The following is a 72,089-nucleotide window of genomic DNA, read 5'->3' on the forward strand; positions in this document are numbered from 1 at the left end:
AATAAATTGAGTTACTTTTCTCTTTCTCTCTCTTTTCCCTCCACTGGTTCCTCCCAGTGGCCAAACTCAGCTGACACTGGACACCAAAGGATCTCTACGGATGTGATCCATCAGCGTTCAACTCCAGAGGGACAAAGGAAGGTAGAGAAGAAAAGGCAGTGGGTCAGGGTGGGAGAGGGTGACAAAGGGAGAACCCCAGCACGTCTATATCATGTGTATATCCATAACATTCCCACAGTACATAATAGCTATGGAGTATTAATCCAAGTAACATGATAAAGCACAAGGCTCGGAATGAGTAAATAATGAGTCCAAGATCAACCTAAGTTGATTGATCTTCCAATGACATTCCAGACTCCAAAACTTTCTGTGTGCACCAGGCACCATTCTACCTGACAGGTTGTAGACAAGAGAACCTATTATTCCCCCAGTCAAGAAATAGTAAGACATTCAAGCATAATTTAAAATAAATGAGGAATCCCCTTGCTTTATGATTCTCAAGAGATTTGATTCCCTGTTGATATTGGGGCATGGGCCAAAATCAGGTCCTCAATGAGCTTGGTTAGGATTTGCAAAAGCATAAGTTAGTGACTGCACATTATCTGAATGATTTGCTACTGGAGATAATTAAACCATAGGGATTTGGTGCCTGTATGACAATTCTGTTATAAACTCTTCAGGCTAGAAGAACCCAAACAGTTTATAAACCTATAACAGTTTATAACCTCCTATCTGTGCTGTCCTTGGGAAATCACTCTTCTTTCACAGGTAGGATTTGGCGTTGTCAAAATATATTTTGGAAGGTAGAGATAAGTATTTTAGTCAACAAAAAATCAAGTTATGGGCTGAAACATATGCTGATGAGTTAGCAAAACTGTTGTTATCGAGTTAACGATTTTCTAAGAGTACAAATATTTATACGTGTACAACAAAGTAATAGTTACTAGACCGGAGAGAACATCCATTCCATATATAATGATTGATTGGTTCCATTTGGGAAAGCACTGTTCCAGGTGCCACTGAGGATCTAGCTAGAGATTAGATAAACTCTTGTCCCTGAAAGTCACACTTGAAGTTGAGTCTTATGTTAGACCAGACCTGGATTTTTCACCTCATACAACAGTAGCTACAACTTCTTAAGTGTTTTCTCCATGTGAGACATATTTTAAAAGCTTTGCACTAATTTAAATCCCTCATATGAGGGAGTTGCTCCTTGAACCTAATTTTACACATGAGGAAATTAGACACAGAAAGATGAGGAACTTGGTCGTGCCCCATGGCTAGGAATTGGGGGATGTGGCTTTCCTGCCAGGTGGTCTGCAGGCTCCTAGGATCTGTTCATTTTGATGACTTTCAAAATCTAACCCAGTATACTGTCTCTTAATGAAGAAAATTAGGGAGTGGCATTAAATACTTTCTGGTTCCTTCCAAGTTGGAAATGCTACTGGTTATAATTACAAGCATCCTATTGTACAATGTTCTACACCCCTTCATAGGAAAACAGCCACTCCCAGGTTTATAATCCACATGAAAGTTAATCAAAATGCATTTCATGAAGATGCCTTCCTAAATCTTTTCCCACTTCAGACTGAATTATGACCACATATCAGGAGGCATCACCCTTCTTAAAATAAACATCAACCTTGTAGACTCTTTAGATGAATGGGTAGTGCCAGGAGAAATCTACATGACCAGAACTTCAGGGTGAGGGTGAATGTCAAGAGTACAGAGCCTCAGGTACCCCAGAGCCAGTTCTGTCTCCCTACAAATACTTCTTTCTGAGTTTTCTCTGTTATAACTATGTAGGGTGTTGTGATCTATTTCTTTAAAGAAAAGTTATCATCGTATAGTGTCAGTTAAATAATCAGACATGTTCAAGGTTACACTGCATCATTAACCCACAGAAACAAAGAGATATTAATTATTGATGCTTGATTTATATGTTAATTGATATTTATTAAAAACACCATCCCAGCATGAAAGAGTATTTGACTTTTATAATAACTTCTCTGACATTACAAACTTAGAAATGTACAAAATATTTATGATTACATTGATTTAAGTGACTTGTCTTGGATTTTAATACCATGGTCAATATGACCACAGTCCACATGTGCAGAGTGGGATAATGCAATGGGCAAGATTATTGGAAAGGCATTTACAAAGTGCCTTAGAAAATGATTTCTGCCCATTCTTGGATGCGTAGCTATTAGTAAAAGGCAGTATAACATGCTGTCATACCTGTGTGTGTTATTGAAGGAAGCTACTGGTTTTTACAAGATGGTATTTATGGTACATAAAAGTACCCTCCATAAATGCAGAAAGGGGAGATACACTTGAGGGTAACTTAAGTCTTGCCTCATTTGTATGATTGCTATGATTATTATTCCACTAGGATCATTCACATGTATTGAAAACCCTAATCAGAATTTATGTTACATAATTTTTCTTATTTTATGTGAAAGTTAAAAGGAGGTAGAGTTACCATAAAATTATTATAAGGCATGGATATGTTAACTATTTTTTTTTCATTATTGTCTCCTCCTGGATACCAGGGGGACTTTTAATCCTATTGCTTTGTCTAATCTTTCACCCAATAAACATTTGATATCACTGATATATAGGTATGTGTATATTGTGTATATTTTATACATATATATATATGGTTTGCATATTATACATGTATCTTTTTTTATATCAAAAACATGATTGACTTTATGCCTCATGAACCAAGTTTTGGCCCTGATTTTTGATAATGATACCCAAAGCAGAGGAGATCCTAGGCTGAGTCTTACATGTTCACTAAGGTTTGGTGATAGGGGACCACCTGAGTAGAGAAGACACCAAGGGAAAGGACATGAATTGCAGCATGAGGGAACAAACTGCTTGAAAAGATCTTGAGTTTGGGGAGGCAAGAGGACAAAAGCTAGTTTTATAGGGATATGCGTCATTCCCTCTAGCTGCAAAAAACAAGTGATGATTTATATTCCACATCAAAACTATATTGACAAACAATGGATTTCAATGTCCCAAAACAGCAACGTTTAAGGAAATTGTAAGTGAACAAAAGTAATACATCTTGCAGAGAAGATTAAGTCTTTTCAACACAAAGAGACTTGAAGAAAAGCATTTAGAATATGACTGCTTTTATAAAAGGAGCTCTCTACTAATGTAGATGTTCAAACTGTCAACTGCGGGCTTACTAGGCTATTTCTTTAGGACACGTGAAACTTACAAGTTTGAGACTAGAACTATCAGATGACATGATGGGGGTAACAGATGCGTGACAAAGACATGCATTTCTATTTGCTTTCTTTCAGTCCCCATTTGAAGTCAAATGTTACAGAGAAACTACACAGCAGTGACTGAGTTTATCCTCCTGGGACTGACAGATCGAGCCGAGTTGCAGCCTGTCCTTTTTGTGGTCTTCCTGGTCATCTACCTTATCACAGTAGTTGGCAACGTGAGCATGATTTTGTTAATCCGAAGTGACTCAAAACTTCACACGCCCATGTACTTCTTCCTCAGCCATCTGTCCTTTGTGGATCTCTGTTACGCTACCAGTGTCGCTCCACAGATGCTGGTTCATTTCTTATCCAAGAGAAAAGCCATTTCCTTCCTTGGTTGCCTTCTACAGTTCCACTTTTTCATTGCCCTGGTGATCACGGATTATTATATGCTGACGGTGATGGCTTACGACCGCTACATGGCGATCTGCAACCCCTTGCTGTACGGTAGCAAGATGTCCAGATGTGTCTGCCTCTCTCTTGTTGCTACGCCTTATATTTACGGTTTTGCAAATGGCCTGGCACAGACCATCCTGATGCTTCGCCTCTCCTTCTGTGGACCCAATGAAATCAACCACTTCTACTGTGCGGACCCACCTCTCATAGTCCTTGCCTGCTCGGATACGTACGTCAAAGAAACTGCCATGTTTGTGGTGGCAGGTTTCAATCTCACATGCTCTCTTGCCATCATTCTCATCTCCTACATTTTCATTTTCACGACGATTCTGCGCATCCGTTCTGCAGAGGGGAGGCGCAAGGCCTTCTCCACCTGTGGGTCCCACTTGACGGCTGTCACCATCTTTTATGGGACGCTATTCTGCATGCACCTGCGACCCCCTTCCGAGGCATCTGTAGAACAGGGGAAAATTGTCGCAGTTTTTTATATCTTTGTGAGCCCTATGCTAAACCCTTTGATCTATAGCCTGCGGAACAAAGATGTTAAACAAGCAATCAGGAAAGTTGCCCAAAAGGTATTACTTTTTAAATAGACAATTTGGTCGCAGTTATGTAATATATCTTATTGTCTCACCAATAAATGAGCATTTAAGATTAACAAATCACTTTCTGTCATTGATTACTTTTTGACTTTTATTGTTCACATCTGGATCTTGAAAGTGTCAAATTATTTGCTAGTATTTAGAGTTCCATCTGAGTAAATTAAAAAAAACCAACAAACCCTAGAAATTCAAAGACAAAACCAGAAGGCATTATTATTGGTTTATACATTCAATAAATAACAGAAGTTTCCATGCATAATACTCATAGTGATACAAAGTTATAAAAAAGAGAAGTACCAAATTATGTTATATCAATGCCCATATGTTTGATTTTTATAGTGCTTATTAATTTCCAAACTAATAAGCAGAAACTTCCCAACTATAGTAGGTGAGAGGGTTTATTTTCTCTTTTGCTCTTTACAGTAATCATATAACAAAGAAGATCTTATGTATCTCTGAGTATTACTCTAAACAATATTTGGAATGACAATACTGGTCCCGTGGAATCCTTAGTCATAAGGCTTTGATGGAATGGCGTATTTTCCTTAGAAGGTTTTTTTTTAAATCAATATCCACCCTCATCATAAAACTGGTTTTGTGGTTTCACTTGTATATCTTTTTTATCACAAACTATTTCCAACATACATCAAAAAATAGGAAATATTATAAAGACCACCTGTGCAAGTGACCTAATCATTAAGGCTTCATACGTGCCAGTTTTGGTTCAAATATTTCCCAAACTCAGCTATTCTCAAACCGAGCCCTCCCCGCCTGATTCCATTCCTCTCTCCATTTCCTGCACTAACATCTCATGTGAATTCAGTGTTTCTCATCCCTATGTAGAGTTCTAATATTTGCTGGTGTTCCTGTGTCCAGAAAATTATATAATATTATTTTGGCAGATTTAAAATTTGTTATAAATGAAGTCACGCTATCCTACCGCAAGTTATTCTGTTTTCACTGAATCTTGTTGGATTCATCCATGCTGATCCATGGAGCATGAACTGTCACTGGTAAAGTCCACGTCAGCATATAAATATACCACAGTCTATCTATCCATTCTCTTATTGATGGGGGAATACATTTTTCCTGTTCCTTGGTAATATGAAAATCTAGAAAACCATTTTGCTCTGAAATTCTGAATGTGGACGAGTTCAAGAGTTCCTCCATGTAAAGTTGCAAGAGGGTAACTTCTGGGTCATAAAAGAGTATCTTTACATTTAGTAGATATTGCCAAATTGCTCTGCTTAGTGCTGTCTGAAAAACAGTGTGTGAATTTGGTCTTTACTCCATATTCTTGTCAATTCCTATATACTGTCAGACTTTCAAAATGTTGTCCAATCTGATGGGTGTAAAATGGATTCTAATTTCTTGTTTAAGCTTTTGTGTTGTCATTACAAGTGAAGCGGAGTGTTTTTAAGTGCTTTGATACTAACGGAAAAGTTTTCTTTCAGTTGTATGTCTATATTCTTTGTTCATTTTTCAGCTGGGTTATTTTATCGTTATTTTGTACATTTGCAATAGCTCCTTATGTATTCAGTAGTAGATACTAGCCTTTTGATGATATATGCAATGCAAATACTTCAACCTGTTTGTAGCTTGTATTTCACTTTTGTGCATGAGATATTTGGTAGTATAGAACTATGTAACATAGTTCAAATGTTAATCTTCTCTTTATGGCTGTGCTTTGTATGTTTTGCCTAAACAATTCTCTATTATAAAGATATTTTCATATTTTCTTTCAATTCTTTAAAGTTTTACTTTTGCATATTTAAGCCTTTATTATTCCTGGTATTACAAATGTTGCAATATAATTATTATTGTCATTTTATGAAAATAATTAATTTTTCCAACTTTTAAACACTCCATATGGCTCTTATTAAGATTTTAGTACAGGGGTGTCTGAGTGGCTCAGTCACTTAAGTGTCCAAGTCTTTTTTAAAATTTTTTATTTCTTGGGGCGCCTGGGTGGCTCAGTCGGTTAAGCGTCTGACTTCGGCTCAGGTCAAGATCTCGCGGTCCGTGAGTTCGAGCCCCGCGTCGGGCTCTGGGCTGATGGCTCAGAGCCTGGAGCCTGTTTCCGATTCTGTGTCTCCCTCTCTCTCTGCCCCTCCCCCGTTCATGCTCTGTCTCTCTCTGTCTCAAAAATAAATAAACATTAAAAAAAAAAATTTTATTTCTTTAATGTTTTTTTATTTTTGAAGGAGAGAGACAGAGTATGAGCAGGGATGGGGCAGAGAGAGGGAGACACAGAATCCAAAGCAGGCTTCAGGCTCCAAGCTGTTGGCACAGAGCCTGACATGGGACTCAAACTCACAAACCATGAGATCATGACCTGAGCCAAAGTTGGGCATTTAACAACTGAGCCACTCAGGTGCCCCTTGTCTAACTCTTGGTTTTAGCTCAGGTCATGATCTCACGGCTTCATGTGATCCTGCTCCCCATCAGGCTCTGTGCTGTCAGCCCAGAGCCTGCTTGGGATTCTCTCTCTCCCTCTCTCCTTGCCCCTTCCCCCACTCATGTCTCTTTCTCAAAATAAATAAACAAACTTAAAAAATTTTAATTTGTTTTATTTTTTATTTAAAAAATTTTAACATTTATTCATTTTTCAGAGACATAGAGTGACAAAGCACAAGTGGGGGTGAGGCAGAGAGACAGGAAGACACTGAATCTGAAGCAGGGTCTAGGCTCTGAGCTGTCAGCACAGAGCTGGACACGGGGCTTGAACTCACAAACCGTGAGATCATGACCCGAGCCGAAGTCTGACGCTTAACCTGTTGAGCCACCCAGGTACTCCTAAACTTAAAAAAAATAATTACAAAAAGATTTTAGTAAAAATTCTGTCATGTATGAATTTTTCATATTTGTATCAGTTTGTTTCATGGTTCTCTCCTGTGGGACCAACCTGTCAAAGACTTTGTCAACGCAAACTATTTTTATAAAGATAGTTTTATCACCTCTCATCTGAAAGTTTGAACATTAAGGAATTTTCTTGAGGGATCTCTGACAGAAGATACCATTAAAATGTATAGAAATACTTTATTGTCTCCAGAGTTTATGTTCACTATTTTCTCAGAAGGCACAGGATACCAACTTCATTGAGCCAATGCTGGTGGCTATGAGAAGAGCAAGAAAAAAGTTATTCATAGTTGATATTAGATCTGTGTCCACTCTTGTATTCTGGTACTTGCCATCATATATCTTCCTTACTATGTCTTAACATATGTTTCAATTTGTCATCAGTGATGCATGCCTTGGTCGTCTTTTCTTTCTTGCCCAAACTGGTCCAATTCCCAAGTCTGAATGCGCCGTATCCAGATTTAAGAGTTCACAGAGAAAATAGCAACAAAAGAGGGGTGTTATAATTTTTCCTCTTCAGTAATTATACGCGGTCCGTTTTGTGCTGGACAATATGCATGTCCATCCGTTTCATGGCACCCTACTTCTCATCATTGGCCTTTTCTCCCGCGACTACAAGTTTTGAAAGTCAATTTTGTTGAAATTCCTCTCAGAATAGATTGGTTGGGCAGAACACAGCTCTATGAAGTCCTGGCCAATCTAGTTATTGATTTATTTATTTTTAATATCTTCCATACCTTACAAATGTTTGATTGCTTCATATACACAAACTGAGAGAGATGCTTGTGGTTTTATTTCCCTTTGCAATTTTTTCCTATTTTGTTAACTTTAAAAAAAAATTATGTTTATTTATTTTTGAGAGAGACAGAGTGTGAACAGGGGAGGAGCAGAGACAGGGGGAGACACAGAATCTGAAGCAGGCTCCAGGCTCTGAGCTGTCAACACAGAGCCCAAGGCAGGGCTTGAACCCACAAGGGTGAGATCATGACCTGAGCCAAAGTCGGAAGCTTAACCAACTGAGCCACCCCAGCACCCCAGTTTTTTCCTATTTTATTATCTCATGTCCTGTAAAGAACGAGTATTATTCCTTTTATCATTTTTTAATTTTTTATCCCAACTCTGGTGATTAAAATCTAAAAGTGCTTTTGCCTGATATTCATAGACTACCAGCAGTATTTTTCTTGTTTTGGGTTGGTTGATGCCTATTGTATATATTTTTTTACCTTCTTTACTTTCAGGCCCTAAGTCCTTCAAATTCCCGAGTTTCATATTTCATTGTGAATACACATACTTAGATATATTTTATAACGATTTATTTTGCACTTAAAAAATTTTTTTCTCCATCTGTTTTTACCTTTATCCAACCATGAATTAAATTGTGTTTTCTAAGTAACTTTGATTCATGACTGTCTCATCCCCTGAGTGTCACCTCCAGAAGGCAAGGTCCATGTCTGCTTTTGCTCATTATGTTAAAGCCAGCCTATTCCCCAGACCTTGAATATAGATGGTTCTCAATAAATTTGTATTGTGCTAACACACTATTGTTATGCCCATTGCATTATGGCTATTTGAGTGCCAGCTCTACTCTATGCTACTTACTAACATGATCTTCAGGAATTCTTAACAAATGGAAACCTGATTGGGAAACTTTACATATGCTTGCCTCATCCCTCCCACCAGGAAGCAGAAACTCTTTAAGGACCCAGATCTTTTGACTTTCGCTTATCCTCTCTACATCCACAGCACAATGGTAAATACAAGGCTTTCCCTGAATGGTTTTAACCCTGTGGATGGATGGATGGATGGATGGATGAATGCATGCCACGAATCTTTGGGAATGTCTAGCATGGTGTAAGCTTGTCACATTTCTTTGCTAAACTATACATAACATGATATCAAGGACTGTCAGTTGGCTTGTTTTAATCCCAGGCTCACAATTTATTCTTTGCATCTACCATGGAAACTTATTTAAGCTCTCTTTGCCTCGGTTTCCCATCTGTAAAATGAAGCTAATAGTATTAATGACCCAAGACGTTGTGTGAGGAATAACTGAACTAACGTGTGTATAGCGCGGTAAGCCTAATACCTGGCACATAGTAAATATTCCATGCTTATCAGCTGTAATTAAATACCCCCGTTCTGATGTCTTTTCTGTGGTTTCTTAAACAAATTAGTCACTTACACCACTTCGTCTCCCTACAGTTTTCATTTTTGAGGGAGAAGGAAGTGTGCTTGATAAAACCGGAAGTTACCAGAGAGGGGAGAAGCAAGAGTTGTGTATTCATAGGATGAAGTACACATTGCACACTTCTGAAATTGTTCACCAAGTACCCATTGATAAACGATCATATCCCAGGGCCTGTGCTACCTGCCGGGATCTCAGTTCTTGCCTGTAGGGGTTTACGATGTACTCGTGGCAAAAGAGATATGGCAGGCAATTAAGCAGAGTGTGTTAGACAAAGAAGGGGGCAGATTGCTAAGAGCATGTTGAAGGGAGAGGTCAAACTCGGTTCTGCGGAGGCGGGGAAAGCATCTTTTGAGAAAACATTTGAGCCTTACCTACCGTCAGGGGCAATATAGCATTCACTCAGTATATTTTATGAACTAAATCAAATTTTTAAATCATCAAAATAAAAAGTAGACATTGTTTGAAAAGGCATGAAAATGGTATTTGGCTCTGGGAGAGAGTGAGACTAAGAGAGCACAGTCAGGGATGACCCAGAGGCTTCTGGAATGCATGAAGAGATGAAAAGATGTACCAGTTATGGTAACAAAGGCTGAGGTAGAGGTTTCTAAGTGACTCTGGGGGACAAAGTTTTAAAGGACATTTTGGATTCCATTCACTACATCCCCCACATGCTTATCTAAGTAGGGTGAGTACAGATTAGTGGGATTATGGAAAGGATCATTGCCTCTGCCTGGCCAACAATACAAGGCATCCAATTCTCTATGTGGTTCATGAACATGTCTCATCTCAATCAGACGTGCTGACTGGCCATGGCTCTGGAAAGGGAAGGAGAGCACCAGGGCTATGCCTATGTGCCTGGGGGACTTCAATTCAGAGGAAAGGAACAGAAAAGCAAGTCTAAGCCACATTTTCAAATCCAAGTCGATCTGCAATAATGTTAGTAATGATAATATCTGACTCATGTGCATAGTCCTCAGTTGAGTCATGATACACAGAGGGTCCTTTTAAGCGCCAGGCCAGAATCTTCTAAACCTAGCTATAGCCCAAATTTTTAGCAAAATGAATAATCATTATTACTGGTATTACTTCCACTGACACATTATTGAATAACTATTGTGTGCTGCTCTGACCTGGGTTAGGGACATGGCATAAAACAACATTTCACTCAGGATTGATTACCTGAAGAGAATTTAAAGAACGGACACAGAATACAGGCAAAGTTACAGAAATTGATCAAAGAAGTTGAAGAAATATCTAGAGGCTAGCTGCGGAAAGCATTCTCCAGGCGATGTCTACAAACCTCAGACCCAAGGGGATCTAGAGGCAGGAAGCAAGTTCTGGCCTCTGTCTTTCCCAATACACAGCTCAGCAGGAGTTTAGCTTGGAAGGATGCAGCCACTCGAGCGCCTTTGTTGTGAATCGGGGAGAGAAGGAGAAATAAACTGAGTTACTTTTCTCTTTCTCCCTCTTTTCCCTCCACTGGCTCCTCCCAGTGGCCAAACTCAGCTGCCACTGGACACCAAAGGAGCTCTATGGATGTGATCCATCAGGGTTCAACTCCAGAGGGACAAAGGAAGGTAGAGAAGAAAAGGCAGTGGGTCAGGGTGGGAGAGGGTGACAAAGGGAGAACCCCAGCACGTCTATATCATGTGTATATCCGTAACATTCCCACAGTACATAATAGCTATGGAGTATTAATCCTAGTAACAAGATAAAGCACAAGGTTCAGAAAGAGTAAATAATGAGTCCAAGATCAACCTAAATTGATTGATCTTCCAATGGCATTCCACACTCCAAAACTTTCTGTGTGCACCAGGCACCATTCTACCTGACAGGTTGTAGACAAGAGAACCTATTATTCCCCCAGTCAAGAAATAGTAAGACATTCAAGCATAATTTAAAATAAATGAGGAATCCCCTTGCTTTATGATTCTCAAGAGATTTGATTCCCTGTTGATACTAAGGTATGGGCCAAAATCATGTCCTCAATGAGCTTAGTCAGGATTTGCAAAAGCATAAGACGCTGACTGTAAATAGTCTGAATGATCTGCTGCTAAATTAATTAAACCACAGGGAATTGGCGCCTATGTGATAATTCTGTTATAAACTCTTCAGGTTCTTCTATCCATGCTGTCCTTGGGAAATCACTCCTCTTTCACAGGTAGGATTTGGTGTTGTTAAATACATATTTTGGAAAGTAGAAATAAATGTTTTAGTCAACAAAAAAATCAAATTACGGGTTGAAACATATTCTAATGAATTAGCACAATTGTTGATATTGATTCTAATGATTTTTAAGAGTACAAGTACTTATACAAGTACAATAGAGTAATAGTTATAATAGAAAGGAAACTAGAGAGAACATCCATTCCATATATGATTGATTAGCTCCATTTGGGAAAGCACTGTTCCAGGTGCCAATGAGGCTCTAGCTAGAGATTAGATAAACTCTTGTCCCCAAAAGTCACACTCTGATGTTGAGTCTTATGTTAGACTAGACCTGGATTTTTCACCCAAATACAACAGTAGCTACAACTTACTAAGTGTTTCCTACACGTCAGGCATACTTGAAAAGTTTTATCTGAATTAAATATCTCATACAAGGGAGTTGTTTTCAGAACCAAATTATATGCATGAGGTATCTTTAATCTTTGTTGACTCTCATAACCACCCATGGATACTGTCTGTTGCTTCATGAAGAAAACTAACAGGATGGTAGTAAATATCATTTTGTTTCCTTCCAAGTTAATAATACTACTCTATTATTTTATAATTATTAGCATCAGATCATGTAATAGTCTGTATCCCCTTCATGGAGAATTGGTCACGCTCAACTTTATAATCTATATTAAGTTTTTAAGTGAATGAAAAATGCATTTGATGAAGATACTTTCTCTAAATCTTTTTCCACTTCAAACTGAACCACTGCCACATGTAAAGGAGACATAATCCTTGTTAAAGAAGACACCAACCTTCTACCTCTTTGGGTGGCTGCCTAGTGACAGCAAGCATCTACATGACAGAGTCTCAGAGTGAGGGTAAATGTCAAGTCTACAGAGCCCCCAGGTATCCCCATGACTACTTCTGTCCATCTACAAACACTTTTCTGAGAGTTTTTTGTTTGTTTCCTCAAATCATGTAGAAAATTGTGCTCTCTTCCTTTAAAGAAAAGTTATTGTCGCAAAGTACTCAATTAAATTATCTGACATGATCAAGTTTGTATTGCCTCATTAACCCACAGTAACAAATAAATGGAGATTGTAATTATTTTGACTCTTGATTAATGTGTCAATAAATAGATATTAAGAATACCATCCCAACAAGAAACAGTACTTGTCTATTATGATAATTAATCTTAAGAACTTAGAAATACACAAGATAAATATGATTACATTCATTTAGGTGACTTGTGACATTCATTAGGTGACTTACATTTTATTACCCTGGTAAATAATTCCAAAGTCCAAAAGTGCAGCATGGGATAATGTAATGGACAAGGTGCTGGAGAAAGACATTTACAAATTGCCTTACAGAGTGATCCCTCGCCATCCCTGGCCTCATAGCTCTTAGAAAGAGGCAGTACAACATTGCCATACCTCAGTGTGTGTTTTTGAAAGGAAGTGTAGGTTTTCCACAATGATATTTATGGTACTTTTATCCTGCAGAAATGTGGGGAGATGGACTTGAGGGTATCTTATGTCTCGTCTCAGTTGTAATATTACTATGATTATTCTGGTAAGATCATTTACATGTATTGAAAAACTTAAATACAATTTATGTCACAGAATTTTTCTCAATTTTTGCGAGAGGTAAAAGGAGGTAGAGTTGCAATTGAATTACTATAATGCATGGATATGTTTGTTAATCTTTTTTTTCATTATTATCACCTCCTCCCATATCAGGGAGTCTTTTAATATATTGTTTCCGTTAGTCTCTCACCCTATGAACACTTGATATCACTGATATATAGGTATCTGTATGTCTTATACATACATATATATATATGTATATATACATATGTATGTCTTATAAATAAATATATATACATACATATATATTATGTATCATACACATATCTTTTCTTATACCAAAAACAGGATTGACTTTTATGCCTCATGAACCACGTTTTGGTCCTGATTTTTGACAATGATACCCAAAGCAAAGGAGATCCTACGCTGAGACTTACATGTTCACTAAGGTTTGGTGATAGGGGACCACCTGAGTAGAGAAGACACCAAGGGAAAGGACATGAATTGCAGCATAAGGGAACAAACTGCTTGAAAAGACCTTGAGTTTGGGGAGGCAAGAGGACAAAAGCTAGTTCTATAGGGATATGCGTCATTCCCTCTAGCTGCAAAAACCACGTGATGATTTATATACCACATCAAACCACATTGCAGAAACAACTGACTGCAATGTCCCCAAACAGCAACGTTTAAGGAAATTGTAAGTGAACAAAAGTAATACATCTTGCAGAGAAGATTAAGTCTTTTCAACACAAAGAGACTTGAAGAAAAGCATTTAGAATATGACTGCTTTTATAAAAGGAGCTCTCTACTAATGTAGATGTTTAAACTGTCAACTGCGGGCTTACTAGGCTATTTCTTTAGGACACGTGAAACTTACAAGTTTGAGACTAGAACTATCAGATGACATGATGGGGGTAACAGATGCGTGACAAAGACATGCATTTCTATTTGCTTTCTTTCAGTCCCCATTTGAAGCCGAGCACACACAATGTTACAGAGAAACTACACAGCAGTGACTGAGTTTATCCTCCTGGGACTGACAGATCGAGCCGAGTTGCAGCCTGTCCTTTTTGTGGTCTTCCTGGTCATCTACCTTATCACAGTAGTTGGCAACGTGAGCATGATTTTGTTAATCCGAAGTGACTCAAAACTTCACACGCCCATGTACTTCTTCCTCAGCCATCTGTCCTTTGTGGATCTCTGTTACGCTACCAGTGTCGCTCCACAGATGCTGGTTCATTTCTTATCCAAGAGAAAAGCCATTTCCTTCCTTGGTTGCCTTCTACAGTTCCACTTTTTCATTGCCCTGGTGATCACGGATTATTATATGCTGACGGTGATGGCTTACGACCGCTACATGGCGATCTGCAACCCCTTGCTGTACGGTAGCAAGATGTCCAGATGTGTCTGCCTCTCTCTTGTTGCTACGCCTTATATTTACGGTTTTGCAAATGGCCTGGCACAGACCATCCTGATGCTTCGCCTCTCCTTCTGTGGACCCAATGAAATCAACCACTTCTACTGTGCGGACCCACCTCTCATAGTCCTTGCCTGCTCGGATACGTACGTCAAAGAAACTGCCATGTTTGTGGTGGCAGGTTTCAATCTCACATGCTCTCTTGCCATCATTCTCATCTCCTACATTTTCATTTTCACGACGATTCTGCGCATCCGTTCTGCAGAGGGGAGGCGCAAGGCCTTCTCCACCTGTGGGTCCCACGTGACGGCTGTCACCATCTTTTATGGGACGCTATTCTGCATGTATCTGAGACCCCCTTCCGAGGCATCCGTAGAACAGGGGAAAATTGTCGCAGTTTTTTATATCTTTGCGAGCCCTATGCTAAACCCTTTGATCTATAGCCTGCGGAACAAAGATGTTAAACAAGCAATCAGGAAAGTTGTCCAAAAGAAATTACTTTTTAAATAGACGCTTTGGTCAGAGGTATGTAATATGTCTTATAATCTCACCAATTAATCAACATTTACATTTAGCAAATCACTTTCTGTCATTACATGTTCTTTGTCGTTCCTAATTTGAATATGGGACTTAGAAGACTATATTAAGATATTTGCTGGCATTTAAAGTGCCATCTCAGTGAAGAAGGACAAATACTGCATAGCAACTGAAAGACAAGACCAGAAGGCATCGCTCTTGCTTTATAAATCAATAAAGAACAAAAGATTCTACCAATAAATTCATAATTGTACAAAGTCATAAAAAAAACCTAGAATTACCAAATGATACTATGTCAACGATCACATGTTCAATTTTTATAGTGCTTAAAAATTTTCAAACTGATTTCCGAAAACTTTTCAACCATAACAGGTATTTTTTTTTTCTTTTTGCATTTCTATAGATCACATAGTAATAAAGATCTCTGGGTAATTCATATTACCCTAAGAAATAACTTTAGGGGTGCCTGGGTGGCTCAGTGGGTTAAGTGTCTGACTATTTTGGTCCAGGTCAGGATCTCCCTGTTCCTAAACTGGGGCCCTGTGTTGAGCTCTGGACTCACAGCAGGGAGCCAGCTTGGCATTCTCTGCTCCCTCTCTCTCTCCCTCTCCCTCTCCTCCATTCCCTCCCCTCTGTCTCTGTCAAAAATAAACAAACATTGAAAATAATTAAAAAATATTTATTAAACAAAAGAAATATCTTTAATTTTTTTTAACATTCATTTGTTATTGAGAGACAGAGAGAGACAGAGCATGAGCAGGGGAGGGGCCAAGAGACACAGAATCTGAAGCAGGCTCCAGGCTCTGAGCTGTCAGCACAGATCCTGACGCGGGGCTTGAACTCACAAACTTCAGATCATGACCTGAGCTGAAGTCGGATGCTCAATGGACGGAGCCACCCAGGCACCCCAAGAAAAGAAATACCTTTAGAGTGATAATACTAGGTCACTGTAATCCTCATTCATAAGGCTTTTGAGGGAATGGCATATTTTCCTTAGAAGGTTTTTATTTTTATTTTTTTAAATTAATATTCACCCTCATACCCTCATCATAAAAGCGGTTTGGTAGTTTCACTTGTATTTTTTTTTTATTATGAACTATTTCCAATGCATCGAAAATGGAAAATAATGTAAAGACCTCCTGTGCAAATGTATCTAATCATTATTACGGCTTCACACCTGCCAGTTTGGGTTCAGATTATTTCACATACTCAGCTATTCTCAAACTAAGCCCTCCCTGCCTGATTCCGTTTCTCTCGCCATTCCCTACACTCAACCCTGCTGTGAATTTAATGTTTCTTATCCCTACGTAGAGTTCTACACTTGCTGGTATTCTTGTGTCCATAGAATTATATAATATTTTTTTTAGCAGATTGAAAACTTGGCTATAAATGAAGTCGTGCTATCCTTCTGCAAGTTATTCTGTTTTCACTAAATCTTGTTGGATTCATCCATGCTGATTCATGGAGCATGAACTGTCACTGGTATAGTCCACGTCAGTATATAAATATACCACAGTCTCTCTATCCATTCTCTTATTGGTGGGGGAATACATTTTTCCTGTTCCTTGGTAATATGAAAATCTAGCAAAGCATTTCGCTCTGAAATTCTGAGTGTGGACCAGTTCAAGCGTTCCTCCATGTAAATTCCCAAGAGGGTAATTTCTGGGTCATAAAAGAGTATCTTTGCGTTTAGTAGATATTGACAAATTGCTCTACTTAGTGCTGTCCCCAAAACAGTGTGTGAGATTGGTCTTTACTCCATATTCTTGCCCATTCCTATACACTGTCAGACTTTCAAAATGTTTTCCAATCTGATGGGTGCAAAATGGATTCTAATTTCTTCTTTAATCTTCCGTGTTGTCATTACAAGTGAAATGACATGTTTTTACGTTCTTTGGTACTGATTGAAAAGCTGTCTTTTCTTCAGTTGTCTGTCTACATTTTTTGTTCATTTTTCAGCTGGGTTATTTTAGCTTTATTTTTTACCCTCGCATTAGCTCCTTATGTATTCTGTACTAGATACCAACCTTTTCATGATATATGCAATGCAAATACTTCAGTCTGTTTGTAGCTTATGTTTCCCTTTTATGCATGATGTATTTGGTGGTATTTTAACATAGTTCACATGTTAATCTTCTCTTTATGGTGGGCTTTGTATGTTTTGTGTAAACAATTCTTTCCGATTATAAAGATATTCTCTTATATTTTCTTTCAATGCTTTAGAGTTTTCTTTTTGCATATTTAAACCTTTCTTTTCCCTAGCATTATAAATGTTGCAAAACAGACTTTAATTCTGATTGTGTAATGAAAATAATAAATTTTCTATCGTTTTTTTCAATAGCCCGCCCATTTTTTTATGAGAATTCTATCGTGTATCACGTTTTCCTATTTGTATCAGTGTTTCGCTAGGTTCTCTTTTTAAGGACCAAGTTGTCCATTCCATCATCCTTGCAAACTGTTGTTAAAAAATAACCTTACCACCTCTAATCCGGAAGCTTGAAATGTTAGAGTTTGTTGACGGATCTTTGGCAGAAGACTTTAGAATATACAGAAATATCTTATTCTCTCCAGAATGTCCATTATTTTCTCAGAAGGCACATGATACCAACTTCATTGAGCCAGTGATGGTGGCTACAAGATGGAGAAAGACATAAGGTACTTATAGTCTATATTTGGTCCCGTGTCCACCCTCTTATTCTGACACTTGCCACTTCAGATCTTCCTTTCCTAGGTTTAACATAGTTTGCAGTTCGTCATGAGTTTTGCATGCCTCGATCATCTCTTGCGTCTTACCCAAACTGAGCCACTTTCCAAACTGGAAGCTGCCATATCCAGATTTAAGAGTTCACAAGGAAAATAGCAACAGAAGTGAGGTGTTGTGTTACTTTCCTCTTCAGGCATTACAGGTGGTCCATTGCCTGCAGGATAATTTGTGTATCCATCCATTTCGTGGTACCTTACTGCTCATCTTTGGCATTTTCTCCTGAGACGTACAAGGTTTGGAAATCAATGGTGTTGAAAATTACTCTCAAAGGAAACGGGAGCTGAGCAGAGCAGGGTCTTATGAGATCAAGTTCAATCCAGTTGATTTTTTATTTTAAGATTTTCAGTATCCTACAAATGCTTTACTGTTTCAAATATAAAATCTGAGAGGGATGCTTGTGGATTTATCAATTTCTCTTTGTAATTTTTGCGTATTTTATTAGCTCCTGTCAGCTAATGAATGAGGCTTATCCCTTTTAACATTTTGTACGTTCTCTCCCAACTTTGATGATTAAAACCTAAATGTGCATTTTGCCTGATATTCAGATACCTTCAGCAGTATTTTTTATTCTTTTCAGTTAGTTGATGCCTATTATGTTTGTTTCTACCCTGACTTTCAGGCCCTGAGTCCTTTCAATTACTGAATTTCATACTTTTATGAATATACATGCTGACGGATACTTTCTAACAGTTTATTTTGCACCCAGAAAGCATTTACTCTGTGTTTTCTCCCCTTTCTTACCACGAATTAAATTGTGTTCTCAACTTTTTTTTTTTAGTTTTTTGTTCTACTTTTTATTTGATTAGAATACATTGTACTTTCTACTTTTAGTAAAGTTTTAAAAATTTGGATAGATATAATGATTGAACAAAGTCATTAGTCATACTTTTCTTGGAATAATAAAAGGATTATAGAATATTTTAACATGGATACTCCTGCTTCTATCTTATATGGTGTCATGAAGAATGATATATGATTGATAATAAATTATCACTTAATAATAAACTGTTTAAATATTACCTGTTATATATGACTACAATTATAATTATTTTGAATATTTACCTAATTTATCTAATATTTATCTAATATTAATGTTCCTTTAAAATTAGCCATTTTTGTCAATGACTCACTGTTCTCTTTGTATCCCCTTTTTATCCTGGGTCTAGTTTTCTTCTACATGATTTATACCTTTAATTAGTCATCCTCAATGACCGTTTGTGTGAGAGAAATTCTGTTTTTATTCGTCTGAAATTGCCTCATTTTAACTTTAATTCTTGATGAATAACTCATTTGGGTATGGATCTAGATAGACTGGTATTTCTTTTCAGTACATAGAAAATTATTCTTTTTCAGGTCTGTCTTAGTGTGTTCCACAGAAGACTTTATTACCAGATCCTCTGTTATTTCTCTGTAGGTAAATTTTCTTCTTATGTCAAATTTGGTGTGTTTTAGTGTCAGTTTTTTTTCTTTGCTGAGTAAGCCCTATACTCTGGGTATATGCTCACATAGTATCACGAACCTTTAATGCATAGGACTTTTCACACCTCTAAGTTAATACTTGTATGATATTTGTGTGATTGATTCATGATTGTATCATAACCAGATTGTTGGCCCCAGAGGGCAAGGTCCATATCTATCTGCTTTTGCTCACTTATTTTAAAGCCAGTATTTTCCCAAATCTAGAACAGATGATTCTCAATAGATCTGTATTGAATTAATAAACTATCATTATGCTCATTGCATTATAATTATGTCATTACAAATTCTACCACTTTTCATCATGATCTTCACAAATTCTTAGCAATTGAAAACCTCACTGCGCCTCTTTTCATGTGTCTGTTAGCCATCTGGATGTCTTCTTTGGAAAAGTGTTTATTCATGCCTTTTACCCATTTCTTCACTGGATTATTTGTTTTTTGGGTGTTGAATTTGATAAGATTTTTATAGGTTTTGGACACTAACCCTTTATCAGATACATCATTTGCAAATATCTTCTCCCATTTTGTAGGCTGCCTTTTAGTTATGTTGATTGCTTCCTTCACTGTGTAGAAGCTTTTTATGTTGATGAAGTCCCAATAGTTCATGTTTGCTTTCGTTTTTCTTACCTTCTGCAATGTATCTAGAAAGAAGTTGCACTGGCCAGTGTCAAAGAGGTTACTGTCTGTATTCTTCTCTAGGATTTTGATGGTTTCTGGCTCCCATCTAGGTCTTTCATCCATTTTGAATATATTATTGTGTATGGTGTAAGACAGTGATCCAGTTGAATTCTTCTGTATGTCACCACCCAGTTTTCCCAACACCATATGTTGAAGAGACTGTCTGTTTTCATCTTTGTCAAAGATGAGTTGACTATATAGTTTTGGGTCCATTTCTGGATTTTCTATTCTGTGCCATTGATCTTTGCGTTTTTTTTTGTACCGGTACCATACTGTTTTGATGACTACAGCTTTGGGAGATAGCTTGAAATCCAGAATCGTAATGCCTCCAGTTTTATTTTTCTTTTTCAGGATTTCTTTGGCTATTTGGGATCTTTTGTGGTTCCATACAAATTTTAGGATTGTTTGATCTATCTCTGCAATGAATGCTGGTGGCATTTTGATAGGGATTGCATTAAATATGTAGATTCCTTGGATAGTAGGGACATTTTAACAATGTTTGCTCTTCGAATCCATGAGCATGGAATGTTTTTCCATTTCTTCCTGTCCTCTTCAATATCTTTCACAAGTCTTCTATAATTTTAAGAGTACAGATTTTTTAACCTTTTTAGTTAGGTTTTTTCTTAGGTATCTTATTGTTTTTGGTGCAGTTGTAAATGGGGTCAATTCCTTGATTTCTTTCTGCTGCTTCGTTATTGGGATATAGAAATGCAACAGATTTCTGCACATTGGTTTTATATCTTGTGACTTTGTTGAGTTCATGTATTAGTACTATCACTTTTTTAGTGGAGTCTTTCGGGTTTTCTACATAAAGCAAATAGTCAAAGTTTGACTTCTTCCTTGATGATATGTATACCTTTATTTTTTGTTGTTGTTGTCTGATTGCTGAGGCTAAGGCTTCCAGTATTATATTAAGTAGTAATAGTGAGAGTGGGCATTCTTGTCTTTAAAAAAAAAAAAGCCTCTCAGTTTTTCCCCTTTGAGGATGATATTAGCTGTGGGTCTTTCATATATGGCTTTTATGATGTTGAAGTATATTCCATCTATCCCTACTTTGTTGAGGGCTTTTTATCAAGAATGGATGCTATATTTTGTCAAATGCTTTTCCTGAATCTATTGAGAGGATCATATGGTTCTTATCTTTTTTTACATTACATTTTTTACATTAATATATCACATTGATTGATTCATTGATTGATTTATGAATATTTAACCAGCCCTGCAGCTCAGGAATAAATCCCACTTGATCACGGGGAATAATCCTTTTAATGAACTGTTGAATTCAATTTGCAAGTCTCTTGTTGAGAATTTTTGGATCCATGGTCACCAGGGATATTGGCCTGTAATTCTCCTTTTTAGTGGCGTCTTTGTCTGGTTTTGGAATCAAGGTAATGCTGGATTCATAGAAAGAGTTTGGAAGCTTTCCTTCCATTTCTATTTTATGAACAGTTTGAGAAGAACAGGTATTAACTCTGCTTTAAATATCTGGCAGAATTCCCCTGGGAAGCCATCTGGCCCAGGACTCTTATTTGTTGGGAGATTTGTGATAACTGATACAATTTCTTTGCTGGTTATAGGTCTGTTCAAATTTTCTGTTTTTTCCTGCTTCAGTTTTGTTAGTGTGCGATTTTCTAGGAATTAGTCCATCTCTTCCAGATTGCCCTTTTCTTTGGCATATGATTTTTCATAGTATTTTTTTATAATTGTATTTCTGTGCGTTATTTGTGATGTCTCCTCTTTCATTGGAGATTTTTATCTATTTGGGTCCTTTCTCTTTTCTCTTTTATAAGTCTGGCTAGAAATTTATCAATATATTCAGCCATCCAAAAAAATAAAAAAAGCAGAGAGAGAGAGAGAGAAATCTTGCCATTTGCAATAATATGGATGGAGCTAGAATGTATAATGCTAAGAAAAATAAGTCAACTGGAGAAAGATAAATATCGTATAATTTCATTCATATGTGGAGTTTAAGAAACAAGACAGATGAACAAATGGGATTTGGGAAAAGAGTACAAAGGGAAACAGACAACAATAGAGTCTTAATGACAGAGAACAAACTGAGGGTTGATGGAAGGAGGTGGGCAGAAGATGGGCTTAATGGATGATGGGTATTAAGGGGGCACTTGTGTGATGAGCATTGGGTGTTGTATGTAAGTGATGAATCCCTGACTTCTACTTCTGAAACCAATATGGCACTGCATATTAATTAAATAAAATATTTAAAGAGTACAAATTTGAAGAAAAAAGAAAACTGCACAGTGAAACTTTGCATATGCTTGCCTCATCCCTCCCACCACGGAGTAGAAAGTCTTTAAGGACACAGGTAGTTTGACTTTCTCTTATACTCTACATTGACAGTGGTAAGCACAAAATTTCCCCTAAATGTTTGTTAAGCCAGTGAGTGAATGAATGAATGAATGAATGAATGCCGGTAAACCTGGAGAATGTTTAGCATGGTGTGAACGCGTCACATTTTGTTGTTAAAGTATCGACAACATGGTATTAAAGACTATTGAATGGCCTGATTGAATGCCAGGCTCACCAATTATTATTTGCATCTACCAGGGAAAGCTACGTAACCTCTCCTTGCTTCAGTTTACCTTCTGTAAAATGAAGAAAATGGTGCTAGTGTTCTATGGACTTGTGTGAGGAACAGCTAAACTAAGGATTGAAAGGTGATTGCAGCACATAGTAAGTGTCCCATGCCTATCACCAGTATTTAATGACCCTCATTGTGATTTGTTTCCTTTGGGTCCTGAAATAAATTCACCACTTATTCCACCTTGGCTCCCCGCAGTTTTCATTTTTGAGGGAGAAGGAAGTATGCTCAATAAAAGCTCAAGTACTGGGGAAGGGATAACCAAGAGTTGCTGTGGATTCGCAAAACCAAAGAACACATGGCCCACTTCTTAAGTCATTCAGCAAGTATCTGTTGATCAGCGATCATATCCCAGGGCCTGTGGTAGCCGCAGAGATCACAGTTCCTGCTCATAAAGATGCAATGTAGTGTTGTCAAGAGAGATGTGGGCAGTAAATTAAACAGATTGTGTTAGACAAGGATGGGGGCAGGGCGCTAAGAGCACATGGAGGAGGGAGGTCAAACTCACTTCTGCGGAGGCGGAGAAAGCATCTTTTGAGAAGACATCCATTTGAGCCTTTCCTGCTGCCAGAAGCAACTTGGATCTGCTGGGAATGAGGAAGGTGTTAACTGGAGGGGAAGCTCAGGGAATATTTAAAGCCAGAGATGGACAGAAAGACAAAGTGTGACTGCAGGGTGAGGAACGGCAGCGACTTTCAGTTGAAAACAGAGTCCAATCTGGGGGTGCCTGGGTGGCTCAGTCGGTTAAGCGTCTGACTTCGGCGCAGGTCATGATCTCGAAGTCCGTGGGTTCGAGCCCTGCATCGGGCTCTGTGCTGATGGCTCAGAGCCTGGAGCCTGCTTCGGATTCTGTGTCTCCCTCTCTCTCTGACCTCCCCTGTTCATGCTCTGTCTCTTCCGGTCTCAAAAATAAATAAACGTTACAAAAATTTAAAAAAAAAGAAAAGAAAAGAAAACAGAGTCCACTCGGTATGTGATGATAGGCATCAAACTCTACCCTGCCACTTAGGTACTACCTGGTACTGGGGTGTTAGTCCATCCAAGCTCCTTTAGTAGAGCCTCTGTCTTTTCTTCTGAAAGTTCAGGATGGAGTCCTTTCCCTTTAGGGTTATTTTGAAGACATTAAATTACCTACTTGAAAGTTGTCCACACAGAGGAAGTCCTCACCAAGGAGTTTGCCCATGACCTGTGTGTGTCAAAATGCTGTTTATGACTGTCCTTCCCCAAGACTTTGATGTTCATCAGCGGGGACATTCTGAGCATTCTGGATTTAAGAGAGGAAACAGTTTCAGTGTGAAAGAAAAAAAAAATGGAAAATCAGACCGTTGTCAAAATTTGAAGATGAAACTTTTCGTGTGCCTTCCCCAGAGCTCGTAGGGCAAATAGGAATTCTGACATTAGGGAAAATAAGATTGAGTCATCTGATTAGCTTTCTGATCCCAGAGTGTCCCGATTAATCCCCACAGGCGTGATTCCCCATGTAACACACATCGCTGCTATTCTTAAATCCTTCTGAGACTTGCTTTAAGACCTGCCCCTACCTCCCACATCCCGGTATAAATGCAACAACATTTTACAGATTGGAAAGGCCTCAGTGAACTTCCTCAATCAGAGGTGAAAAAATAGTGCATTTCACAATCAGAAGTAAGTCTTCGTGTTTTTATGTTCTTTAGTTTTAGTCAGGAGGAAATTACTTAAAGTGTCAAACTGAGGCACAACAGTTTGCTCCTTGTTTGCTTGAAATATGCCCACGCCATCCATTCTGTTCTCAGGTCCTGAGTTTGAACCTCACTGAGTTTTCCTGACAAGAGGGTCATTGACATTTCCATTGATCTCCCTGGATAACATTTTACAGAGCTGTCACTGGTGCAAAAGAACAAAGAAAGGTAAAAGGTCTACTATCATAGAAAAATCCAAGGACATTTTCAGACATGGGGTGGAGCTTTCCCTAAGAGAAGAGTTCTTATAGTTAGAGCGTGGCAATCTATGAGCCCTTTACATCTACCTATCTATCTATCTATCTATCTATCATCTATCTATTTTTTGTGGGGGAAGATTTTGAGTTTGTGTATTAACTCTGGTTGAGGATCCATAGTTTCAATAAATATTTCATGAGATTTATATTTTAAAAAGGAGGAAAAAAGAAGCTTAAGTTCCATTTTTTCAATGAATTCTCGCTAAGAGTTTTATTTCTTAACTTTACAAACTTTTTTTTTTTCAGAAAAAATCTTTTGTCATTTATCTATAATTGAATGGGCTACAAAATTACTCTAGACAACTTGCCCATTGAGCCCTGTTACCCTCTAGCGCATTCTCACTAGGGCTGAATCCTTTCCTTGGTGTTTTGTTTTATTTTGTTTTTCTTTTTTTTTCCTTAGTCTTTTTTTTCTTCTTTTCACAGGAGTGAGGGTGATCTCCTTCTATATCCCCCGTCATCAGCTCTGTTAGTCTCTGTGTTCCAGGACTCACTCTGAACCCCCCGTTAAGAATGTTCACCTTTTGCTCTGGCCTTATACAGGCAGCTGGGTCGTCTGTGACGTTCTTTCTGTAAGCACACGCTATGCTATTCATTATCTTTTTTTTTTTCTTCCCATTTATCAGAACTTCTGCTCTACTTTCCAGTGGGTATTTCTGGATCCCACACAAGTCACCATCTCACGAATCAAGACTCTTTCAGTTCCCACAGGTATTCATTAAGTGACATGCGACAAATGAGTTTTTCTACAAATGAAAGCCTTAAGTCCAAGTTCTATAGTGTCTGTAAATCTGTAAAGCCCACATTCTGATCTTTTACTTTCCATCTTTCTCTGTCCTGGGGACCACTATCTACATCCTTTCTGAGGGTTCCTGGGTGCAAACAGATGTGAGATCATCTAAGCCACCCTACTGATGTGTGTCATTTAAAGAAATACACTGTTTAGAGGGCAGTTTCCTGCTGGCCACTTCCTGAAGAGACACTGCCACTATCCACAAAGAAAGATCCCACACGGTGACTTTGCCTCTGTTCCTTGTCCGTCCTGGAACACCCTTCGTAAAGTAAGATTATTGCTTGTTCTCGTCCTCCTTCAGTTTGTTGCCAAAAAAGATCATCTTTTCAGACATGCTTCCCCGATGTTACTACTTAAAAGCTGAACACCTGCTTCACGAAACTCCATTTTTTTCCCTCCTTAACAATGCCATTTGAATCACCATTTACTTCCTTGCACTAATCTGTGTCTCCGTCTACTGTATGTGAAGGTCGGAAGGGCAGGGATTTTGAAGGTGGTTTTGTTCACTTTTGCATCGGCCGTGCCTCATCACATGATACTTATTTTATGAACATCTAGTATGATATCCACAATGACTCTTGAGCGAGGTAGAACAGATATCATCACTCCCACTTACGAATGAGGAAATGAAGTAACCCACGGTTAAGGATCATTGCTCATTATCAGCAAGTGTTGTTAGTGTATTCAACAAATGTTAAGTACCTACTCTCTGGATAAAGGAGATAAAGCACAAAAAGACATTGCTGTTGTCTCTCTAAAACCTATACTAAAGTAAGTTTCAGTGACTCATTTTGAAATGAGACAAGAATTGGGCAGGATTCAAAAAATTGAATATGAGAGGAAGGGCAAGAAAAAGAACATTTGAGAAAAAGGAAGATGAAACTAAGCACCGGTTATGATGTAAAGGAGAGCAAAAAACCCATAGAATTTGTCCTACTTCTGGATGGGTACAAGTTGTGATTAACAACTTAAATACTAACCATGCAAAACTTACTTCCTTATCAGCACATTATATATCTATATTTCTGTAGACTGTTCTCAAAATAATGAGTGAGAATTCATTTGATTAGATGATTCTTCACTCGTTGATTTGCTGTAAGTTTATTCGACCAAAGTGATTGTCCTTTTTAAAATTGTGAATCTGGGAACATCTGCATTATAATCTCCTGGTTACTTGTTACATATGAAGTTCCCCATATCCCACATGAAAGTATCTCACATAAACTTCCTATAACTTTTCTTAAGAAGCCTTCCCAACAATTGCTTTGTACACTAAAATTCAAAAAACTCTTAATTCTCCTGAGGGCACGACATCATGACAAGCTCCATTGGGATACAGAGATGAGTAAAACGTGTAATTAATCCATTTTTCATGCTTCCGCTATTCTTTTCTTTTCTTTCCTAAAATTGAATCTGTAAATGTGCAATTAGAAGTCACAGTTCGATAATGAGCTGGACTTTTTCCCAGTCCCGGAGGAAGGAATATATGAGGAGTGGAAAGTAGATAGAATGAGAAGAAAGGTGATAGAATGTGCTACAGAGTGAGTTAGAGGTATGTAGGGTGTGCTGGATGCATAAAACATACTGCACCTTATCGGATAAGTACAGTTTGAGAGGAAAAAATTTTGAAGGGGGAGAGGGGACGTGTAGCTCGGTTGTAAACATGGATAACGGAATAGGTATTATGTACAGTTATCTATAGGTATAGCTATAGGTGCGACTACAGTTATACAGAGAGAAATATAATAGTAATTCCGTACAAAGACAAATGAAATAATGGCTTAGCAGAAGCACAAAGTCTGTTTATGGTAACGTTCGTTTTGAATGACACATGGAGATATTGAGGAAAATCATTTCAACAGTCAGAAGTAGGATTTGTGCCTTTCTGTCTGCTTGACTTCCATTGTTTCCAACGCAGGTCCAGACTCTCAGAAAATGTCCATCTCAAACGCCAGTGCAATAGCAGAATTCATTCTCCTGGGGCTCACAGACCGGCCTGAACTCCAACTTCTCCTCTTTGTGCTGTTTCTGGTTTTGTATCTTGTCACCCTCTCGGGCAACCTGGGCATGATGCTGTTGATCAGACTGGACTCTCGCCTCCACACACCCATGTACTTCTTCCTCACTAATTTGGCCTTTGTGGACTTGTGTTACACCTCAAATGCAACCCCGCAGATGTTGACTAATTTCTTATCGGAGAAGAAGACCATCACCTTTGTTGGCTGCTTTACGCAATGTTACATTTTCATTGCGCTTCTCCTCACTGAGCTTTACATGCTGGCGGCAATGGCCTATGACCGCTACGTGGCCATATGTAACCCTCTGCGCTATAGTATGAAAATGTCCAGGCGTATCTGCCTCTGTTTGGCCACACTGCCTTATGTCTATGGCTTCTCAGATGGGCTGTTCCAGGCCATCCTGACCTTCCGCTTGAACTTCTGTAGATCCAACGTCATCAACCACTTCTACTGTGCTGACCCACCGCTGATTAAGCTTTCTTGCTCTGATACGTATGTCAAAGAGCATGCCATGCTCATATCAGCAACTCTCCAACTCCCTCTGCATCATCCTGGTGTCCTATGCCTTCATTATTGGTGCCATCCTCCGGATCAAATTGGCAGAGGGCAGGCGCAAGGCATTCTCCACCTGTGGCTCCCACATGATGGCTGTGACCCTCTTTTATGGGACGCTCTTCTGCATGTATGTAAGACCACCAACAGATAAGACTGTAGAGGAATCCAAAATAATAGCTGTCTTCTACACTTTTGTAAGTCCGGTGCTTAATCCATTGATATACAGTCTGCGGAACAAGGATGTAAAGCAAGCCTTGAAAAATGTCCTCAGAGGAAATAGGTCGCTAAGATGGGACCGACCCTGATTTCCAATGGATCGTCACTAAAACTTGGGCTCAATATCTTTGTATTCTAATGATGTATTTTTATATTCTCTATGAATAAGTCTCAAATATCTCAGCTAAAAATTTTAAGTCTGGGGAAAAGATGAGCTTCACTTATAAATCTGCCGTCTTGTACCTCAACATGTGGTCCATACACCAGCAGCAACAGCATCACCTTGGACTTTGTTAGAAATGTAGGATCGCCACATTCTGCACCTTAGATGCACTATATCCAAACTTGCGTTTTAATCAAATCATAGGTGATTTGTAAACACATTAAATTTGAGGAGCACTGTTCTAATTGAAAACTCCCACTTAGTATGGCATGGAACATTCCCGTGTTCTTATTGTTTACAATGATGACGAGATAAAGATGTTCTCAGTTCCACTCCTTACATTTGTTCTATTCTTATTATTATCTATCTTTTGGGGCTAGGAGTGTTTGTGAAACACATCCTTCTGTCCTTCTTCTCTGAGTTACTAAGTAAACCCAAAAAGCATGGATCATGATAGTCTTCCCGTTCCTTGTGAATGTGCTCATATAATGGTCAGTATGGGAATGGAGAAGAGAGGAATAGGGTGATCTTTATTTTTTCCCTAGCTCTGAGTTTGTGGATCCAGTCTATGACCTCTGAACTATAGGGACCTACTTTTTCCCTCTGATCTGCAAGCCTGAATCTATGCACCCAGGTCTAGGAAAAGAAAGAATGCTTTCAGTATCACTTGGATGTGAAAAGTTTAGAAATACCGGGCAATGTCCTTTTTCTTCATTTCTAGTTTATAAGTGAAAATTTGGATTATTGATTTGAGTATTGCTTTTTTCTCATATAAACATTTATACCCTTTACCTAAACACCACTTTAGCCGAAAACTGTTAATTTTTGGTAATTTTTACATTCATTTTGCAATATTTTCTTTTTTTTCCAGCACCTCTTCTTTAACCATTGAGCTATTATAGAAGATAGTGCTTAATTATTGTATATTTGAGAGTTTAAAAGATATTTCATTGTTACATATTTGTCATTTCGTTCTGTTGTCAGAGAACATATGCCTTATGATTTTAATCTTAGAAATTTACAAAGTTTAGTGTTTTATTTATAAAATGAGATAAATTTATAAATTTTATTTATAAAATGAGAGATAATTGACATATAACATTGTGTATGCTTACGGTGTACATTGTAATGATTTGATACATGTATATGTTATGAAATGATTATCACAAGACTGTTAACACATCTTTCATGTCGTATAAACACATTTTTTTTCCTGTGGTGTTCACGGTGAAACATTTAAGATCTACTCTCTTAGCATTTTCAAGTATACAGTACAGTATTGTTAACTACAGTCACCGTGTTGTACATTAGATTCCCTTGAGGTTATTCATCTTATAACTGAAGGCTTGTAGCCTTTGACCAACATTTCCCCATTTCCCACATCCCCCCCCACCTGACAACCAGCCCTGTACCCTCTGTTTACGTGAATCTGACTTTCTTAGATTCCACATAAAAGTTAGATCATACTGGACACCCGGGTGGTTCAGTTAGTTGACCATTCAACTTTTAATTTCAGCTCAAGTCATGATCCCTCGGTCATGGGATTGAACCCTGTGTCAGGCTCCATGTTGAGTGCGGATCCTGCTTGAGATTTTCTCTTTCTCTCCCTCTGCCCCTGGCTCCTGCTCTCTCTCTCTCTCTCTCAAAATAAACAAACATATTCAAAAAGAATTTAGATCATATGGTCTTAGTCTATCTCACTTATTTCACTTAGTATAGTGCCCTCATCCAATGTTACAAATGGCAATTTCCACTTTTTAAATGATGGAGTAATATTCCGTTGTATATAAATACCACATCGTCTTAACCGTTCATCTGCAAATGGACACTAACATTGTTTCCGTGTCTTGAATCTTGTGAGTTTTGCTGCAATGAACGTGAAGGTGCACCGATCTCTTCAAGATTATGATTTCATTTCCACCGGCTGTACATATCCCCAGAAGGGGGCTAACTGGGTCATATGATAGTTTTATTTTTGATTTTTTGAAGAAGCTCCATACTGTTTCCATATTGTCTATATAGATTTATGTTCCCATCAGCAATGCACATGGGTTCCTTTTTCTCCACATCCTCTCCAGCACTTACTATCTCTTGTCTTTTTGATAATAGCCACCTAATAGCTGTGAAGTTGTATCGCGCTGTGGTTTTCCTTTGCATTTCCATGATGTTTTGCGATAAGCAGCTTTTCATTACCTATTGGCCATTTGTATGTCTTCTTTGGAAAAATTTCTATTCAGGCCATTCGCCCACTTCTAAACAGGCTTATTTGTTTTTGTATTAAGCTGTATTTTTTTTATATATATATTTTGGATATTAGTGTCTTCTCTGATATATTGTTTGCAAATATTCTCTCCTAACCCATAGGTTGTCTTTTCATTTTGTTGATAGTTTTTTTTTTTTTTTTGCTGTGCAGAAGCTTTAAGTTTGATGCAGTCTAATTTTTCTTTTCTTGCTTGTACTTTTGATTTCACATACAAAAAGCCATTGCCAAGACGAGTACCAAGGAACATTTTTCCTATGGCAGGTTTTATGCTTAAGTTATTAATTTATTGCAAGTTAATTTTTTATGTGTGGTATAAAATAGAGCTCCAATTTAATTGTTCTGCATGTGGTCATCCTCTTCCCAGCACCACTCACCGAAGAAACTCTCCTTTCCACATGGAGTATTTTTTAACTCCCTTGTCAAATATTAGTTGACCGTATACGCACGGGTTTATTTCTTGGTTCTCAATTCTGTTTCTTTGGTCTATATGTCTGTTTTTGGTACCAATACCATCTTGTTTGTACTATTATAACTTTGTAAAATAATTTAAAATCAGGAAGTGTGATGCCTCTGGCTTTGTCCTTTCTCATGATTGCTTTGGCTGTTTAAGGTCTTTTTGTTGTTGTTGTTGTTCCATAGGAATTTTAGGATTATTTACCTTGTTACAGTGAAAAATGTCATTGGATTTTTTATTGGAATTGCATTAAATCTACAGATGGCTTTGGGTAGTATGCACATTTTAACAATTCTAACTCTCTTTCAATCCATAAACACTGGGTGGGTATCTTTTTGTTTATGTCTTCTTCAATTTCTTTCATCAAAGACTTTTTGTTTTTAGATTTGCACAGATTTCTTTTTACTTCATTTATTTACTTTGAGAGAGAGAGAGAAAGGGAGGAAGAACTGAGCATACAAGTGGGGTAAGTGGAGAGGGAGAGAGACAATTCTAAGCAGCTCTGCACAGTCAGCAAGGAGCCTGATGTGGGGCTCGAACTCAGGAGCTGTGAGATCATGACACGAGCTGAAACCAAGAGCTCAATCTACTGATCTACTCAGGCACCCCAGTGGACAGATCTTTTCATGCTTTGGTTAAAATCATTCCTAAGTATTTTATTGATCTTGGTGCTATTGGATTTTTTTCTTTATTTCTTTCCCAAATAGTACATTATTAGTATGTGAAAATGCAACTTATTTTTTACTTGTTGATTTTGCATTCTGCATAAACTTACTGAATTTATTTATTAGCTCTAACAGTTATTTGGTAGTGTCTTTAGGTTTTCCTATGTAGAAGATCTATCGTCTGCAAATATAATTTTACTTATTTCTTTCAGATATTGGATACTTTTTTTTTTTTTGCCTAATTGTTCTAGCTTGGACTTCCAGTATTTTGTTCACTGGGAGTGGTGATTGTGGACACCTATGTCTTGTTTTTAACCATAAAGGAAAGGTTTCACCTTTCCACCATTGAGTATGATGTTAGCTGTGGGCTTGTCATATATAGCCTTTATTATATTGATGTATGCTCTTTTTATACCCAATTTGTTGAGAGTTTTCATGATAGGACATTGAATTTTGTCAAATGTTTTTCTGCATCTATTGAGATGACCATATAATTTTAACCTTTTATTCTATTAATAGATGCATGTATTTTTTTTCACAAACAACTGATCCCTGTGGAGACAGTGAACTATAAGAGGTAATGGGTACAAATGTGTCCATTTTAAGTACAATTTGGGTGTTTTGACAAATGTGTATCCATAGGACTGTCACCACTATTGATTGACATATACGGGATTTCATCACTTCCCAAATTTCCTTTTTATCCCTTTTATGACAATTACTTCCCTGAATACCCCGCCTTTGCTAATCACAGATATGCCTTTTTCTTGCTATATTCATATAAATGGAATCAAACCATATATAGTCTTTTGTGTGTACATTCTCTGAGTTGCCAAAATATTTTGGAAAATCATCCAGTTGATGTATAGATCCATAATTTGATATATTTTCTGTTACTGAGTAGCTTTACGTTTTAAAAATGTACCACTATTTATACATCTATGTGTTATCAGAACTTGGGTTGTTTCATTAAGTGTCGGACTGTCTTCAGTATCAGGCTTAATGAAAGTGTAATGTCCAGGGCAAAAGAAAATTCTTCTACCAACCTGTTACAAACTCACACAGGACAGATGTGATTACAATTAAAAATCATGACTTTTACCTTGAAAGACCTCTTTTTTATTTCTTCCTCCCTTGATCTAGTCACCATGGATATAAAGTCATCACATATAGGTTATCTTGCTAGACTTTTTTGGAGGTAGAAGTGAACATTTTCTGTATTACGTTCCTATTCTACTTTGTAACTGACATTTGTGTGCCTTTCACACTATATTCAATCATAAGGCCAACAAATGAAATCAGGTTGTGAAGTTAGGATGATGGGTTAGAAGATAATAAGTTTAGACGTCTTCTAAAACCATAGAGCATTTGCCCTTTAATGGATGAAGCTGCTATTCAGGTCTCATCATTTGCTTCCATACTAGAATGCAAGCCATGTGAATTCAAATTATATTGATCTTTAGAAGAATTTCATGATCTTGCAAGTAGTGCAAAGTGTGTCAATTTGAAAACACCATGTCAACTAAAAGATATTTGTGGGTGAAATCCTACTCTATTTTTTTTCAATAAAGTCACTCAATATGTATTTATGACTAGCATGTTCTAGTCACTGTGCGGAGTGTTGTGTATAGTGAATTAAAATTTTAGTTTCTCATTCTCTTGGAATTAATAGTCTGGAAGGGAAGACGAATCTTAAGGAAACATTATTCATTGTACAGATAGATCAAACAATTCTAAAATTAGTATGGAACCACAAAGGACCTGAAACTGCCAAGACAGTCCTGAAAAAAAAAAAATCAAAACTGGAGGCATCATGATCCTGGATTTCAAGCTACATCGTAAAGTTGTAGTCATCAAGACAATATGGTACTGGCAGAAAAACAGACACATAGATCAATGGAACAGAAAAGAGAACCCCGAAATAGACTCATAACTACATGGTCAACTCATCTTTGACAAAGCAGGAAAGAATAGCCAGTGGAAAAAAGACAGTCTCTTCAACAAAGGGTGTTGGGAAAACTGGACGGTGACATGCAGAAGAATGAAACTGGACCACTTTCTTACACCATACACAAAAATAAATTCGAAATGGATGAAAGACCTAAATGGGAGCCAGGAAACCATCAAAATCCTAGGGAATACAGGCAGCAACCTCTTTGACACTGGTCAGAGCAACTTCTTTCTAGATGCATCAAAGAATGCAATGGAAACAAAAGCAAACATGAACTATTGGGACTTCATCAACATAAAAAGCTTCTGCGCAGTGAAGGAAACAATTGACAAAACTAAAAAGCAGCCTGCAAAATGGGAGGAGATATTTGCAAAAGACATATTTGATAAAGGGTTGTGGTACAACGCCTCCTTAAGGAATGTGGTGAAAATCTCAAGACAAGGGAAGGCAACCTGGCTATGTATAGGTACATGGCATTCTTCATGACTCTGTAACATAGACTGCCCATTCAGACCGTATGATACCATATACGGGAGACAAAGGAGCAAAAATTGTACAAAAGGCAACCCCTCGCTGTGCTCGGAGCTCAGCCTTTTGGGTCTTAGCCCACTAAGCTCATGCCAGCACGAATAAAAAAGCTGCTTCCTGGAAAGAAAAGCCTCTGTGTCCCGACTCTTTATATGTAACTGGCCGCTACAGGATTATTATCCAGAATCTATAAAAACATCATCAAATTTAACACCCAAAAAACAAATAACCCAGTTAAGAAATGAACTTAACATCTTGAATGAACTCTACACAACTCATTATGCTATCCTGCCCACATGATTTTACTCACTGGGTGTTATAATTTAATCACTTAATTCTGGATATGAAAGTCCTTTCAGCAAACATTCATTCAATAGCAATTGTATGGATAAAACACAATTTAGAACAGGAAAAATCATAAAAACATCAAAGACCATGAATTGAATCATTATTTTATGATGTTATTCATTGTTCTGTTTATCTGATGAGAATAAATTGTCGTCCATAATGCAAAAATTCCATGAGAATAAACTCCTAACCACTGAAAGGAATCAGCTCAAAATTATTACAAACTGATTCAGTCACAAGGGGGAAATCCCAAGACTCTAATTAGTATAAGTCTGCCTAAGTTACTATTTCCTGGGAGTTTTCTCTTTCAGTAATATTGCCATTGTTTTTTCAGTATATATTGAAAAATATCTTAGGAATAGGAGCTTCAAATTACAATTTGGGTATAAATCACTCCCGGCACCTCATCATTTGGACCACTCGTGTCTCCGAAAGAATCTTTCCTGGGATCAGGTAAGAGTGACAATTCTGACTTCTACACTTGAAGTTTCTCTTTCTGTTTTATTTTTGGATCTTCACCATAAGAGTTAGGTGGCCACGAAAGGAGCTTTCAATGTTAGCTTAATTTCTTGGCCAGCTACAATGAGTTTGTATGTATTTTTATTTAGATTGGTCACTAGAAAATATCAAACTCTCGTGGGAATTAATGCGTTTACACTAATCAATTTACTTTGAAAATAACATTCTCTTCATCCATTCAATAGTTTAACACATATTGAATAACCATATGAGAGGGAGCACCTGATATTCTCATAATTTTTAAAATAATAATATCTGTTGGGTCATCTAGGTGGCCCAGTTGGTTGAGCACCTGACTCTTGGTTTCGGCTCAGGTCATGATCTCATGGTTGGTGGATTTGAGCACAGGTCTGGTTCTGTGCTGATGGTGCTGAGCCTGCTTGGGATCCTCTGTCTCCCTTTCTCTCTGCCCCTCCATGCTCTCTCTCTCTCTCTCTTCCTCAAAAATAAAACACATTTAAAAAAAAGAATAGTATCTGTTGGAAGAACAGTTCCCCCTCCAAAAAAATCAAATAATTGAAAAGAGAAAAAATTCAAGAAAGAATTATTATATTCATTCTGGCAAAAATAAAACTCTCATAAAACTCAATAAATCTCTTTTTCAATTATTTGGGAGAGAAATGTTTGGGGTAAATTTAAGTAAACTGAGACACACGGCTAATAATGGGTATAGGAAAAAAAAAAGTTGAAAAAAATAATGGGTATAGGATTTGTAACTACATAAATCCTGAATCGGAATGTTATAAATGATGGGCATTTTAGAACTTATGTAGCCAAAGTATGATATTGAATAGATGAGGACTCAAGTTCACAGAAAGAAAGTCGCTATATCAAGGTTAAATGATTGCTTCCTAAATTAAAAAAAAATTAAAAAAATTAGTGTTTATATGTTTATTTATTTATTTATTTATTTATTTATTTATTTATTTATTTAAAAATTTTCATTTATTTTTGAGAGAGATCGAGAGACAGAGTGTGAACAGAGGAGGGGCAGAGAGGGAGACACAGAATAGGATCTGGGCTCTGAGCTGTCAGCACACAGCTCAATGCGGGGCTCAAACTCACTAGCTGTGAGATCATGACCTCAGCTGAAGTTGGACACTTCACAGACTGAGCCACCCAGGTGCCCCAAAGATCGCTTTCTAAATGAAGATTCAAAAGGGGTTTTATGATACCATTGGCTGGTACAAAGCCATAATGTGTAACAAGATCTATAACAGGTTCATTCATTGTAACCAGGTAATGCACCCTGCTCTTAAATCTGTGAGACGATGGAATGGAAAACTAAGACGGGGAAGACACTGGAGTTTATTTGGCAGAGTAGACAAGGAAGGTGCTCCTTCTGGGAAATTAATATTCACACGAGATGCATGGCTCCACCAACTACATGACCTATTATTTACTTGTTTTGCCATTTCCTACCTTAAAGTACCATTCTTTTTCTAGCTATTCTTGCAGGCTTATCTACGTCTTTATGAACAGTTGAGCTTGCATGCTTATCGGATTACCGACTCTAAACTTCAATAACCCTTCCTCCTATTTTGTGTGTCCCTATCCTTCGCTTCAATATCTCCGAGTCTCCCACTCAATCCATCTTACAGGAGTATGAAATGGCAACCTAACACATGGAATAGTTAGCAAAAATGAAAGCAGGTCAGTGTTATCCTGTTACCTTGAACATGTGCCTTTAAACTGGACCCTGAAGAGGGCAAACTATTCCCCAAATGAACACTTCAGCCACCAGGGTGTGAGATATCAATGACACTTTTGGAAGTGAGCTACACAGTTTGATTGACTGATTTTCAGTGGGAAAGTAAAATCTTGGAACTCCAAATTTTCACCAAATATTTACCACGTGTACCGGTTTCCCATATGTGACACCTATTTTTTGCTCAATAATCCCTACTAAATTACAAAGTAATGTTTTGTTTTCTTGCGTTGTTACATAATAGGAAACAAATGTATATGCATATCAATATCCTTGTGAGTCAAGTTCATTTGCATGAAAAATCTATGTAGTCTCTGTTATGTGGTCTATCTATGATCATTCCAATACGGAGAAAAGCAATTTGACATTATTGAACCAGTGAAACCTTATGTTGAGAATTTTATTTTTCTTATGTTTCTTGAAATAAGGGACATAGATAAAAAAACACAACTCATTGTTACTTTCGCTGACTTATTATTACCCAGAAATTTCAAATTGGACACCAAAGCCAGAGGGAAATCTTTAGGAAGATATCTGGTTCCCCACGTCACTGAAATTTAATTATCTTTCTGTGTGGCATTTCTCATACGGAGAGAAAAATGTGCATGACTATTATAAAACTAGTTCAGCAATCTCTCCAATAATTCAGTATGAATTACTTGGCATTCTATATTGATATAGAAGCTAGAAAATAAGAATAACGGAGGATAAATTTTGCTATTCCTTAAATAAATATCAAATAAGTGAGCAATCTTTCCAACTACAAGGAGTGCTGGGTACAGTAATTTAAATAGGGAGCTTTCAAGAACAGTTCCCACAGCCATTAAACATGAGCACAGAAGCGCAAGAAAACTCTACAAGCTTTTGCTTATAGAAATAAAAATAATATATTAAGTATTCCAAAATTATTCAGCTACTTATTTCCAGTGGAATAAAAGGCTTTACTTCTAATGCAGCAGGTTTGGTTTGGAATTATCATAGAGAGCAACCAAAAATATTTAACATTTACCAACAGTATTTGTCATATGCCCATTTCAAATCTCAAATATCTTTTTTTTTAAAGATATTGGGAATCATGTTTCCAAACACTTTTGGCCTTTAAAATTTGAATCAGGCAAGAAACTCAAATTAGATGGTTTTGTTTTATTTTATTTTTAAACATTTTTATGTTTATTTATCTTTGAGAGAAAGAGAGACAGAGTGTGGGCAGGTGAGGGGCAGAGAGAGATGGAGACAAAGAATCCGAAGCAGGCTTCAGGCTTTGAGCTGTCAGCACAGAGCCTGACACAGGGCTTGAACTCACAAATAGCGAGATCATGACCTGAGCTGAAGTCAGATGCTTAACTGCCTGAGCCACCCACATGCCCCTCAATTACATTGGTTTTAGAAACAGGGTCATGGATTGCAAGATAGGTCTGTAAAAAGACAGAGGAGAAGCAACTAGGGAAGCATGATTTTAAAAAGAATATGTAATAATTTCAACACAGATAAGTTAAAGTATGTCCAAATTATATGAGAATATTTACAATATGTGGAACCTATGTTATATCCACATACATGGTAATTTAGCACATACCTTAACTCAAATAGACACTTAATAAGCAACCATAATTATTTGCTTGATATGATATGTGCAAACAGGGGCTAGTGTTTAGGGTCCAGCTGTACAGATCATGTGCTTGGGAGCAGAAAAGACTTGTGTCCACCTCTGATTGGTAAACAGAGGTCTGATGTCATATCGCTATTTCCCTAGGAGTTCTTTGCTATTTTCTGCTTGCTTCCATTCCTTCCCATTCACAGGGGTCCTCTTCCAAGCTCTATATTTCTCCCAAACAATTTTTTTTGAGAGCATGTATCAATGATAAATTCAAAAGTGCTTTAGTATACTACCAGTGGCCCTACTGAAAGAAGGTGATTTTCCAAGTAGCGCAGGATAGATCTTAAGTTCCTGTGTTTGGTTTTGCTATTGAGATGCAAGGGTTCTAGCAATCTCTGGTGCTCGTGTGGAATTAGGGTTTCTAAGTCTAAGGAGAGTAGAGATGCCTCCGGCTCTTTGAACGACTGAGCTTAGGAAAAGCTGCATATTCTTGCCCACCTTATATAGCTTCACAATACATGCGGGCATATAGAAGGCTCTGAGACTTCCTGCAACAGAGAAACCCATTTTCCCTTCTCTTTTTCAAAACACAGCATTCTTTGGGGTGCCTGGGTGGCTCAGTCGGTTAAGCATCCGACTTTAGCTCAAGTTATGATCTCGCGGTTCATGAGTTCGAGCCCTGCATCAGACTCTGTGCTGACAGCTCAGAGCCTGGAGCCTGCTTCGGATTCTGTTTCTCCCTCCCTCTCTGCTCCTCCCCACCTTGTATTCTCTCTCTCTCTCTCTCTCTCTATCTCAAAAATAAATAAACATTTAAAAAAAACTCAGCAGTTTTCAAATTTAGTTTTACCATAGACCTATTTTGTTGCCTGATATCCGGTTGATCTGGTGCATACAGTTTTGAAAGTACTAATCTAAGAACTCTGATGACAGCATGTTGAAGGTTTATGTGTGCCCCATTCCCCCCCCTTTCCTAATTGTACTCACTCTGTATTAGTTGCAGGTTCTTCTAGAGGTAAAATAAAACAGAACAGCATCATTGCTTTGTAAAACTGATGTGGCTGTGTGCATGGAAAGAAGAACTATAATCAAAATGTAGTCTCTTCTTAAATCTTAGAGCATGCTTGCTGAACCTATTTAAAGGAGATAGTAGGAAACAGGCAAATTAAATTCCTATTTCTCTTTTATATTTTTATTGCTTTTATTAGTTGTCAAATGTAATATGATGAGCAACCAGGTGCTAGTATTTAGGGCATAGTTGTCCAAATCTAAAGATGAGATGAATGGCTTAATGCCATTGAAATGGGAGGTTTACATGTATCGTTAAGGTGACTATTCTCCAAATAGACTCACCTTTTCTGGCAAGTGAGGAAAAAGCACTTTTGCTATTTACACATATCCTGATTCTCAAATTATTGTAGTTTGCTCTCAAAGACCAAAGTTGTAGAATTAATCCATAGAAAATTTATCCCTGCATCTACGTGGATTATCTTTGATTTCTCTCGAAAGCCTCCTGTCTCTGTGTGTACTGTTTACACTGTCTGAAAGTCCTCCCTACCCTCATCTTTCTAGAAAATTCTTAGTTATCCTGTAAGTCCCAGTTAAAGGGTACCATTCTTTGAGGCTATCCTGCCTCTCTGGACACAATTAATTAGTAACTGTTCAAATCTTTATTATTGAACTTATCACATATAATCTTAATTTTCTCTTCCTATGCCCCTTTTACTATGAAGATACCAACCAGCTCTCTCAAGACAAACACTATTACCAGTCACCTTTGTTTCCCTAGGAAAGTGACTCACAGACATGCAGTGTCCAATGCTGTTTGTACTCAAAGATTATCTTATTATAATGACTAAATCATACAACATTCTGGAAACATCACTGAGTCGAAGTAGCTGACTTTTGAGGGTACTTGGTTCAATACCCGGGAACAGCTTACATACAGCAAATATAGCTGGTGACATTGCCTTTTCAGTGAATTAGGCATACAGACTTCTTTTTCTATGCTCTGGTTAAAGACAGGCTTAACAATGAAATTATTCGCCAACACTGTGTATGGTAGGTTTCACATTAAATAATGAATCCTCATACCCGTTTACATTTGGAAACTCTTAAGATCTTGGAACATAGGGCTTACGTTATTGTGTAGTAAAAATTCCACTGGCCTGAGTGGCTGCTGGCTTTTTAACCTGGGATTCACCCTCTACTTCATTTCTGTTCATCCTTATACTTAGCCCACTTCACTCATCCTTATTATCTAACTGGCTCTAAGAGGTATTTGAGTTCTGATCCCTTATCTTATTCAGTCTATCACATACAATAACACGACAACATTGAGAATCCATGATGAAAATATATTCTCCCGACTCCCGGAAAAAGTTTCTCATTTTATTCTTTCATTATAATTGATATTATCTGAATTGATAATTTTATCCACAAGCACAATCCACTTTTTGACCACTTCTTTTTTTCCCCCAACCTAGGTCTCCCTTTCTCTAGTCATACAAATGCTTCTGAATGAAAATTCCTTCATTAGTGATTGATGCAGGGCTTTGTTATTTTCACATTTGGGGTCATTATCTTTGGCCTATTCACATATGAACACCATAATTTCCTGTACTTTATTGATATCACAGTGAAACAGGATCTCTTTCCTTTAAATCACTGTAATTTGGGGTTTTCACCTATAACCCATAGGGAGTGTAATTCTCAAAAGTTGAACTTCTACATATGCATGCGCTGTTGACTTGCAGAAGTGTTTCCAAACACATGTCACCATTGCATCTGGAACCATTCCCAGGCTCCATGGTGAAGCCTATGATTTTATAGAGAACGGTAAGTGACTGTTGGTGGTTCAGTCCATTTTTCGGCAGACTTTGGGTCATAAGGCCCCCATTCTGAAGCAAGCTGGTGTCGCATGAGCCATTCTCTTGGGGACCATCTGCACATTACACACCTAGCTTCTAGGGGCCACCACCTTCTTGAAAGTCTCAGCTCCTGCAATCTCAGATGCTGATCATAGTCCTGCGTGAGAGTGATTGAGAGTGTGAGATGGAGGAGAAGGGGAGAAAGAGAGAGAAGAAATATATGATGGACTTCTCATTCACTTCTTACTTTATTTTAATTCATCTACGTGAACAATGCTGGCAGCTAAGAAAATGGTCAGAGGGAATTCCACCTTAGTGACCGAATTTGTTCTCCTGGGATTAACAGATCGTCCAGAGCTTCAGCCCATCCTCTTTGTGCTTTTCCTGGTGATCTACTTAATCACCGTGGGGGGGAACCTTGGGATGTTGGTATTGATCAGGATAGATTCACGCCTCCACACCCCCATGTACTTCTTTCTTGCCAGTTTGTCCGGCTTGGATTTGTGTTATTCCACGAATGTGACTCCCAAGATGTTGGTGAACCTCTTATCAGAGAAGAAAACCATTTCCTATGCTGCTTGTTTAACCCAGTGTTATTTTTTCATTGCCATGGTGATTACTGAGTTATACATGCTAGCTGTAATGGCTTATGACAGGTACATGGCCATCTGTAACCCTTTGCTTTACAGCAGCAAGATGTCCAGAGGGGTCTGTATTCGCCTGATTGCTGGTCCCTATGTCTACGGCTTCCTTAATGGCCTGATGGAAACCATGTGGACGTACCGCTTGACCTTCTGTGACTCCAATATTATTAATCACTTCTACTGCGCTGACCCCCCCCTCATCCAGCTGTCCTGCTCTGACACTTTCATTAAAGAGACGTCCATGTTTGTGGTAGCAGGATTTAACCTCTCCAACTCCCTCCTCATAATTGTCATCTCTTACATCTTCATTCTCACTGCCATCCTGAGGATGCATTCTGCTGAAGGCAGGCACAAAGCTTTTTCCACGTGTGGTTCCCATCTGGTGGCAGTGACTGTATTTTATGGGACACTCTTCTGCATGTATGTTAGACCTCCCACGGACAAGTCAGTGGAGCAGTCTAAAATTATTGCTGTTTTCTACACTTTTGTAAGCCCTATGTTGAACCCCATCATTTATAGCCTGAGGAACAAGAATGTGAAGCAAGCTTTTTGGAAATTGATGAGAAGAAATGTACTTTTGAAATAAAGTTATAATGTATCCTTCTTTATAAATTATAGAGGGACGCCTGGGTGGCTCAGTCGGTTAAGCGTCCGACTTCGGCTCAGGTCATGATCTCACGGTCTGTGAGTTCGAGCCCTGCGTCAGGCTCTGTGCTGACCACTCAGAGCCTGGAGCCTGTTTCAGATTCTGTGTCTCCCTCTCTCTCTGACCCTCTCCCGTTCATTCTGTCTCTCTCTGTCTCAAAAAAAAAAAATTATAGAAAAGATGTACTTATGAGAACTGGATCCAACTTTAACTGCATTTACAGTAAAGTCAACTTTTAATCTACAATGAAAATCTGCAATCTAATGACAAAGCATGAAAGACAGAGGTACAGGAGATTTACAGTTGTATAGGAGATGTGTGAGTGTGCATTGAGTGTGTAAAGGGTTGGAGGTTAGATATGTAGGTAGGGTGGATAATTTCTCTTATATACGTTTACACTTTTACATTTGTAGCATCATATGTTCCTTTCACACTGTAAAAATTATTCCTTCTTACAGTAAAACATTCAATTTCTACAGAAGAGTACAAAATAAAAGATTTTCCTCCCTTTTCCCCCCCACCATGATCTTCCATTGTCTCTTTTCAAAGTTATCACTATTACTGGTTTCTTACGTTTTTGGAAAATTTCTCTATATCTGCAAACCAATGTATGGCTATATATGTACATACACACATAGTTGACTATCATGAGCTAACTTTTAGTCGTTTTTAATACTATACTAATTGCTATGCAGGGGTTTAATTCCATTATCTAAAGGAATGTGATCAGAACTGCTGATTGAGACTTGCTGTCACCTCTCGGACAGAAAAGTCATGATAACAGCTCCAGGACCATGCCTGATGTCCATTTATTCCTCCCCACTCTCAGTAAGACACTTTCCTCCTTCTGCCATAACAGTATACAAAATCTTCCAATTAACTTCTAGATATTAACTCCTGAAGTAGGCAATGAATATCTTTTACAGAAATACATAGCTTGCCTCAAAAGAAATTGTAACTTCGGTAGAGTTTATCAGTGATATCCCAGCCTGCTGGGATCTGGGGTTTTCGTACCTTCCTTCATTTTTGCCTATTAATCGATTTTTTCAGGATGGGACAGATATTTTTCATTTGTATCATAGCTCAAATTTTATCCACAATTGTATTTTACCACAGTTAGTTATTATATACCTAACTTTATTATTAAATCTGCCAACCTGTTTGTCAATATTTTAATGCTAAAGAATGCAAAAGACAAGCTGATTTTTAAAGAGGTTAAGCTTTCAGGTGACTTTGCAGCTACAAAGCATAAGCAGAGCTGAGGAATGTTTACTGAGTACGTATAATAAGCCAAGTACTGCTCCAATACGAAGCAAGAACCCCCAAGGAGCTCTAGGATTGCATGGTTTTGTAGAATTCTGTAAAGAGAAAAATCAATGCAATTTGTTAAGTGCTACATAGTATAAGAAAACAGGAGTGCTAATGCAGCAGAGAAAAAAAAGAATGTACTGTGAGTAAATCGAAGTTGGTCTTATATAATTGCAGAAGATGGGGACTTGTTCATTCTTTGTGCACCTGCTCCAGCATACTTATAGCTCCTAGTACAATGTTATGTCAGAGCAGGCAGGATCTGAACAAAATAGGCATTAGAAAATATTTGTGATCACATATGTACATGTTACTTTCAATGAAAAAGGAAAAGCCAAGGAACCGTAATCAGTCACTCCCTCAATGGACATGTTTTTCTCAGTCGTATTTCAAAGCTGCTTTTCTACCTGAGAGCTTATTTCTCCTCAATATTTTCTACAAAGTAACATTTTCATATTTATTAAATCTGTATTATCCCATTTAATTGTTTCAAATTTTCTATTACTAGATGTTCTTTAAATATCTTTATCTTGAAATTCAAATTGTGGATGCTGGTAAAACACACATCTAAACAAATCGCTACTTTTGTAAATTTTAACATCTAGTTAATAGTGTGTTGGATTCTACTTAAACAGATACCTAGAGCGCTATTGTTGTTTAAGCAGACACACATATGCAATTATTTAAAACCAGCTCCTTTATTCCAATTTTCCGATTTCAGGGTCCTTGTCTCTATTTTTATAGCCTAGGTTGGCACTAAATGAAGATGCAATGGCTCCTAAATTCTCACTCTACATCTTTGCAAGTTAATTCTGAACTTTCTTTTAATTTATTGAACAGATTTAAGCAACACAGTGATGGAGGAACCTATGTGAAAATAGAGAATATTTACCACACTTCCTTAAGGAACAATAATTACAGGGTATTTTACACTTCGCTTCCCACCTATCTAGGAGATCACGAATCCAACTGGTACTGTGTTAAAGGAAGTCTGATCCATGTGTACTTAAAAAAAATAAACAAATGGTCCAGGGAAAGATATTGCTTTAAGTCTAACATTTTTCTTCATATATCATATATTTCCTGACATCTGAACAAAGTTTAGATTTTCACACTCACACACATACACACACACGAGGGAGAGAAGGAAATAACAATGCTCACCAAAGTTCAAGTACTGTTTTAATGTATGTTGTTTCACTTAATCTGCCCACTAATATTATGATTACAGAATTGCTATTCCCATGTTATTTATTTTTAAGTTTCTAAGTGTTTATTTAGTTTTGAGAGAGAGAGAGAGACAGAGGGAGAGAAAGAGAGATGGAGTGTGAGTCGGGGAGGGGTAGAGAGAGAGGGAGACACAATCCAAAACAGGCTCCGAGCTTTCGGCACAGAGCCCGATGCGGAACCTTGAGATCATTACCTGAGTCAAAGTCGGACTTTTAACCGACTGAGCCACCCAGGCGCTGTTATCCCCATTTTAAAGATGAGTAGAGACCCACAGATTAATTGCTTACCGAAAATCACATAGCTGAGAAGCCCAAATGTGTCTGGCTTCCACATTTATCATTGCCTTTTCCTTCTATGACATACATTTTTAAAAAAAATTAAGTAATCTCTACACCCAATGTGGGCTTGAAATTACAACCCTGAGATCAAGAGTTGCATGCTCTACCAACTGAGCCAGCCTGGAACACTCCCACCCCTGCTTTTTTCTCAATACTGTTTTTTTTTTTTTTTTTTTTTTGAGAGAGAGAGAGAGAGAGAGGTTGCTCAGACAGGAGTTGGGAGGAAGGCAGAGGGAGAGAAAGAATCTTAAGCAGGCTCCACACCCAGCATGGGGAACTATTCAGGGCTCAATCTCATGACCCTGGGATCATGACCTGAGCAGAACTCCAGTTGGATGCTGTCTTTTCTCACTACAGGTTTTTGAAGGGGAAAGTCATGTAAGAAGCAAAACTATCATTTTCTGTATCCCCAAAATATTGTTGATCAGGTAATTGACAGCTGAATGCACACTGAATAATATAATCTACTATGAAAAGACATCCTATTTTATAAGGTATAGACAAATTCAATCTGTTCAATAAAGTGAGCTTTGTAGACAGACCCTGATTCCATCGTTTATCAGCTAAATTAATAGTTAAGAACATAAACTTTGGAATCAGTCTTAGTGAGCAAGTTACTTAGCCTCTCTGCCTCATTTTCTCCTCTGTAGGATAAATACATATAGTATTTTCTCATAAAGAACCTTCATAAAAAATGGATTAATATATTTGTTGTACACTTGAAATTAAGGTAACATTGTGTGTCAACTATACTCAGATAAAAACATTTTAAAAATACCTATAAAGTACTTAGCACAATGCATGATACATAATATTCACTCAATAAAAGTGAACTGATTATTATTATTATTTTAAATTTTTTTAACGTTTATTTATTTTTGAGACAGAGAGAGACAGAGCATGAACGGGGGAGGGGCAGAGAGAGAGGGAGACAAAATCTGAAGCAGGCTCCAGGCTCTGAGCCATCAGCCCAGAGCCCGACGCGGGGCTCAAACTCACGGACCGCGAGATCATGGCCTGAGCTGAAGTCGGACGCTTAACCGACTGAGCCACCCAGGAGCCCCTGATTTTTATTATTAACTATAAAGTTACTTTACCTATTCGAGACTTTGTTTCCTCTCATAGCTTTCTGTATTTTTCTGTTATTACATTTATCATTCTTTATATATACTACCCTTATAGTTTTGGTTAATTAATTAATGTCTGTGTTCTCCATAATCTTGTAAATGCCACAAAGTCAGATATAAAATTTGAAAGCAGTTATTTTTCTAATGCTTAGCCTGGTACATAGTCTATGCTCCCTTAAGAGCCAAATAGGTAATAAACAGATGATAGATAGATAGATAGATATTAGCGAATGTTTACAAATTGGAAACTATAACATTAGTTGTATAAGGTGATGGGAATTGGAACACATATGAGACGCACTGATGGAATCTTAATTGTGTATAATTTATTCACGCATAATTGGTCTATTTTTATTTTCTTAAACAGAATTTCTTTTGAAATGTTCAGGGTAAATCAGACAAAAAGGAACAAATTTAGCTTCCTGAGGTTGACCAGTTGTCCAGTGTTGCCAACTGTTCTTTGCCAACTGTTCTTTGTCTTGTCTACAGTTATTTGTATCTCTTTCTTGTGGAAAACTCGAGCCTAACTCTGTGGATCACCTGCTCATACCATTTTTCACCGATCTGCCAATGCCACACATTTTGGTTAATTTTTTTTATTGAAAAAGTCTTGTCGTTGATCAATTTATTTTGAACAGTGTCACCTTGGTCACATGATCACCTTGGTGTTAACTCAATGTTTTGTCCCTGATGCTGTCTGTGACAATCCCACCCATATGACCCGACCATTTGCTTTTCATGTAGTTACGATATTGGGTCCAAAGTGTTCTCCTGTTACATGGCGGCCATTGCCTGTATATTAGATTTCATACAGAGTTGTGTCGCATCAGACTTGTTTTCTCAAGAGCTGGCCACATGGAACATTATCATCACATCCTGCCACTCTGTAGCTACTGTAACAGTAAAAATTAGATTTTACCATAAACCATATGGAGACTCCAGAACATGCTTAGGAGTATATGGGAGTGTCAAGTTTTCACTTTTACCAACAAATTTTCAATCTCTCCAGTCATTGTCAACCACATAAACCTCTCTGTTTTTGAATCTAATCCTACAAATGTAGCTGGGTAATGACACCTCCTCGAAAAAATGAGTAGCAAAATTAAAACAGTGTCTCTCTTATATGTTATGACTCTTCTTTTGAACCACCAAATAAGAAAGAGCAAGAGAAAGAATATATTTGAAAATATGATGAAATTACTACATAAATCTGTTATTCATAGCTTGAAAAATCACCAGATGAATAATTTGAAAGACTTATATTGATTATGTTATTATGTAATGTAAAAGCCATGTTTTCTTTAAAAAATTAAGAAAAAACATGCTTTTTTTTTTTGGTTTGCCTTTCTTGAGAGAAAGTGGTTCCTTATATGAATAACATAATTGGGGCGCCTGGGTGGCTCAGTCGGTTAAGCGTCCGACTTCAGCTCAGGTCATGATCTCACAGTTTGTGGGTTCAAGTCCTACATCAGGCTTTATGCTGACAGCTCAGAGCCTGGTGCCTGCTTCAGATTCTGTGTCTCCCTCTCTCTCTGCCCCTCCCCTGCTCTCACTCTGTGTCCTTGTCCCCTGTCTCTTTCTCTCTCTCTCTCTCTCTCTCTCTCTCTCTCAAAATAAATAAACATTAAAAATTTTTAAATACATACATACATACAGAATAAAAATTTTGTAGAGTAAGTGTCCCAATAATGTCCAACCAAGAGTCAAGAATGGTAGCTAGGTAAGTGACTTACTCCAAATCTTTGGCTTTGAAGACTGATTCCTCTCTTTATAAGTCTTATCTGCCTCACAGCCTACAAGTATGTGTCCAGTGGCAATTTCATTGTTGAATTAATTTTCATGAATGTTAAGGAACACTTAAGAAATAATGTGATGCTCTGATGAATGAGCTTAAGAACTCAGAACGCATGTAAAAGTATCCACTGAATTGGGGATTGTAATACATTTAAAATCTTTGCTTGTTCTGATGATCTTGAGTTGGGAGATCTATTATAATAAAATGAATTTTTTTCCTAGAAGACTTGCTCTATTTAATGACCTTAATGACAGCCGGTTTCACAGAAGCAAGACTATGTTGAGGACAAGTTGTCTCTTGCTTAACTGACAGAGATATCTTTGTATGTTTGTGGCCACATGTTCATTTAACGGATTTTTAGAAAAGCTATTGTCTTTTCTAAGGCTCAGTTCCTTCAACTGTAAAATGGGTTTAATAATATTAACTCGAGGGACACCTGGGTGGCTCAGTTGGTTGAGCATCTGACTTTGGGCTCAAGTCATGATCTCACAGTTTGTGAGTTCGAGCCCCATGTGGGGCTCTATGCTGACAGCTTAGAGCCTGCTTCAGATTCTGTGTCTCTCCCTCTCTCTGCCCCTCCCCTGCTTGCACTCTGTCTCTCTCTCAAAAATAAATAAACATGAAAAAAAATTTTTTAAATAATATTAACCTGAGATTTTTAAGTGAGTTTTTGACAAAATCTTATATGAAAAAAGGAGTTCAGTATGTCAAATTTAATGAAGGTTAGGTACTTTATTAATCAAATATATTAAAAACCCTTAACCACTAAGAAATTCAACAGCTGTACAAAGTACACCATGGCTTAGAAAAATAAGGAGTTGGAAACACTGTCAATCATGTGGATAATGTAGGGGTCTCCAATTGCTTTCATTTCTTCTTGGCCTTTTCTAAACACAAAACAATAGAAAACAAGTAAAATAAAGGACTAAAATACTCCCCTTTTTAAAAAAAAGTTTTTATTTTTTTTTAACATTTATTTATTTTTGAGAGAGCACAAGCAGGGGTGGGACAGAGAGAGAGGGACACATAGACTCCGAAGGAGCTCCAAGCTCTGAGCTGTCAGCAAAAAGGCAAACGCGGGGCTTGAACCCATGAACCGTGAGACCATGACCTGAGCTGAAGTCGGACACTTAACCGACTTAACCACCCAGTCACTCGTAAAATACTATCCCTTTTTATCAAGTCAATGTATGATCACTGCAATAATACTATATGGTAGAATTTGCTTGTGTCACATTGGTGGACTAGTGAAATAGAAATTCTTTAAGGGGGTGCGTGGGTGGCTCAGTTGGTAAAGCGTCCGACTTCGGCTCAGGTCATGATCTCGCGGTTTGTGAGTTCGAGTCCTGCATCAGGCTCTGTGCTGACAGCTCAGAGCCTGGAGCTTGCCTCAGATTCTGTGGCTTCCCCTCGCTCAGCCCCTCCCATGCTCATGCTCTGTCTGTCTATGTCTCTCAATAATAAATAAATGTTTTTTTTTTAAAAGAAAGAAATTCTTTAGAATGCAGCTCTTTCTGCTGAGTGATGGAGGCAGTGAGGGGGATGGGCCCAGCAAGGCATGGCAAGCAGTCAGTAAGACCATTACTGACAGAGATGAAGAAGACACAAGAGAGAAGTTTAAGCCATCCCTAATTCCCATGTTAACAGTCCTTGAGCTGTGTCTTCAGGAAATTTTTAATTGACGGAATTGATTGCTTCATCTTGATTTAATACCATAGGGAAAAATAATCACCCTTATAAACACAAGCAACAGTTTCCTTCACTGATTTTTGAAGGCGCATTGGTTTTCCTACTTCCTTATAGGTAGGGCTGTCTATTTTGTGTGTTAGGAATGAACCAAGGTGTTACTATATATACGTGGAATCCAATTTCTTATTTGGTAGGAATCGATGTGTGGTTGGAAATGGGTACATGGCTACCTAGACAAAAATCAGAGCCAGTCATATGACCAACACCAATGCTCATAATCTGGGTGTTTTTTATTCTTCTAAATATTAAACAAAGGGAAGGTAGATACTAAGGATTTCTTGTGATAGTCTTATATGCCTCACACATGGTCAGATATTTACATACACTGTAAGTTTTAAACTCGCCAGAGAAAAATCCTGCAGCAACATTTTAAAGTGAGAAAACTGAGGCTTATGAAGGTCAAGATAGCTGTAATCACCGAGCTAATGGGCCAGCACAGTTGTACTTTTTCATATCGAATCTGCCAGTTGCAAAACCTGTGAGGTGAACATAAGTATTAAGGATACTGGAAACATTTTAGCGCAAAATAATTTTTAAAGGTTTGCAAAGCATAAATATACCTTAGGTTATTTTTAAGGAAGGCAGAAGGAAAGAAAAGGGCATGAGCACATAGAAGGGTGCAACATGATGCTTCAGTGCTCTCTAGTAGGAGATAAGAAAAAGATCTTGAGACACCCCATCCATCTACTAAATAACCATTTTTGGACAGATGATGGTTCCTATTATACAGAAAGCTTTTTAGTTTTTCAAAACATCTTAGTTTGTTCACTAGGCAACAGTTGGTCTAGAGCTGAGCTAGAGGATAAGAGCCAGCAAAAGGTGAACTGCTCAGGATAATATGGAGTTCTTGAGGTCATTCCAGGAAAGAAGAGATAAAGCTGAGAAATACTAGTGGGTAAGAAAACAAAAACAAAAACAAAACACAAACAAACAAACAAAAAAAACAGAGATATGTTATGAAGCTGGGGATTAAGTGCTATAAAATAGCCCCTGGAAAAATCCTCTGTGGTTAGGGTAGAGGAGGAGAATTTCAAGAATAAATATGACTAATGGTTAAATTTTATTTTTAAACCATTTTTGTATTATCTTTCCCCTGCATTACAGAGAGTTGCAGTGTGTGTGTGTGTGTGTGTGTGTGTGTGTGTGAACATAGAATGGATGGAAAAAGGTTTACGGCATGTTGAAAAGGTCTCAAGAGGATTACGCTGCGATTATTTAAACACTGTCATCACAATTTTTAAGTCAAAACTTTGCCTTTGGGCATAATCTCCGAGGAGTCAATTAAATTCTAACTAATAATTATCACTGCAGAGTTTTATCTGACATAGATAAAACTTTCTTCTTTTCAAGAGGAACCTTGTTGACTGAATGGGAAATAAAATCCAAGATTACATATATCTTTGTCTGGGGATCTATATTTCTCTTCTAGTTATAGCTTAATCACTAGATTTTTTTTTTTTTAAGGTGGAAGGGAGAATTTTTTTAATGAATTAGGATCAAACTAGCAATGATTGAGATTCCATCTCCTGAGGGGTTTGTGTTTGTCACAGATTAAAAAAAAATTAGTGTTTATTTAATTTTGAGAGAGAGAGAGAACGAGCGAGCATGAGTGGGGGAGGGACAGAGAGAGAGGGAGACACAGAATCAGAAGCAGGCTCCAGGCTCTGAGCTGCCAGCACAGAGCCTGAGTGGGGCTCAAACCCACACACTGTGAGGTCATGACCTGGGCCGAAGTCGGCCGCTTAACTGACTGAGCCACCCAGGTGCCCCATGTGTTTGTCGCAGATTTTAACTGTTTGGCCCACCAAGAGTATTGATTCTAGATTGCCTGTATCTTGAAAACCTATAGGAAAGAAGCCATGGTAAAGGCAAATCTGAAGATCAGGATGAGTTCTACAGAGACTTACAGTCATCCTGGAAATTTAGATTAGTTGGATAATGATTTCCCTTCCCGCAAGGGTGAAACCAAACAATAGTTAAGTTAGAAGTTTACTTCTGTTTCATATAAAGTTCTGAGCTGGTATGTCGGTTCAGCTCCGTCAACGATTTAGCCGTTGTGACTTACTCACTTTTCTGCCAGCTCATCCATAGGATCCAAGGTAGCTCTGCACTGTGTCCACAGGAGCTGCCAGCGGGAGGCAGAAAGGAGGGAGGGAAGGGCTAGCCTATGGTGGAAAGGGATGGCGAACAATTGCACACTTCTCTTTCATCACATTCTCTTGCCTACGATCTGCTCTTTGACCATAGAAAATGTAGTCTGAGAATAAACAACGAGAAGGGAAGTTTTGCGCTTGTTTTGCTTGTTTTGTCTTCGCACGGTTGCATAAAGATCAACTATGGCTCCTAGGAGTAACTGACATGGGTGTGGGGCAGGTACTGCTGCCGTCCAGGCTTTGTCAAATCCGTCTGTGGCTGGGGGGGTCTCGTTTTGCTCTCCCGTCTGTTTTCTCAAACGTAGAGGAACATACCGGACCAAGTCATTCTCTGGTCCAGTTCAGATCTGATGGACTGAAAAATTAGCCTCTCCAAACCTATCGGATTGCCTGTAAAAATGCTAAAAGACTTTTTGAAAGCTTGCCTGCGCGCTATGTCAGTAACCACACGTGGTAAAACATTTTATCATCACTCAGCTTTTCAAAGGTTTCTCTTTTCTTCCATCTTTCCCTCCAACTAGAATCTAGTCACTCTAAAATGGGAAGTGTCGATTTCTTCTACCTTACAAAGAATGAATGAAGATGCATATTTAAATTTAGTCCTTAGTTCTCTTTTACAAAGAACCTAAGGAGTTGAGACAGCATCGTCAGGAAAAATAATTGGTATCAGGAAAAGAACTGCTCCTACGAAGTTCTCAACCACTAATTATATTATTGGGTATATTCATTTAGATAAGTGGTAGATGCTTGTTTATTGGCATTGGTTAGCAAAATCTGGGATGAAAAAAATTGATGTGAAGTGAAGTAAAATATTGAAAACAGATAAAGTAGAAATGCAGATGGGTAAGAAATGTCTTGACAGAAACCAAAAAGGTAAATGGACAAAGAGAAATAAGAGGGATATTTACCAAAGAAAAAGACTTAAAGCCCGCTAGTGACTGGGACCCCGAGGTTTAAGTGTGTTTGCTAACATTTAATTGGATACTGTTTCAATTAAACCACTATTTCTAGTGTCTCCTGGGGCCAAAAGTCATAGAAAGGGAGAGAAAAAGCAGGTAAAAAAATCCAAAATGTCATTCTAAGAAAATATTATTATTTTTTTTTACCTTTAAAAAACATTCTGTACTGATCCAAAGTTCTCATGTCCCGTTGAAGGAAATTATGAGAAGAAATCTCACCTCAGTGAATGAGTTCATTCTTCTTGGACTGACCAGTCACCTGGAATTACAGATTGTCCTCTTCCTGCTGTTTCTGGCCATTTACACGGCCACAGTCGCAGGGAATCTTGGCATGATTGTACTCATCCAGGTCAATGCCCGGCTGCACAAACCCATGTACTTTTTTCTGAGCCACTTATCCTTTGTGGATCTGTGTTTCTCTTCCAATGTGACTCCAAAGATGCTGGAGATTTTCTTGTCGGAGAAGAAAACTATTTCTTACCCTGCATGTCTGGTGCAGTGTTACTTTTTTATTGCCTTGGTCCACGTGGAGACCTACATCCTGGCTGTGATGGCCTTTGATCGGTACATGGCCATCTGCAACCCTCTGCTTTATGGCAGCAAGATGTCCAAGAGTGTGTGCACATCCCTCATCACCGGGCCTTATGTGTATGGAGCGCTCACTGGCCTCATGGAAACCATGTGGACTTACAACCTAGCCTTCTGTGGCCCCAATGAAATTAACCACTTCTACTGTGCTGACCCACCACTGATTAAGCTGGCTTGTTCTGACACTTCCAACAAAGAGCTGTCCATGTTTGTTGTGGCTGGATGTAACCTCTCCTTTTCTCTCCTCATCATCCTGATTTCCTACCTTTATATTTTTCCCGCTATCCTGAGGATTCGTGCCACAGAAGGCAGGCACAAAGCTTTTTCCACCTGTGGCTCCCATCTGATAGCTGTCACCATATTCTACGCAACTCTTTTCTTCATGTATCTTAGACCCCCTTCAAAGGAATCTGTGGAACAGGGAAAAATGGTTGCTGTATTTTATACAACGGTAATTCCCATGTTGAACCCCATGATTTATAGCCTTAGGAATAAAGACGTGAAAGAAGCATTAACCAAAGAGTTGATAAGAAAAAAAAGATTTTCTTAAAAGCTATCACTATTCTTTTGGGTCCCAATTTTTTCTCAACCTTTTTTCCCCTAAGTTACAGGATGGAACTGATGATGCAATGAGAAATAGGGTACAGCAAAGGGGGAACATTACATTTTCAAAGGTTTTAATAATTTTTTTAAAAATCCAAGCACAAATAGTACAATTTCCATTACAAAAGTTTGTGTGTTTGCACTTGCCATTCATTTTTCTTACTAGTTATTTCAATTTCTTTGCTTTATTGTACACATGGTAGCATTACATTTCTCGGTTTTGCATTTAGGTAGAAGGGTGTGACTATTTCTGGACCATGAGTTTTATTAGAATTTATTAGAATTCATATGTATCCCTTCTCAGTTGAGCATTCAATTGTGAGAAAATCTTTCAGCGTTTTTGTTTTCTTTTGTTTTGTTTGCCAGGGTGACCAGCAATATTTACAATGTAAGTTTTAAACATGGGTTCTTGAGTGAGGAAACACGGAAAGTGCCCTCCACCAACTCACAACAGAAATATAGAATGGGTGTGGAGTTCCCTTTGTTATAAGCTACTATATTATGTTGAATGGCTTGTTACCATGTCAACAAGTAGCCTCTTCTTACAGATACAATATTAATTACACAAAATTCAAACTTCTGAATGCATGTAACAGAAGTTAAATACCACAACTCTAAAAAAAATCACCTTTGAGATTTTATTTTTCTAGGATTTTCTGTTTTTACATATACACATGTTTGTAGTTAAAATTACTTATTGTAATTATTGTTTAAAATTACTGATATAAAGCATATATGCTTTTTAAAAAGTCAAATAATATTATAGGGTTATATGAATTCCTGTGTTACTTCTTCCTCACCCCATCTCCCCATAGACAACATCATCTTGTTATTTTATATGGTAACTTATTTTAAATTATGTTTATATGGCTATTTTTATTGATTTTTGAACACACAATTCACTGGCATCTTTTTACTAAAGATAAAGTATTAAAATTCTTCCACCAAACCCTGCATCCCTATCAGTTCTTTCTCCTCATATTTATAACAGGGTCACATCTGAATTTTTCTTAAATTGATATTTTATTGTTAAAATACTACAAATACGGAGTGTCTGGGTGGCTCAGTCGGTTAAGTGTCCGACTTTGGCTCAGATCATGATCTCAGGGTTTGTGAGTCTGAGCCCCATATGGGACTCTGTGCTGACAGCTCAGAGCCTGGCACCTGCTTCGGATTCTGTGTCTCCCTCTCTGCCCTTCCCATGCTCGTGCTCTGTCTCTCTCTCAAAAACAAATAAACATTAAAAAATATAAAATACCACAAATATGTTATTAGTAATACCTGAATCGTAAGATGAGTAATACTGTGAACATTACGAACACTAATTACCAACACTATGAGTAATGCTATGAATATCATTCTCTTCTCGCACAATTAGTTGATTTTCAGAGTCACTATACTTGCTACCTGCTTGTGTGTGTGCGTGTGTGTGTGTGTGTGTGTGTGTGTGTGTGTGTGTGTGTATTTATTTTTCCCCAAACTTCCACAGAACTATAAAGCACCTCTTACAGGGACAAATGGATAGCTGACCTATACTTGACACATTTTCTCCCTGGAAGCTTTCTGTCTCCCCTTATTGGCTTCTGTACTGGTTTCTCTCCACACATGTTGCAGAACTGTTATCTGGAGACTGTGGTTGCTACTCTTGGTTTAAAATGTTGCATTCATTTTAAACCTCTGTTGGATTCTGTGTTGATTACTGGACCATATGCTACAATTGAGAGATGCAACAATACACAAGGCAGAAAAAGTCCTTTATTATGTTTTCCAGGTGGGCTATTTTGATGGCAAAGTATCCACACAAACTGATAATCAAATATTTCAAGTATTAGTGTTATGGAGAAGGTAAAGTGAGGCAATCGGAAAGACAATGGCTCGGGATCATCGCAAGTGAGGGTGGTGCTGATGTGTCAATTTCAGCGGAGGGGAAAGGACTCTTGGAGAAGGTGACACTTTGAATCGAACCTCATTGGTCAGAAGAAGGCAAACCCAGACAAATCTTTGGGAACTACACCCGGGAGAGTCACTAGCAAGTAGAGAGTTTCAGAATAAAGCCTGGCATGTTAAAACCACAGAAGGAAAAGCCATGTGGCTGAAGCTTAATAAATGGGAGAAACAATAGGAAACGTTGATCCCGGAAAAGTGGCCCCCCTATTTACTGGATGGCACTGTGGACTCCCAGAGTTGAGAGGCAAACAGACTGCAACACTTTGCTTTTGTGTCCACGTTTGGGTTGTTGCCATGTGATATGTGGCAATAATCTCGCAGGTTAGACAGAATGAGAAGTAGTAGTTGATTCATCAAGTTTTTGTTGGGTTAGGTTTTCAGTTATTGTTGTTTTGAGTTAGCAAAGATCATCTTATGGAACACGTAATCGACTTTCCTTCTTCCAGCCCCGGATTTCCTCCACATTTCCTCTACCCTTATAATTTAAGACTTAGCTGAAGAATTACCTCTTCTGGCCATTCTTCCCTAATACATTCAGGCTGTGTAGGTACCACATTATAGTTCAGCCATGAGTTTACAATTCTATCAGCACCATTACGGCATGGTACCTTGATCATATGCATAGTGTACACCTATTTTTCCCACTATTCTAGAAAGTTCTTATTAATGTTTTTATTTTATTTTATTTTATTTTATTTTATTTTATTTTATTTTATTTTATTTTATTTTTTGAAGGAGTGAGAGAGACAGAGCATGAGCAGGGGAGGAACAGAGAGAGAGGGAGACACAGAGTCCGAAGCAGGCTCCAGGCTCCGAGCCGTCAGCACAGAGCCCGACGCGGGGCTCGAACCCACGAACTATGAGATCCTGACCTGAGCCGAAGTCAGCGGCTTCACCAACTGAGCCACCCAGGCACCCCTATTCTAGGACGTTCTTAAAGGAAGAGACCATGTCTTTTCATCTTTGTACCTTTAGACCTTAGCAAAGTGTCTGATAAAGACATGAGGACCAAGTCATGTTTTTTGAAAGAGTAAGATCTTTCTGCCTTTCCCTGTCTCCCTGGTTAATTATAGATTGTGGTCTGTGATACTTTCTTCTCCTCCCATCCTACCCTTTAATAATAGATGGTTACTTTGGTTTAGTAAAGTCGTATTCAAGTTTTTATCATAAATGCCCTGCTACAAGCCCATTGAGAGGAATTCTTTCCGAGCAGAAACTAAGATTGTAAATTTATTGGCACCAGGTAGGAATGATGGCACATTACATGTGCATTGTCATTCACTAGAGACAGATAAAAGTGAATGTTACATCACAGTGAAAGGACTTAAGGGAACTAATTCTGAGCAATCTTGGTAACAATGCCTCTTCCTTGCGATCCATCCATAATTACACATTTGTGGAACAGCTTATAGACAGAAAAGCCTTCACAGCTGCTCAGGCGAGGAGCATGTTGGGTGAAAATCACAACAGGCATTTGCTGAGACCAGAAAAGTTCCAAACCTTGGAAAGAATATACTCTCTTCACGCTCCTTATCCCTTGAGCTCACCAAGAAAGCCCTGATTATTGACTCAGGGCAGAAGTTCAGGCGCTCCTTAAGGTAAGGGGAATGACAATTCTGTGCTGCTTTCTCATCACCAACTATCCCAAGAAAATATTGTCTTCAACTTCTTGCCTGAAAAAATGTCTCTCACGTTGTGACAGAATATCGTAGTGGGAAAAGGTTTAATTTGGAAGTTATTGAGACCTGAGTATAGATCCCAGTTTTAGCATTTATTTTTCAGGTGGGTATGCTTAAGGGATCAGCTTATTCTACTGCAAAATATGATTAGGGACACCCATCTCATGGACTATCAAATATTATCTGTCAGGTGCCTTTTCCTCAATTACATTTGAGGCAAGAGTGCTCCGAGTTCGATTTTAGACTCACTGCTAGGAAACTTTTCTGAACACGAGACACATGATAGAAACAATAAATTAAATATGTTATTTAGTCATTTGGATGTTTGACATATATTTATTGATTATTGCGTATATCAGGTACTGTTTTTGTCAATGTCTTCTGCATCTCATGTTCCAGGCGTTTTTCTTCTGGAAATTTGTCACTTAGACCTAGTATTATTTATTTCCAGATCTTCAGCATCCCATCGGTGTGCAAACTTCTGTAGGGGAAAGACACGGTTTTCATATTCATATTCTGAAAATTAAACAGCCTGAGTTTTGCACTTAGTGTTTATTTTGTGCGAGTTTTTTAAAGAAGAATGTAGAAAATATTTTAGAGATCTTGAAATTCTGAAAATGAATACTTGAATTCCGGCTCATGAGAAATTTTGTTCCCGGAGCATTTTAGATTTGGCCTTTAGCATTGCCTAAAGTATTGCCCTGGTATTCATTGCAGATAACTGGTTTGAATCAGGGAAATATCAAATGCGGATCAAAAAAGACTTATTTTGAGAGAGTATAGTACTACCCATTAGTTTTTCTCCCTCTGAGGATGTTCTCCACTGGGATTACACTTCTAATTGATTCTTCTTGAAACATTTGGGGATTCTTCTGAGATAAATGCTGATGTCAGTAACTTGGGTAAAATATAAATCCCATAGCACTGGCCAGAATTTGACCTGTGGGGTCGTTAAGAAGCTCTAATTTTCATAGGTAGGAGAGGAACTGTGTTGCATATTCATTTCCAATATCTATTAATTTATGTGTTCTCCTCATTAAATTGCATACTTTTTAGATACCGATGTGTTGAAATAGGTAGTTTTAGAGGAAACTGGCACAGAAAATACATTTTCCATGACAGAAAATCTATAGGATTCTCACTGAACTCTGTCTTGCTCTTTTTATCATATTACCAGTGTCTTTGAGTCATGCTGGTAGAATTCCATAATATGGATCCCCAGCAGACGTTTCACTATAATTGATCTCAAATAATATTCTTTTGTGTTCTCCATTTGCCTTGGTGGTCCACTGTCCCAAATTTCCACACAAAAAAAGACAAATTGGAAATTTAGCTCTAGGTAGTTTTTTTTTTTTTTAAGTTTATTTATTTGTTTGAGAGAGAGACAGAGAGAAAGAGACAGAGAGAGAATCCCAAGCAGTCTCCATGCTGTCAGTACAGGTCGCAACGTAGGTCTCGATCTCATGAACCGTGTCATCGTGACCCGAGCCAAAATCAAGAGTCAGATGCTTAACTTACTGAGCTCCTCAGGAGTCCCAGAAATTTAGCTCTATGTAGTTTATTCATGGTTAAAACTAAGAAATGGAGTTAGGACGTTATAGGTGTTATCTCCAACAGCAGACTGATTCTTGGGTGCCTGCATGGCTCAGTTGGTTAAGTGTCCTACTCTCGGCTCAGGTCGTGATCTCACAGTTCGTGAGTTCAAACCCCACATTGGCTTCTGCGCTGACAGTGCAGAACCTGCTTGGGATTTTCTGTCTCCCTCTCTGTCTGCCCATTCTCTGTGTTCTCTCTCTCTAAATAAATATTAAAAGAAAACTTCTCTCCACAAATTGTAAAATGCCAATAATATTATAAATAAAGTTGTCTCCACAAATTGTAAAATGCCAATAATATTATAAATAAAGTTGTTTATATTTCTTTTAGTCTATTTCTTAGCATTCTAAATTGCTATTTAGTTGATCAGTTCGCCCATTCATGTAAGAAGTATTAGCTGAGTGTCTATTATGTATTAGGCACTGTTTTCGTTATTTGTTATCAACGAACCAAACAGAAAAAGAAATCCTTGTTTTCATGAGGCTTATATTCCGGTGGTGTGAGACATACATAAACAATTATCATAATACACAAGTGAATCATATAATATGTTAGTTATTGTATGACAAACTCAGAAAAAAATTATTGTAGTATAAAGGAGCACAGGAGTGTCCCTGGCTTGAGAGGCATGAGAATGAGGGTAAATTTAATTGAGAAGGTGATAGTAAGCAAAAACCTTATGAAAGTGGTCTAGACATTAGCCACGCAGTTACGGGGGGCAGTGCCCTAGGTATGGGAATAGCTAGTGTAAAGGGCTTATAATGCAAGCATTCAAGGAATGTTTCAGGGGTGTCTGGGTGGCTCAGTTGGTTAAGCGTCTGACTCTTGATTTCAGCTCAGGTCATCATCTCACGGTTCATGGGTTTGAGCCCTGTATCGGGCTCTGTGCTGACAGTGCAGAGCCTACTTGGGGTTCTCTCTCTCTCTCTCTCTCTCTCTCCATCTCTGCCCCTCCCCCATGTGTGCATGCCCTCTCTCTCTTTCTCTGTCTAAATAAAATAAAACTTAAAAAAAAAAGGAAAAAAGAATGTTTCAGAGACAGATTGGAAACCATTGCACTGGAGCCCAGGACAATGAGAAAATTAATGGACTATGAAATCAGAGGCATAATAGGGCCTTAGTGGCCAATTATTTAAGATGGGTGAACTGTTGAAAGGTTTTTACTTTGAGAAAAATTGGAAGACATGGGAGGGCTCCAAGCTAAGGTGCAATATAAAGTGACTTGTGTTTTAAAAGGCCCCCTTCAGTTTTTGAACTCGGGAGCGTAGAGGCACTCGGGCAGGGGGACGTTCCATAATTCGGTCAAGAGAGCTGATTGCTAGGATGATGGCAGAGCAGTAAAGGTGGTGAGAGGCCCTCAGATTCTGGAAATATGTTCCGTATAGATCTCTTGCCGGGGTTGTTGTTTGGAAGTGCGAGGCCACCGCAAACTCTGGTGACTGGCTGCCACCAATCAAGTGCAACTATAATTTATACATGAAAGCTCCAGACCGAGGTGTTTTAGAAGTATGGATGGCTTCCCCATCATTCCTCCAACATCTGGTAGCTGAGGATAGATGCTCAAAGTGACTTTGTTGAGGGCAGAGGACCTGTCAGCCGGAGATCCTGAATGACAGCATGAAACAGAACCCTCAGCTATGATCTGGAACACCTGTTTGCCAACGTTATATTCCTAATATTATATGTTTCATACTTTCTCTTTGTTTTGCTGATACTAGCTAGTAATTTGTCCATATGTGCAAAAGACCAACCCCAGATTCTCAAGAATTAGCTGAGTTTTTAAAAAATCGATCCTGTTTCCTTTATCAATGTTTGCCTTTATGTTTATGAATCTCATGGTTAACTATCTTTATATTTACTATTCAATTTTTCGAACATTTGGAATCAAATGCTTAACTGATCAATTTACATGTTTTTCTTATTAAGTGATGATAACTATTTAAGTTTTTATTTCAGATTTGGACCATATCATATATTTTGAAATGCATCATTCCTATTATGTTATGCTTTAAATTTAATTCTGGCTTTGATTTCTCCTTAAAGCTAAGAATTATATAAGTATATATTTTAGTTTATAAATTGTTTTAATAAATTAATGTTATTTTAAAGATGTATTCTTTGGGGCGCCTGGGTGGCTCAGTCGGTTAAGCGTCTGACTTCAGCTCAGGTCATGATCTCACAGTCTGTGAGTTCGAGACCCACGTCAGGCTCTGTGCTGACAGCTCAGAGCCTGGAGCCTGCTTCAGATTCTGTGTCTCCCTCTCTCTCTGCCCCTCCCCTGCTCATACTCTGTCTTTCTCTGTCTCAAAAATAAATAAAAATATGTAAAAAAAATCAAAGATGTATTCTTTGTTATTTTTTTTAAAAACCTTGTACTCTTTCATATGTTTTAGATGTTATTATATTATTATTGTGCTTTTCCACTAGGAATTTTCACAAATATTCAAAAGTTGTTTTTTATATGCCTCTTGATTAGTCTAGATTTCTGCATTAAAAATGTATATAATTATTATTCATACCTTCTATATATTCATTCTTATTTTTGTTTGCTTTGGTAAAAGCTTAAAATATTTTAAAGATGCAAATTTAATTTTAATTTCCAGTATTATCTTTCTAAATTATTTATACTATATAATTCATCTGTTACATATATTATTACATCTTCACTATGGATGATAATGATACCTTTCACCAGTTAAGGGATATTTTCCCTCTTGTTTAATGATTTATAATTAAATACACTTTAATTCTACTTTGCTTCATGTTAATTCTACATTGCTTCATAAACCTTGGTTTGGGAACATAGTTCATTTCAGAAACATGTTTTCAATCCAAAGTGAATTTACCCATAAGAAATAATGGAAATTCAGATGATTTGCTCTACAACCCAAAGTATTCATATAAAAAATGATTACGATACTGTAATAAAATACAAAATAATGAGGAAAATAGAAAATATAAAGAAAAATAAACAAATCAGCTTATACTTACCTTTGAAAATCTTCATGGCTGGTGTGAGGGAGCCAAGGGAGAGTAGGGTTATTGTGTAGACTGACTTTCACTATCACTAATGGAATTACTGCTATCTATTGGCTCAATGGAATCTTTTTCTGCATGGAAGCCATTGTATATGCTTGCACGGATGTTGACACAGTACAGTATTAATAAACTTTTGTCATATACTGTATTTAATGTAACTGGCAATAAGACAGCAGAGGAAAGGGTCTATATCTGCAGGCAGCCTGACCTAGAATGAAGCAAAGCATTCCTAACTTGACTCTTGTATGGAAAAGCAAAGGACTGCCCATAGGTGCTTTGAAGGGACAGAAAATACACTAGTGTCAGTTGTGGTAACTTTCAAACATTCTGAAAAGTCACTGATTTCTGCCAAACACCATGGCCTGAGACTAAGCATCTGAGTATGGGAGATGATCACCCACAATCCCTCATAAAGAGAGAGAGAGAGAGAGAGAGAGAAGCACCATTGACTGAGTTGTGATTATGTGACATTTGATGTCATGTACTACTCATATTGCAAGACATCAGTCTTCTATAAAGTTAAGATTTATTAGAAATGTTTGCTTATCTTGCAGAACACTCACAGAACAAGTTACTTGCAGTCCAAGGCACTATCGTCTCTACTTTCTTTGTATTTGAGTTCGCTTGCCCTGTGACTTTTAATCTTGCTGAATTTTAGGTACATCAACAGTAGACAAAAAGTTTTATTTTGTTATCTCCCACTGTACACAATTGAAACACTTCAATCAATTAATTTACATGGCAGTTGTCATCATTTGGGGCAATGAGTTTTCAGGGAGAAGTGCAAGCATATCCCACGTTTTGTTACGCTTTGGTTATTATCCAACAATGTCTCTATTTATTTTGGGGTCAAATATTGAGGAAACATCCATACAATTTTCTCACAGCTAAAGAGCCCCCAGTGATTGTCCTCAGTTTGTTTCATGATGCCCTCTTGAACATGCATTGAAGTGAGGCTGTAACCAACTTATTTGGCCTACACACATCATGTTTAAATGTAGCTTTGGGTAAATCTTCATTCTGTTAACTCCTTCATTTTTGCTATTTTGACGCTTGGGCTTGTGAAGAAAAACATCATTAGGTTGAAGATAGTAGTGTGTTCTTATTCTTCATCATTTTCTTTCCTTTATTCACTTGTTCTTTCTTTCACACTTTAAAAGGAAACATTCCACGTGCCTCAATGACAAAGTCCCATGAAGCTTTATTGTTCTGTAATAACTTCCTATCATGAGGGAAAAAAGGAATTTGCCTTAGATTGCTTGTGTCACCTTGATTAAGGCAGATAACTATGGATTGCAGAATCCCTTCCTCCTTTGAATCCAAATTAGATTGACAAAAAGAGGATCTCATGAGAAGTTTGGAAGGTGGAAGAGGAAAAAAAGCCAATACTCTGTGGTTGGCAGAAACATGGCTCCCAAAGATGTCCGCATCCCAATCCCTGAACCTGTGAGTATTTCACTGCGCATGGCATGTGCACCTAGCAAAATACTTGGTATTGCACAATTATTAAGGGTGCAATGATGAGTAAGATAGTGTCTTGTTTCAAGCTTTTCATCATCAAGCATTATGAAACATGCACTTAAGACTATACGAGATACAAAATGATAATTACTGCATAAACAATACCAACTGAGTGCTGTGAAAATACGGAGGAGGAAATTATAATTTTATACTGGGACCCCCAAGGAAGTGTTTAAAGGGAAAGTAATTTTTTCGTGGCCCCTATAGGTAGATAATTGGATTAAACAAACTTTGTGGTCTGGAGAGAACTCTAACTAGAATAAAAATTCACCTTCTTGCTCTGCGAACGTTGTCTTATCTGGATTTCTCTGTGCTAAATGAGTCGTTCTTATGACTCCTTGCACTGAGAACCACCTTTCAACATAAAATCCAGAGGAATTACATGAGGCTATTTAGTGTCTTGTAGCGGCTGGCCTTAAAAATTAAATCCAGCACAGTATTTGAGGGAATGAAAAATAATTAACTTGTCATTAAAAGAAATTCTGGGTCCGTGGTAAGTTCCTGTTTATGATGCAAGGACTAAGACCTCTGTTGCTGGTAAACACTTAGTTCTGAGTAACACAATTATGCTCTCAAGGTAGCAATTATTCTCTCAAGATCCACACAGAGCTGTAACTTACATATGCTTAATCAATACTCCTCAATTCCAAAGTGTGGCTTCATGGTAAACCTGGAAATTCTCAAACTTATTCTGAGACACATCTAAGTAACAGATTTGTGCCTCTCTTGCCTGTATAGTTCACCTATTGAAAATATAATCAGTTAGCCATTTTCTTTAGTCGACAAAGATTTCTTGAACATCTACCGTGTGCCCAGTAGTATTATAGGTCCTGGGTAGGGCTGTGAACAAGGCAATTGCTCTACTGAAAATCTTATTTGCAATGGGAGAAGAATAGACTTTTGAGGACACTATCAATTTCCTTCAGTGGTCTCAGTAAGCAGAAATAGACTTTTGTTGCATGAACTGAAGTGAGGCCATATGAGTACAGTGGTCAGGCCAGAAGAGGGAACAAGTTTGAGGGCATAAATTGCCAGAGAACTCAATTCATGTGATCAAATGCATATACCGCTGAAATTATCCACATTTTTTTTGCTATACAAAGAACATATTTTTGTTCCTTCAAGTTCATTAAGACTGTGATAGAATATATTATACAGAATATATGGTATACACCAATCATGTCGTGGAAATGAAAGTTTTTTGGAATCAGAAGTTGGGACTTTTGATCTGTCCAATTAATAGTTACTTTGGGGCTATAGGATGAGATGAATAGCAGTACAAATTCTGGAATCAAAGTCTGGAATCAAGAATCTAGTCCCTGACGTATTTTAAGTGTGACTTTAACCAAGTCGTTGGAACTCCCTAAGCTCTGAGTTTCTTGTCTACAAAATGGAAATAATAATAATGACCTCAAGAGGTAATTAGGAGAATTAAGTTAAATTGGCATGTGCTAACTTCAATATACGCCGTATTGTTGCTATTATTAAATCTCTCACTTTCCTTACTTATAAAAGAAAGGATTTGACACACATACATTTTTCCTGCTTTGATGTACTACAGGTTTAGTCGTAGGGAATAATGATACTTGCTTCATCTTTCACTGGAAAAGCCAAATGGCACAGAGTATGGAGTGCAGAACGCAAGACTGCCTTGTGCAGATTGAGTGACACCATCACTAAGTTTAGCGTGATGCAAACCCAAAGCAAATTTTTCTTAATCTGATCCCAGGACACATTCAAAATAACTTGAGTTTGGGGAAAAATACAATTGTGCAAATCTCTTAAAACAACAAACCTTAACAGTGGACTCTTCCTCTAGAGACGTACTTCCCCCAGGGTTGTTTGTAGACAAAACTTAATTGGTTCTTTTTTCTCCCCCCTAAGGCAAACATTTAAGGGAGGTTTCTCTTGTGGGGTTCCAGTTTATCTTTTGCCTGGTGTACATTGTTCATCATCTCTCATGTAGCATTCGCTTTTCACTTCTGTATTCTTACCGGGAATATTTCTCTTTGTTTTCAGGTTGGTATAAAAATGTATCTGGAATCGTCAGGTTAAATTTTCATCTCATATTTTATCTCCTTTACTGCTTGTAATCACCATGAATTATCCCATGCACGTTATGTGTGTGTGTTGATGTTTATCTGTGCATGTGGAAGAGACAGAGAAATGGGAGGGTGGGAGGAAGGAAAGTGACAGAAAGAGAGAGAGAGAGAATTTCCCATAGAGAGTTGATTATTTGATTACTACAAACTATTAATGGAAGCTATAATTTCTCAGAGTGCATTTAATAATAATTGCGTCTTGTATATTTATTATGTGTTAATATGTAATATCTCTTTTCATACTCATAATAAAACAACGAAACGAGTATTATCATTATTACTGTTACATCATATTAAGGCATAGAGAAATTAAAGACCAAACAAAACAAGTATGAAACCAGTCCAAGTTAATAAGTCATGGCACCAGAATTCAACCAAAGTTTGACACCAGAAACAGAATTCTTTAACTGGAATACTTAGTGTTTCCTCATACCTGGTGTTTGGGGAAAAAATGCATATTTATTGGTAATTTAATTTGAAATACAGAGTGACACAATATGGGAAGTCTGTGCATGCGTTTTTGCCTTTAGATGGTGAGGACAATCCTCGAAGTGCTAATGAGGTCCCTAAGCCCCCCTACTTTTTTTCAGACCTCATTCTTTTTAAAATCGAGCCTAACTGTTACTCTACTTTCCCATGACTTCACCACTGCTATCTATTACCTGGCTAACCACCTGTCAGGTTTTCACGTACTCAGCTTTTGAGAAGTACGGTCACCACCATCTTTTATAGCATTTTGTTGTGCCGTTTCATCCTTAACACCAGGCCCTCGGCTCTGACTTTCCGAGGAAGAATTCCTCCATTACTAACCTTTGGAAAACGCATAAGGGTGTAAAGGTAGCCACAGGCATTTTCTGTTGATTCGGACAACAGTACATCTGTTGAAGTGTTTGTTAACTCTTTTCAGTTCCAGAAGCTCTCTTCATCTTTGTACTTTCCCTGTCATCTACAATGGTGTCTAAAATATATTTTCAATAATTCCTCCAGGATGTGAGCCTGTAAAACTTTCAAAAACCAATTTCTTCTTGTTGAGGGACTCTTTTGCTTCTGTTCCCGTGGACTGCACGTGATGACAGGAGCTCACAATAATGCTGCAGCACATTTGAGATAAATACTCAACACACATTTTCTCCCCCACCCAGACCTTCAAAGAGTATCTCCCAACACACATTTTCTCCCCCTCCCAGACCTTCAAAGAGTATCTCCAAACCTGAGAACATAGCAACGCAATGAAAAGTGCATCCAATAAATGGGGGGAAATATTTTGTTATGTTTTCTTCCTGCCTGATAATAACCTTTTCTCCCCAAAAGGAAAACAACTTTTTTTTTAAGGCTGGAAGACAAGGCTAAAAAAAAAAAACAGTTTATAATGTTAGTGGATTTCAATGTTCAAGATTAGTTTAAAATGAAGTTTATGTTTATGTGGGAACAATTGCATGGAAATTCAAAAGAGGAAAAGTAATGGCAGGAAGAACTCAGCCATCGTAGGTAATAGATAGTAACAGTTTGCAACACATTTATATCGCCCTATCCAGAGAAAAGCAACACCATTCATCATATTCACTTAATTGCTAGTCGTAATGCAGATGATTTATCATTTTATTTGTGTCGTTTAGCTTTATGGAAGTTGCATTAAGTGCTACACACCGTTACTGTGTATATTGGAAAAAAAATTGTGATAAAAAACCCCAAACAAAATATATTTCCATATTGCTACTTTCTACCCTGATTTGATGTCATCTTTTACTTATTACATCGCAAATATATTCCTTTAACATGGTAATTTAACTTTTGTGACAAGAATGATAAATTGGTAGATAAATAATTTTGACCAATGTATTAGCACACATGCTGTGACTAGTGAGCTGACCAATAACACAGCAAGTGTAGCTGGTTATTCTTTAATGTAAGTTAAAGGAAACTGCATTATGCATAGTAGTCTGATGCTCAAGTCTAATTCAATGCAATCACATTCATTCTCAAAGCTGTAGTTTATCTCTATGTATCTATGCATGCTTATATCTAAATGATCATGTCAAATTGGCCACTGGAAACCTATTCTAGGGGATAATGAGCCCCATAAAGGGAGCATGAAGCCTTGGGGCTGGGGGGTAGATGGGGAGAAGACACAGAAGTTATATAGAAAGGGTGACACTCTATATATAATAAAACAAAGAATTTTAGAGATAAAATTATTAAATCTGTGACAGATGTATTTCAAAACAGTTCATCCAATTTTAGACAACTTTAACTGTTACTATTCCTTAAAATCTTTAAGCCATTAGTAAACACCTCAAGTTTTCATTAGTTCACCTGAGACTCTGGAGTTATATAGTCCCAATCTCATCGACTTTGGCTGGTAGCTTTCTCTTTTCTCCCAACAAAATTTTTCTTTCCAAGAGGGGTGGGTGGAAGCTACCTTTGTGGATAAGAGTCTGTTTATTCCATCATGGCCAGAAATGTATCTTCTTGCCTGCCCTTATCTTTTCTGGTGATAACAATGGCTAGGGTCCGTCAAACTGTAGTGGAACAAAGTGTATTGCTGGAATTAAAACAAAGGTCTTGGAAACATCATTTGCCCTAAAAATGACATTTAGCCTTCAGAGGGCACGATACAATACCATCTCCAACAAATTCAGTGTCCTGTTGAAAAGCTATCTCAGGATTCTTATTAAATAGAAGTGTACTTTGTGTCCTACAGAACATGAATGTTCATTGATGCTGGTGGAATCTCTCTCTCTTTATCTTTATCATTTTCAAGCTAAGTAAATGCTGGCTATGGTAAGTATAACAGAATTCTTTCCCACAGGACTTCTCACAGTCTACCTTTAGTAGGGAGATTGTGTATCGCTAAGAGATTGGATAGGATATAAAGATTTCTCATTATTATTTGTTAAATGAGCACTTGTAGATTTTTCTCCATAATACCTATTAACATCATGGTAGTGTTTTCTCAGGAAAATAATTTGGGTGATATTGTTCTGGGAAAAGGTTTATATGAAACAACCTATGCATTTGTAAAATAAAAATTTGAAAATAAATAAATTGAGGAGAGCGTGGGTGGCTCCATCAGTTAAGCAACCAACTCTTGATTTCAGCTAAGGTCATGATCTCACTCTCATGAGAACCAGCCCCTTCTTGGGTTCTGCGCTCATTGAGGAACCTGCTTAAGATTCCCTCTCTGTTTCCCTCTGCCCTTCCCTTGCTTGATCTCTTGCTCTCTCTCTCAAAAAAAAAATTGAAAATGAATAAATTGAAAATAAGTTTCAAAATATCCAAGATGCTTTTCCAGAGCTCCACTGGATTTCCAAAGTAGAGTGAAACAATCCCCAATTTCTGACTCTACTTTAACTCTGTAAAAATATATCATAGTTTTAGAAAGCTTATTTGCATAAATACCATTGTAAATTGTGATGTTAACATCTTTGTTTTACATATTTTTTATCTCCAGAACATTATAGTCAATAATATTTAGTAGATTGTAATTACATATTAGATATGGAAAAGAGTCCACACCCAGGGAATATGTATAAATGTATGCATGTGCGTAAGTTTGCCCCTCAAGAACATAAATGAGTGCAAGTATGAGGTTAGCTTAAAAATAATTTTTTTATCTGACACTTAGGGCTGGCGAATTATTTGATTAAGTGGCTTCCATACCTAATCATGGAGAACATGTTTTATGCTTATGGTGAAAAAGTGATAAGGTAAAAAACTATTTTGGAGTTGGGTTAAAAGGAGAACTATAGCCCTTCATAAATATGTTAAACTACGAAACTACAAAATACAGCAGTATTGGAAATAAGAGATGTTTAAGAAGTAGTCTTAGAAATTTGGCTAAGCACAATATTTAGTACTAGTACGTTTCAATCACAATATTTTGGTATAACTGTCAGGTCCTGTTTATTTATTCACCTCAGTAACTTTCAAATCCTGTTACATACCAAGTGCCCAGAAGAAAAATTTGCTGTAAAGAATGGCAAAGTGTAGTCATAGATATTGCATAAAGATAACAAATTACTAAACAAACCATACCTGATTTTTAAATTTATTTCCTTCTAGTTATCGCTGAGATTTATAACAATATTGATTAGAATTCAGAAAATGCTCAATTTCACCGATGTGACAGAGTTTATTCTTTTGGGATTAACCAGTCATCAGGAATGGCAAGTTCTCTTCTTCGTCATTTTTCTTGCGGTCTATATTGTCACCGTGGTGGGCAACATTGGCATGATTATGTTAATTAAGATCAGTCCACAGCTTAACAGCCCCATGTACTTTTTTCTCAGTCATTTGTCATTTGTTGATGTGTGGTTTTCCTCCAATGTCACCCCTAAAATGCTGGAAAATCTGTTATCAGAGACAAAAACTATTTCCTATGCTGGTTGTTTGGTGCAATGTTTCTTTTTCATTGCCCTTGTCCATGTAGAAATTTTTATTCTTGCTGTGATGGCCTTTGATAGGTATATGGCAATTGGGAACCCTCTGCTCTATGGCAGCAAAATGTCTAGAGCTGTCTGTCTTCGACTGATTTCTTTCCCTTACATATATGGTTTTCTGACTAGTCTGGCAGCAACCCTCTGGACATATGGCTTGTACTTTTGTGGGAGAATTGAGATCAACCACTTCTACTGTGCAGACCCACCTCTCATCAAAATGGCGTGTGCTGGGACCTTCGTAAAAGAATATACAATGATCATACTTGCAGGCATTAACTTCACATATTCTCTGACTGTCGTCACCATTTCTTATCTGTTCATTCTCATTGCCATTCTACGGATGCACTCAGCCGAAGGGAGGCGGAAGGCCTTTTCCACCTGTGGGTCCCACTTGACCGCTGTCGTCATATTTTATGGGACTCTCATATTCATGTATCTCCGGCGTCCCACAGAAGAGTCCGTGGAGCAGGGGAAAATGGTGGCTGTGTTTTATACCACAGTGATCCCCATGCTGAATCCCATGATCTACAGTTTGAGGAACAAGGATGTGAAAGAAGCCATGAGCAAAGTGGCCAGCAGAACATGCTTAACAAAATAAAATAAAATTCAGTTAATGGTATCTCCTGTGTTTTCATAAGCATTCGTCAACAGGTTGCTGTTCAGCGCATCGCTTAAAGACTTTTCACAAAAGCTAACGATTTTGTTCATTAAAAATTAAAAAAAAAAAAAAAGAGGAAGTGCCTTGTGGCTCAGTTGGTTAAGCGTCCAACTCTTGATTTTGGCTCAGGTCTTGATCCCAGGGTCATGGGGACCCAGACACATGTGGGGCACTGTGCTGAGTGTGGGGCTTGCTTGGGATTCTCTCTCTCTCTCTATCTCTCTCACTCTCACTCTCTCTTCCCCTCCCCCACTCACTCACAGGTGCACATGCACTCTCTTAAATAAATAAACTTTTAAAAAGTAAAAAAAAAATTAAAAATTAAAGAGAAAATCTTGAATTCAGAAAAAAAAGGAGATAGATCTATCCCTGTTGATGTAAGTAGTGAGGATTAATTCAAATTCAATAGATTAATTCATTGAAAAGGTTATTTGAGCCAAAGTCCACTGGTACACTAATTGCAATTGTTCAAATACTTAGCTACAATGAAAAGATTTTGTTTTTCTTACTTAAAAAAATGCAAGGGATGAGTCTGGGATATACTTATCAGTTTGCCTACTTAGAGAGTAAATTGGGGCCAAAAAAATAGTATATTTCACTTAGTTTTCTAGTATGATGACATCAAAATGGTGGTCTGGCTTACAGTGGTGAGACCGTGTGAGAACAAATGCTTTTTTCAAGATGAAGGGTGGGTCTTTTCCGAGACTACCCCATTGAAAATAGCTATCCTATTGTATTTAATCCCTTTTAGATTTTTTTTTTTGGTGTTTAAGAGAGATACAACATGGTAA

At 37.8% G+C, this 72,089-nt stretch overlaps 6 protein-coding genes across 7 annotated transcripts; all 6 read left to right on the top strand.

The window, feature by feature from the left end:
- The first annotated feature begins 3,337 nt into the window (after positions 1-3,337).
- LOC109245233 (olfactory receptor 1030-like) lies at positions 3,338-4,276 on the top strand. The gene has a single exon (XM_019412545.2). It carries the CDS (start codon positions 3,338-3,340, stop codon positions 4,274-4,276), a length of 939 nt encoding a protein of 312 aa, XP_019268090.2.
- A 9,787-nt stretch (positions 4,277-14,063) lies between these two features.
- Positions 14,064-15,008, top strand: LOC109245231 (olfactory receptor 1030-like). The gene has a single exon (XM_019412544.2). The coding sequence runs from the start codon at positions 14,070-14,072 to the stop codon at positions 15,006-15,008; it is 939 nt and encodes a 312-aa protein (XP_019268089.1). The 5' UTR covers positions 14,064-14,069.
- Positions 15,009-27,251: 12,243 nt separating this feature from the next.
- On the top strand, positions 27,252-28,200 carry LOC109245316 (olfactory receptor 5M11). The gene is given in 2 exon segments (XM_019412621.2): positions 27,252-27,865; positions 27,867-28,200. Coding segments are annotated over 2 exon segments (942 nt in total). The 5' UTR covers positions 27,252-27,257.
- A 13,250-nt stretch (positions 28,201-41,450) lies between these two features.
- Positions 41,451-43,183, top strand: LOC109245315 (olfactory receptor 1030). Of its 2 annotated transcripts, XM_053899202.1 has the most exons (2): positions 41,469-42,365; positions 43,163-43,183. In XM_053899202.1, the coding sequence occupies exons 1-2, from the start codon at positions 41,469-41,471 to the stop codon at positions 43,181-43,183; spliced, it is 918 nt and encodes a 305-aa protein (XP_053755177.1). The 2 variants fall into 2 exon arrangements, with proteins under 2 accessions (XP_019268165.2, XP_053755177.1); XM_019412620.2 differs by lacking the exon at positions 43,163-43,183 and having other exon boundaries at positions 41,451-42,407.
- A 10,142-nt stretch (positions 43,184-53,325) lies between these two features.
- LOC109245314 (olfactory receptor 5M8) lies at positions 53,326-54,264 on the top strand. Its single transcript, XM_019412619.2, has one exon. It carries the CDS (start codon positions 53,329-53,331, stop codon positions 54,262-54,264), a length of 936 nt encoding a protein of 311 aa, XP_019268164.2. The 5' UTR covers positions 53,326-53,328.
- A 16,029-nt stretch (positions 54,265-70,293) lies between these two features.
- Positions 70,294-71,238, top strand: LOC109245313 (olfactory receptor 5M3). The gene has a single exon (XM_019412617.2). It carries the CDS (start codon positions 70,306-70,308, stop codon positions 71,236-71,238), a length of 933 nt encoding a protein of 310 aa, XP_019268162.1. The 5' UTR covers positions 70,294-70,305.
- The last annotated feature ends 851 nt before the right edge of the window (positions 71,239-72,089 follow it).

This window comes from Panthera pardus, unplaced genomic scaffold (genome assembly GCF_024362965.1).
Source record: "Panthera pardus isolate Hobbes unplaced genomic scaffold, ASM2436296v1 HiC_scaffold_12, whole genome shotgun sequence".
Lineage (NCBI taxonomy): Eukaryota > Metazoa > Chordata > Mammalia > Carnivora > Felidae > Panthera > Panthera pardus.

Bases quoted from the DNA above. Each gene is read 5' to 3' on its own strand.
- LOC109245233 (XM_019412545.2), top strand. From the start codon at position 3,338: ATGTTACAGAGAAACTACACAGCAGTGACTGAGTTTATCCTCCTGGGA.
- LOC109245231 (XM_019412544.2), top strand. From the start codon at position 14,070: ATGTTACAGAGAAACTACACAGCAGTGACTGAGTTTATCCTCCTGGGA.
- LOC109245315 (XM_019412620.2), top strand. From the start codon at position 41,451: ATGCTGGCAGCTAAGAAAATGGTCAGAGGGAATTCCACCTTAGTGACC.
- LOC109245314 (XM_019412619.2), top strand. From the start codon at position 53,329: ATGAGAAGAAATCTCACCTCAGTGAATGAGTTCATTCTTCTTGGACTG.
- LOC109245313 (XM_019412617.2), top strand. From the start codon at position 70,306: ATGCTCAATTTCACCGATGTGACAGAGTTTATTCTTTTGGGATTAACC.